The following is a 72,089-nucleotide window of genomic DNA, read 5'->3' as shown; positions in this document are numbered from 1 at the left end:
AATTTTATTAATTCTTCCTAAATTTTTCTCGCCTATTTTCACCTACGTGTTAAATTCCTACAAACAATGAGGCATTGCTGGGCAAGGCTCCCCGATGAGTGGGGCTGAGCTGCCAGAGCAGCGGCAGGGCTGGCGTGACAGGGACAGCTGGAGGACAGGTGAGCTCAGTGGCAGAGCCTGCCCTGTCCCTGCTGGCCTGGGTGCCTTTCTGAACCTGCTCAATCTACCTCAGAGTCTGCCAAGGCACCTTTCACTGGCACGTACAAGCTGTGGTCCTTCTTCACTTTTGTCTCCAACACCACTTAAAGAGGAACAGCATTGCTTCATCGCTCTTGTGTTAGACTCTGGATAAACAGGATGTTTCCTACAGAACTTGCAGTTGGAGTGATGTGTCTAATACCCAGTTTAGGACTTAAATAAATATCCCCCATCCAAACAATCTTAGTTGTTGGCTAAAGTTTCATTTCTTGAGACACAGAAAGTTACCTAATCTAAAATGTCATGGTTCATGTCCTCTTTATCACTCTCTTACTCATGGTCATACCTCTTCTCAGTGACAGTGCTTCAGGAGGAGAGGGACCACCACTCCATCAGTGGAATACTCTCCTTCCTCCCTGTGATGGCTGGAAATGGCAGAGGCTGTATGTAGATACTCACAGGCTTGTTCCTGGATCTCATCAGAGCTGGCTGGGTGCAACTGCAGCAGATCTGGGGACATGTGAAATAGACCTACAGGTGTGTGCCCTAACAAATATTCCAGTCTGGAAACAAATAACCTTTTAGTGTCTGCAGAAAATGTGGCTCACTCACTCCACCACAGACCTCTGAAACAGCTGCTATGAGCTGTACCCTGCAAGGCTCTGCTTCTATTCAGTGACTTATAGGGGCATTCTAGATGATCACCTCAGCTGTACCTTCAATAGATATCTAAGGCCAGGAGAGGCTGGTTCAGACACCAATCCCCTGCTGAATGTAGGTCTAGGTGGGGGCTGCTTGGCTCATCACTTGATAAAGTATCACAGATACTATCTACAGAGCAAAAATCTGAGATCAAATCTTCTGTTTCTCCTACATGTTTCCACCCCTATGTATTCAGCACCCTTTGGCCAATGTCCAGCCTGCAGACTGAGCCCAAGTTTTCCTTACAGCCTGCCTGACTTGTATTTTAGGAAGACCTATGTGTTCCAGTCCCAGAATCAGCATTTCCAAGTTGTTCAGAGGCTGAGGTTGTGCTCAGAGAAGTTCACTGGGACTGCCTTTATGAATATTCCTGGTAGATGCTGACTAACATGCACCTGCTGCTCAGACAGGTCTCTGCCAACATCCTGCCTGTGCTCTGGTTTTCTGCTGTCTCAGAAGTGCTGACTCGTCAGAGCCTCTCCCATTATATGCTGGAGCAGCCTCCCCCTTTGTCCTGGAGTTTCTCCAGATTTTATCACCTAAAATCATCTAATAGCCCAGGATTCCCAGGAAAACAAATCATCCTTCATGAATGACCTCATAAGACAAGCATTTAATTGTCCTCCACCTCTGGTGAGCTACAAAAGTTCCATGTAAATGAGGGAGCTGAATCATCTTTTTCACAAATGTTTAACTTGACCCAGCCTATAAAAAAGGATAAGAGTAGAAAAATATTTTCGTAAGCATACTGTACATGTCCAAAAATTTGTCCTGCTTTAGCAAAGTGTAACTAACAACTAGAGAGGTGTTGACTGGTACTTGGTAGAAAGCTTGTTCCTTATCTGTCTGTCTGTCTGTCTATCTATCTATCTATCTATCTATCTATCTATCTATCTATCTATCTATCTATCTATCTATCTATCTTTATTCAATATCAGTGTGTTCATGCTTTCTTTGTATCTACAAGGCTGGTCAAGCAATTAAGTTTGGGGATAAAGCAAATTCTATTAAGGCCTAAATTAAGGAGACAGAACTCTAAAATACAGTTGAGACCATGAGCAAGTAAGTTTGAAGGCAGCTACTGCACAGCCAAGTGCTGTAAATCCCTAGCAAAAATCCCTAACAAACTCTCTGGTGCAGCTTTATCACCAAATGATGTGTCTTCATTTAATTAGTGGAGTAAATTACAAGCAGAACTTTATTTGTCTCTTCATTTGTCTTTTTCTTTATTTCTTTACTTTAGCTCTCTAAAGAATTAGATTGCTTGTGCAAAAGAAACAACAGCAGGGGCAGTTTCTCACTTCCTCTGATTCCAGGATAAAGACAAAAAGCAACCTCTGATGCCTCACCTCCTGCCTGTCCATTCAAACCAGCTGCTACAAGTCCAGCCCTTTTAATACTTACCTGCATTTAATACCCCTTTGCTAATTTAAACTCTCAAGCAGCAATTAAGGTGATTAATGAAATGGACAACCCAATATCAGACTAACTTTTCTTTTGAGCCCAGAAACTGTCCAGTGTGGTGAGTATAAACTGATAGCACTGTCAGCTGCAGTAAGTGGCAAGGCCCTGGTCAGAGGCCCTGGTGACTGAGGATGTGGTGCAGCTGACCACGCTCCTCCTCCTCAGCTTCAGCCAAGGACATCACAGAAGTTTTTGGGCTGGGGGCTTTGTGGAGCACAGGAGGAGCTGGGAACCATGTACCAAGCCTAAACTTCTACTGCTGAGCTTTGCTTTGCTTCTGACACCTCAGGATGCATCCAGGTTTCCACTTGCTTCATTCAGGGTTGGTGAAGGTGCTTCCCAGGGGAGCGCAGGTCATGCTGAGATGGGAGCTGGATGCTGCCCTTGCCTCCTCTGAACCAGTCACCTCCTTGCTGGCAGCACGGGTGTAAAGGCTCAGCCTTACCCACAGAGGGGGGCTGTGGATTCTGCACTCTCCTGGGTGTTCATCACCATCCTGAATTGGACTCAGGAGCTGCGGAGAGGAGCAGGGCTCAAGATGCACCTGTCTGCAGCATCCCTCCTGTCACCAAGTCCTGCACCTCTCTGCTCACGATATAAACACCTGCTTATGCTTGTGCTCTTGCATTTTCAACTCATAGCTATGCCATGCAGTTTTGAGTAATGTGATTACAGTGAGTTTGTTTAGCACTTCAGAAACAAAGTAAAAATGAATATTGGTACATTTAAAAGGTGCACTGGACAGTTTGGATTGGGACAGCAAATGGTTGGCCCACTTTAAGCAGATTTCTTGCTATAATTATTTCATGAAAGTAAATTTAATTTGTTGTGTGAAATGGCTAAAAGATTTTAGGGACCATTTAACAATTATGTACAATCCAAGAAGATAAGTAGTACAGAAATGCAGCTTTTGAAATCTCAAGGAATCATAGCATGCAACAATGGTAATTTGACACAGAGCTTACACAATACATTTCATTTTTTCTTAACTAAACAGTAATTGAAAACTGACATAGCCCCTTAAATAAACCAGTGACAGCTGGGAAAATCAGCAGATTGGCCCTTTGTGCCTGTTTATAGAAGATTTTGGCAGCAAGATAGTTGATGTAGTCTCTATAGGACACAGCTATTATATCTTCCAGATGTGCTTGACCTTTATCTTGGATAAAAAAGCATCTTGCCATAGAAACTATCAATTTATGTGCTCTTAGCCCAAGTCATCAGCTCCTTTAAGATGCTGAAGAACCCCTCTTGTGATGGTAATGCTTCCATTGCCATTCAGTACAGACATCTAACTTGTGAGTGCCTAGATTTTTCAAATGTGAGTGCATATTTTAGATCAATGAGCCTGTAGAACTTCCGATATAAGGAAGATCTGTAACAGGATAAGGGCTGCTCAGTGCTTGCAGAAGGACATTTGGGAGGTCCTTCCGTTGCTAGCTGCTCACACTGGGTGGAAGTAGAAAGAAAAATGGCAATGGCTTCTTCACAGTTTGCATTGTTACTTATTTATGTGTACAGGGTGATGCTACCATTGCCTTTAGTTCTTTGGGGAAACCACATCAAACACAGGGAAGAGCTAAGCTGCAGACAGCTCAGTGCTCACCTGCCAGGCAGTGGAGAAGGGCACAGGCCACCTCACACCCTCTGGCTCAAGGGGACAATGTTGGCACACCTGTGGCAATGTTAATTGTCCCATTGGAAAAATCCCAGAGCCAGGAAAGGAAAAAAAAGCCTCTGGGTGTAAATGCACTTGAGTCAAAGGAGGATTTGAAGTATGTTAATTTTATTCAAATTTGTGTCAAAAACTGCAGCAGCACTCAGAGTGGCACAAGAAAGGAGTGAATGTCAGACATCAGTGCCATGGGGAGGAGAATAGGGGACATAGTGGAGCAGAGGAAAATAGGGGAAATGGGTTGTGGGACAAGAGGGAACCTGTGGGAACCCTGGGCTTGGCTTGGAGGCACAGAGGACAGGTTGAGAGCATCACATCATGCTGAAAAGAGGACTTGTTTTGATGGAAAATAAAATAAGACAATGTCAAGTGTGTTGTACTTGCTGTCACGTACTCAAGCTCTGGGCTAGTAGTTGAAGAGTGTGACTGCCTGCCTGCCAGTGGTTTTGTGGCATCTGCTAACCCTATGGTGGCTGAAAGTCTTGCTTTTCTATTTCATACAGGTCAGGCATGAGAACTCCTGAACCAGAACACAGGTTCAGTACAGGAATCCAGGCTAACACACTCACTCAGAGGGATCTGTGTTCTGGTCAGTGCATCTCAGAAATCCTCAGTGCAGCAGCTCAAACCTTCTGTGATGCCCTTTCGTCATCACATGACGTGATTTCTTGGTCCCCTGTGACTAGGCAGGCTCATTGGTGTGCTTGTCACCTGCTCTGAGGCTTAGTGCTCCCACCTCACTATGTGGCTTTGCATGCCAATGCCTTGTATTGGGAATTTAGAGGTTTGAAGTGGGGTGTGACAGGATGGATTAAAGTTCCAGCAGAAGAAACCTTGCTGCAAGAAAGACAAGAGCCAAGCTGTATGGGCCTGTGGCTCACCACTATGGACTGACCATGATGGACACAGCTCTGCCCTCTGCATTGCTGTGGGGCAGGAAAATGAGCTTACAGAAAGATGGGAGTATGCAAGTGATGAAGGGAACAGAGAAGAAGGGGGCTGAACAACATTGTCTCATGTCCACATTTCACCTGGATGTAAAACCTTTGAGGTCCTGTGACACAGCAGTAAGGCAGTTTTGAAGGAGTAGGAGGATTCTGGAATGCAGTTTCTAGAATAGCACATAGCACTGTTTCTGCAGCTGATCTTTGAGGAATTTTTTGTGGGAAATCAAAAAAGAAACAAACCCACAGTAACTGCTCAAATTGGACCTAAATTGAGCACAGATCAAAAATCTTGATTTTCTGCCTTTTTGTCTGTATTCTGGCTCTTCTACTGAGTCAAAAATGCCAGCTGGCAACAGATGGATGGCATTTTCTGAGATGTTGTTTCCTGGAGATGGGAATATTTTTAAGAGAGGTGGCAGGCAAGGCAGGACTTTGCTTCATCATACTGGTGTAATGTTGTTGGAGGACATTGCTTAGTTTTGAAGTGGCAGCTCTAAACAGAGCTTTCTTCCTGTGTTCTGCAGAACTTCCTGAAAAGAACATATTCCACCTATAAATCCCTGTTGAGGAAGATGTCATGGTACACATGCCAATTCATCCACATTTGGGTCTTAAGTAATTTCACAGCATCTTTAAATCTTGAGGTAAAACAAGGGAGATAGTAAAGCAATATGGTAGAATGTATTTCATCAAAATTACCAAAATGTTGAAATAGCAAAAAGATAAAAAAGGAATTGGACTGGTAGGAGGAGGAGACAGCTGTGTCAGTTGTTACTTTGCTGTGTAAACAATTTAAAGCAATTATAAATATGCTTCTGGTCACATTGTGTTGTAAATAAAAAGGTTTTCACGTACACTCTTCCTCTGCTTTCAGCTAAGTCCTGCTCTTGAGCCACAGGCTGTCCTGGCAGTTTGGTGAGCTGTGTTTGTGGAGTCCCACGCAGATGTTTCAGTGGAGCCTGTGCAGATGCTCTGCACCACTGGGGCAGGGCAGGTGCTGCCAAACCCCAGGGCTGGGGAGTGGGTTCAGGCTGTGCTTCACACCTGGGCTGGGTGCCAGGCTGGAGCACAGCCCATCCTCTCAGTGCTCCCCTCATGACTTCCAAAATGCTGCTCAGGTTTGACCCATACCTGTGATCTTTGCAGAATTGGTCAGTTTAACACAGATACCTGATGACATTTCAAGACAAGAAAACAAAGACATTTTCAAACAAGAAACCAAAGCAACAAGACATTTCCTAAACTGCAAGTCCAGGTGACTCACCAGCATGGCCTGTCCTATGCTAGGGCCCACTAGGGGACACTTTGATGGGGCTGTTGCCCTGGTTCTTCTGCAGGTTCCTGTGGCCGTGGGTCAGGCAGGGCACACCCCTGGTGCTGGGGAGGTGCTTCCTATGCACAGGGCACTGCCTGCTGCTGCTTCTCTCAGCTTCATGAGCTGAAACTCCCTGGCTCAGCAACCACTGCTTGCTGATGACTATTCTCAACTGGGTTTGGGTTTTTTTGGTGCAGTTTAACCCTGACTTGTTGTGCCATAGGCACACACCATAACCTGCATGAGACATGGCAGAGTTTGCATAGGTCACAAATGCGAGGAACGGGTTTAGGCAGAGTTTGGCTTTGAAGTGTGGAAACAGCACAATGAAATAATTTAAACCACATTTTATTGCCTCAGTAATCAGAGAGGGTGTATGTGTTGACACAGAGTTTGCATGAAACCTTCAAGCTTTTCTAACCATTTATAGTTTACATAGCTATATGTTAATCCACAGACAATCTATAGCTCTCAATAGCCTCATAGCAACCACAGATCAACAAATGATTTCCCTGGGATCTCAGGCATACCACTGCCATTAGGTCCTCTGATTTTTAATTAAGAGGCAATGTCTCTAAACATCTTGAGGTAATTAAAGTGGTAATATCTTCTGTAAGATGCACTTGATAAAATAACAGGAATTCCCCTATGTGACTTAAAAATATAGCTGCAACTTCATTACAAAAATTAGATTTACCAGATTTTTTTTGTATGAACTTAAAATGTAAAGTATGTTTGCAGTTCTGCTGTAATTCTTGAATGTAATAAGAGAATTCCCTCTCCCACATTTTACAGTGTAACTCTTGATAGAATGATCTTATTAACTTTTATTATGATTCTAATTAATATGCAATATTACAAATAGCTCCTTATTATCTCTTTGCCATTCATTATGCTTTCATAAGGAGAAGATTACTGTGATAATGTTATGACTCTTAAAAAAGTATACATGCTAACCTACATTTAGACATTTATTTTTGGCTGAATTCTGACAGAAAAAAGTAGCACCCAGAAAGAGAATTATTTGGATAAGCCTGCTTAAAGTTGTTTATTTTTGCTTCTGAACACACTCACGTGGGTTGAGTTTTGTAAATAATTGTGTGTATCAAATCTGTATCTGGAAATGTTGCAACATGTTGCAGCAAACGACTGCATTTCAGAAGTTTTTAGAAAATAATATTATTCCAGGTGTTGCCTAGATACATATGGAAGCAAAAAAATAACTGAATAAAAATTTTAACAGATGTAATCACTTAAAGCAGTGGTTCAAGGAGAGATTTCCAGTGTGGATGACAGCTCACCATCAGCCAGCCTTGTTCTTATGTCCAAACTATCTCTAGACTTTAAAACTCTTTTGAGCTCTCTGTAAAAACTATTGACTTCCCTCTCAAACAGCCAAACATACTTATAGAAGTATGTATCCATTATTTCTTTTTCTCTGTCCTTGGAAAATACACCTCTGTCCTTATTTCCATGCCAACACAAGACATTCTTTCTCTTAGCACAGGACTTGGCACTGCCCCTTGCTTTCTTTGTCTCTCCACTGACTTCATTCCTACTTTAGGTGTAAACCATTGGTCTTCACTCTCAGAACTCATCATAGTACAATCCCAATTTTGAAATCTTTTATTTGCTGACAGGATATTTACTCCAAACTCCATGATGCCATTCTGGATGCTGAGCACTGGCTCAGCACTCTTTTTCATGTAAAGCTTCTATTCCAAATTAGGAAGGCCTCAGAAAATTTTGGCTAAAAATGGCAAATGGAGCATTGAGATTGCTGCACATAGTGCTAGCCAGTACTGACAGATTGATTTGTTCAAAGTGCATAATTTCTTGTCTTCTCTCTAAACTGCAGTGTTTTGGAGATCTGTTTGTGTGCAGCATTTTGGATGGTGGGACCCTGGGCTGTCATTTCCCCTCTCATTCATTACAAGTCCACCAAGAATCTACAAAAACATGTGATCAAAAAGTATTGGATTTCTCAAACAAGATCTATGCCCGCCTGCTCCAAGAATTTAATTACAATTTAACATTAGATCTGTATTGAAGAAAATGAGAGATTTCAGGACTAACACAGCTACTATTAATCTTGTCCTGAAGAACAGCACTTGACCATATGACACTTGAGTTTCTTCAGTTTCTATGATGTGGGAACATCTATGAGTGAGTCTTTACTGGACCTGCTAATTGTTTATCTTGGTTGCATCCTTGAATGGGAATTTGAATACACATGAGGGAATGTCTCTGCTAGTTCAGAGGTGAAATGATGGTTCTGAGAAATGGTGAGACACACCTCACTACTAATGATGATGCCACCATATTCCTCCCCACTGAAAAAAGTTGTAATCAATCATTTTGCAGACTGACCTTCTAAGGAATGTGCCTTGCTGTAGAAGTTTTTTGCTCTATACCTAATTAAAGCAAAATACAGAATGAGCCTTTCAACTGTGAGATTTCTTAGGTCAAAATGAAAAAAAAACCCAAGAAAGTATTTTTTTTCTTTAAACATCTAAAATCCTCTTTTGTGAGATTAGGGGGTGAATCAAGATTTGAATAATATTATTGTGGGAGAAGTCAAGCAAACAGAAAGATGACTCAAACCGTTTACTGCCAGGACTATTTCTTAACACAGAGGAAAATCATATCTGGTTGCATATGGAATCCTCCCACAATGAACAGAGAGCCTGGCAACAGAAATAAAACTGCAAACACTCCAACTTTTGCTGTTGAACTGTCCTCACAAGTGAGGTGTAATGAGAAGACACCAGACACTTGGACACTGAGGAGGAGAAATCATAACATAGCTAAGTAATTCCATGCCTATTGCCTTCCTTATTGTCAAAACAGACAACCTGGTCATTAGAAAGGTAAAATTTTCTTTAATTCTTCCTCCCCATCAAAAGAACCAAAATTAAACCCAAAGCAAAAAGTGATCCAAACAGATAGAGGGTAAATCCCTGAAGACATGTTCTCTCTGTAACCATGATGGATTGTGCAGGGGTAAGAACCTGTTCCTTCTGCTCCAGTGGGATACAGCAGGACAGCCCTGCACCACCTTCCAAGGATCTCCTGGTGGCTGCCACAGGGAGCAGAGCCCAGCAGGGAGAGCAAAGAGTGCCTCTGGCTGGGTCTGTGCTCATGGGCTGTGCCTTGGATGAACAGCACTGAGTGCAACTGATGGCTGCGAAAAAATTACATGGTTTTCATCTGCCCTAGAGCGTAGTGCAACCAGGCAAATATTTATGTACCGAGCAAAGAACTGGGCAGCTGCTTGCTGAGTGTCTGAGGCACTGGTGTGTTTGTCCCACTGCCCCACACTTCTGGCTGCAGGACTCACCCACAGATTTAGGACTGGAACAGAATATGCAGTTCTGCAGGGCTGGAAGACATCCCTTAAATAAGAATTTGTAAGGAGATCAAAACAAGCGCAGAAACCCAATTCCATCCTATATGTGTCAAAAATAAATTTACAGCTGGGAATACTCCCCAGGAGATATGTTTTTCCTGGCTTCTCCCTCACACTAGTAAAACACAGCCAGTGCTCAGTTCTGGACTTTGCAAACACTCATCATTGATAAACTGGATGGAAAAAGCCAAGTGTTTGTGTGGGCTTAGAAAAAAAAATCATTATTTAATGACACTCAGACAAGTATGCTTTTGGAGGGCAGCTCATATGGCACCAGCTGTTCTGATTTAAAGGATCTTGGTACAGCATGTAACAAAACCATAGACCATGGTTTGGTCATCCCAAATAACATGTATATGCACAAACCTTCCTTCAAAGTAAACCATACCCTTAAATCTCCCCCCAGTGATCAGACACAAATTATACTTGTTTTGACGTACAACATTTTGCTCCACTTTGGAGGAACCTATAATACTGCAATTGCTCCAAATTTTAGGCTTCTCTTTGACATGCTAAACATTAAGCTTGTTCAGTTTCTTGTTGTACCACACCTTTCTCTGGCTTTGAATTCAGTATTTTGGCTGCTTTCTGTTACTTTGTGCCCTGTAAAGAAAGCAGGAGTTTGGCATATGGTTTCTGCAAGCACAGATGAATACTCACACACAATACAGTTTCCATTTTCAGGCAGACTGGCATTTGGAGCTGGCTTTTGTAACATGAGAACTGGACAAGGATCAATTCTCTGATCATATTAAGGTTATAATGATCTTGCATTTTCTTACTCTTCCTGTGTCACTCCTGGGTCATTTAGAAAAATTTCAATTCTCTCCCAAATATATCAGAGAGAAAAGCACTCATGTTCCCTCAGCTCTGTCTGGCCTAGGATGACAGAATCTCTCTTTACCCCTCCATTTTTGAAGGAGATGTTGCACGCTTGGGTCAGCAAAACCAATTTGGTTTAAATTTATTAATAATTTCAGATTATATCTGTTATATCTGTGCTCACCTAATTTACCAGTCCACCAATTATGCACATTTTAATAGAAGAGATTTTAAAATTATTTCCAGCTCGCTGAGGAAAATAATAAGCAGTGGCAGGTCTAGGATTATCCTTAACAACATCCCTAAAGCACAGAGACTGATTTCTCCACTGATGGCTTCCTGAGTGTGTTTGCTGATAGACAGAATGCTGATTTTCTTTGTGTCAGTGTCATGAGACACAAAATATGGTGTGTTAGATGTAAATGTCTATGTTGCATGTCACGTATGTGCAAAAATCAGAGATTGAGAATATCTGGAATGAAATCAGGTTTGTCTGACAAACTGTATTTTCTGTAAAATTTCTTATTGATAATTTTTATATCGCTATATGGTAATTAATTATTAAGTTAATCCCCCTTCAGGTTTTCCATTAGTATGTTTGTCATAGAATCAAGTTTGCCACTTTTCTTCCTTTTAAAATACTGGTAGAACACCTAACTCTAGCCTGGTGGAATTTCTTTGATACTCTTAAATATAAGATGAGTGTGTTTAGGCCAGTCAAGTCTTCACCATCTTCTGTTACATGGCTCTGCTGATTTTAGTGCTTACCATAGTATGTGTTGCTTAACAGCTTTCTGGGTTACTGAGGGATTGGAAAGTATTTCATCTCATCCCCGTGATAAGAACACATAAATACAGTGCAGAACCACTTGTTGAATACTTCTGCCTCTTTATAAACCATTTTATTGAAGGTCATATTTTTGCCATAGGAAATTATCTCTGTCTATACATTTTTGTTTTGATTCTTACGCTTTACAAAAAAAACCCCAAAACACTGTTAAAAGAGGGTTCATTCTCAGGCAATGGTTGCCCATTGCTTGTGGACAGGCTGCTCCAAAAGCCCTGTGGAGTGGTGAGGAGGTGGTAAGTGCAGGATATGCTCTACAATACAGTGGCAGTATGGTGGCTTTCCTCTGCATGCCCTGGAAGCTGTCCTGGCCCATGGATCACATGTGGAAAGCATGAATCATGTCCCAGTCACAGCCACAGGACAAACTCCAGATCCATCTTGGTCCTTCCAGGCTGTTTTCTAACTCCTGTTACCACTCCATTGCAAATATGCTGCCTTCTAAAAAAACTGATGTTTTGTTTGAAGTATTTTTTCTATCCAAGAACATGTAATTTAAAAATATCCTCTGCCTAAAACAAGGAATAACAATTAATATTTTACAAGTTGACAAATATAAGTATTTGGCAAAGCTCTGAGTAGAGAGAAAATGACAAGTGAAATGAGTTGGGAGGGGCAGGAGGATGGAAAAACATGGGCAAGAGAAGGCAGCTAATGCCCAGTGATGCTGGGTCTTTGGAGACTGATCCAAAGCTCAGCAGATGCTCTACACTAAGACTGACCAAACAAAAAATGTCAAAATGTGGAGATTGCCTTCAGGAAATACACTGGGAATTCTAGCCAGGCACTTACTAGTCTATTATCTGACAAACAAACTGAAGAAATTCCTGATGGAACTTGAATCCTTTCAAGAGGGATTCATGCTGAGGCAATGCTGAACAATCACAACCAGGCTGCAAACATTTGAGAATAAAACAAGGCAAGGTAGTCAGCAGAACTGCTGTTCTCAGCATCTACCTCTCTCTGCCTCGAAAGGAACTGATGTGAAATGCACTGCTGTATCTCATTAACCTGTGACTTGACTTGCTTGGAGAAGAGGGAAGCTTTGTGCCCCTGTTGCCTGTGCCAGTGCTGTGTGCAGCCTGCTGGGATCCAGCTGACCTCACCTGGCTGCAGCGTGTGCCTCAGCTCAGACCATCACATGGATGTCTCATGCAGCAGCTCCCCTGGCCTGTGGTGCTCCTCAGGCCACTGAACCGAGCTAAAATGATCTCACTGTGATCTCAGGCTAATGAGGATTGGGAATAACAAACCCTTGAGGCCTGCGATGGTGTGGTGCTAGCAGAGGACACCCTGTGATGTCCATATGGCTGGAACAGACAGACAGACTGCTCATGCTGGTAACATGGGCTGCTGTGACCTCAGCACTAGTGTTTGAAAACACATTAAGTCAGTAAAGAAAATATATGAACAAAGGAAAACAGAAGAAGGACTTGCATCCCTGCAGAATGTGTGATAAATCATTAATTACAGTGGGAAGGAGGCTTTCAGACAGAAAGAGCAGCATATGAGTCTCCTCATTCCTCCAGAAAACAAGCACCTCTGAATCCACATCCACAGATGTAAAGCATGGCAGGGTTTCCACCTGACCCAAAAAGCACTCCTAAAAAGGTGATGTGAAATATTCATGTACTTATCTTGCCACATCAGCAAGGGAGGTGTGTGGATTCAGCGTTCTAGCACACATAAACAATTTCAATCTTTCTGTTAAAACCTTTTTGCTTTGAGTCACATCAGCAGAAGTATCTTACCATAGAAGACATAGACATACCCTGGGCAGGTAGGTGGTTTGACAGTCACAAAGCAGAACACTGCCACTCTCCAGGGGAAGAGGCACAGGGCCCTGGGGAAGCAGCCTTAGGGCTCTTTCAGGCCTATTTGGATTCCGCTTTCTGGTGCCTTCACGTGGCAGCTTGAAAGAATGGATCCCCGAGGCCAAATTATTTTGGACTGAAGCTATTTGACTGAATTTGACCCAGCTCCCCAACCAAGATAAAATGACACATCCAACTTTATTTGGCATTTGAAATGGGAGGGAAATGACCTCTCTGTTCTGCCAGAGGCCTCTTTTATTTAATGTTCTACAAAGAGGAAGAAACTGCATATAATAATGACATCTTGTGGTAGTTGTTGAATTATTGCCCTATGATTTCGTAGATAATTGGATGCCAAATTTCATGACATCTCTCTCTTTCCATGCTGCAGCTCTGCAAGTTCAAAGTTACAAATTTTCTGGCTCTGAGAAGCTGGACGTAGAAGATCTCTGGAATATTTTGCTGTTGACTTCAGAGGAAACTCTTCTCATTTGATTACACAGATCTGGCTAAAAATACAGGTTAGAAATTCATAGTCAATCCTGATCACAGTTACCCAGGTATTCACACAGGAAATACTACTTTTGATAATGTTGAGTGCAGAGTGGCTCTGGCCCATAGAATGAGCCTGCCTTTGCTGCACCATGGCTTTGTACTGGGTGTCAGAGTAAAGAGTGACAGCCTCTGCTGCAGCATGCAAATCCTGACAGCTGCTGAACACCTGCACTGAGCTTGCAAACAGCCCTGGTGAGCAGCCACCAGCACCCAGTGGCTGGGGATGCAGGATTTTTTAAAGAGTAAATACCCAAGACCTCACAGTGCTCGTACTTATTTCATCTTTGGTGCTCAGGTCTGTAACTGCTGCCATCAACCAGGTGTCCAAGGGTCCCATGAAGCTCTAAGCTTTCTGCAGGCTGTGTGACATTTCATATTTAGGGTCCATAACTGTGTTATTTAACTAAGAACCTCACGTTGCCTGCCCATCATCACGTCCTTGCTGGTGCAGCCTCTGCTGTGCTTGCTCTAGTTGGAAGTTAGAAGCTTTTCAGAACAAACAGCACTTTTTCCTGCCAGTTTGTACAGTCCTTATCATCAGAGAGAGGCAGAGCTTGTATCAGGGAGTTTGGCTGTTGCCAGAATAGTCATAATAAAGAAGATTAGCAGGAAGGGCTTAGGGATATATTTTTACAGGGTGTCTGTTTATCTTGTCATGTGTTTGGTGAGTATCCTTGTGGTTCACCAGGTCTCCAGGTCTCTGCTACTGTGACACAGTTTTGCTGTGGTTTCTTTTATTAGGATGAAGCTGGCTTAAGTTATATGCCAAACACCTTTGTGCTTTCTTCTGGGCTACCAAGGCCTCATAAACAGACTTACAGTTTATACACAAGATTTACACACAGCTGTTTCCCAGCTGTGGGGAAGGAGGCAAGAAAAGACTGAGTCACTTATGGAGAGCTCAGAGGTGATGGTGAAATCACACACATGTAGGACAGCAGAACAATGCTGCTGATCAGCATTGACAGTGCAGAATGGGGACAGACAGATCAATGGTACTACATTTAACATAGCATGGCATCTCTTCTCCATTTGCCTTTTTCACTGCCACAGTTCCTGGCGTTCACATTGGACACTGGGCATTACAAGCTCTGCCTCTTTCCTTCAGAGACACTTGTTGGATGCCCCATTGATATGGAAAATTCCTAAAGATAATCATGAGACCCCATGGCTCCATAGCATCTAATGATAGGTGTTAAGCTGTTTAATTGATCTATTTTTTCTTCCATAGGATGATGCCACCTATTGGACTTCACTAAAAGAGGCAAAACAGTTCAAAGAAAATAAACACCTTATACTGTTTTTTTTTTTAGCAAAGAAGGTTAAACTTCCCTACAGTTCAATTGCAAGAAAAGAGCTTCTATTAGGACACCCTGAGTTAAGGTACCTTATTAGAAAAGAAGAAAGGATAGAGGCAGAAAAACCACAGGCAACACTGACTATCTTTGGTGAAGAAAAAGAAATTAAGGAGAAAAAAATTCAGTTTAACAGGATAGCCTCTATCCATTTTCCAATGGGACTATAAACAACAGCCATAGAATTTCAGACTTTTTCTTTGGCTTTTTTGTTTTTAAATGGAAGTGCGTTGAGTGTGATAATTTGTAATTGACCTTGGACTTAAGGTAGTAAAATTATTAACATTTATGACTGCTCTGAGTCTGGCTAAGAAGTTATCTTTATTAAAAGAACATTCCTTTCAGCTAAAAGCTAACAGTGTGATTGTTTCCAATTTCCCACTTCTGAGCTAAGACAACACACTAATCAGAGCCATCTTTCCACGCTGCCACGTTACTGTTTGGTTCCTCAGAACTGGGGCAGCCAGCAAGCTCCCTGTGCCCTCAGGACAGACACCTACCTCTGCTGACACTGAAACCGTTGCTTGTCCTGAGCTCTTCCTTTCTGGTCTTCTGAAAGGCAATACAGGCTGGTTCTCTGCAATCTGAGGACAGGGGAGCAGAGGGAAAGATGCTCCCCCAATGTTCTCTCACTATAATCATAGTTAATACAGGTTTTGTCCAGCCTGTCCTAAATTTTTTTTGCCTTTATCAGCTTATTCATAATCCCTGGTGGAAAATGGTTTTTTTAAATTATTTACCTTCTGTAATATGAAAGTAACAACAAGAGAGTGATTGGAAAATCTTTTTAATATAAACTTTGCAAAGCAGTGATTAAAATAAATCTTCATTTTTTAAAATTTAATTGAGTAAATATGTATAGTGTGCAGATGTGTTGCTCTTGATCTTGTCATTATTATGTTAACAGTCCCTCAGATCAAGCTGGACTTGATTTCAAAGTTATTTTAAAACTTGGCACTTCTCAGCGAAAATCCCTTCAATTTTCAGCGTTCATATGGTCTCATTTCCTCCTGATGTTTGTACAAGGTATCCATCTCAGGCCCATCCAGACTTTTAAAAGCTGTTTGGTTTACAATCTTGACCTCAGCCTGCCTACAACAGGTTTATTCATGCAAAATTCTGCCCACCATGAAGGTCTGTTCAGAGCTTTGTTGCCTTGAAGGATCTCTCCCCACATATTTTTGTATAACTGCGAAATAATAATAAAAAAGGATTAATGCACAGAGAAGAAACAAAACTTCTGCAAGATAAATTATTAAGTTAATTTAATAGCTGAAATGAGATTTTGAATGAATTTCTAGATAAAAAATGTGAATAATTATGTACAGGCAAGAACAAACGGAACAATAAGCACAAAATTTGAAAGTACTGTAAACATCAGATTTCTGTGTAAATCATTTAGACCATCCTTGGATAAGAGCAGGAAACCAGAAACCTTTATTATCTCTGGTTTTCAACTTGACATGAGTTGTACTGTCGAAGGTAGAAATTTGGAAACAAGATTATATTAAGCCAATCTTTGTTCTGTCCAAACCTGAGGGCTGCTGTTATCTTTGTTTGAACACACTTCTGGAAAGTAACAGAACTTATTTCCCAGTGTGAGCGGTTTGATTTGAGCATAAGAAATTCTTCACTCAAGAGCAGATTGCCGATTTGTCATTTTACTAATTTGCATTTTTTTGCGGAAGAGTTAAAAAGAAGCAAATTTTGCAAAAGTAGTATTTTAATATTTGTTAATTCATAATTAACAAAAGCTTAAAACTTTAAATAACTTTATAGAAAAATCAGGAAAGAAGAAACATATTTTCAGCAGTAAGAGAGCACAGTGTAACAAAATAATAATGTAGTGTAAAAGCAGTCAGTGTGGTGCCATAAAGTGAAATGCCATTTTTCTTCACCTAAAGATGCTGTGGTCCTAAATATCTGTGATGACTTAAATAAATATTGAAATAGAATATATTTAATATTAAATATATTTCACCTTGATTACATGGGCTAATGTTAACTACTTATTCCATTCTAATTTTGATTAAATGTTGTCAAACAAGTTTTAATTAATCCTGCAATAAATGTGGCAATACCCTCACAGACTTAGGCTGAGACTGTCAAAACTTTTATGGAGAAATTATCCACACCATCAAAGGTCCTTTTAAAGAGAATCTAAATTCTTCTTTAGGGCTTAAAGCTGCCTATAAAAACATTTGAAACTTTTCCTCAGCTCCAGCTGTGATCTGTGGCTTACAGCACAACACAACTTATCCTGAATTAAATTCACCTTTTTGTTATACTTGGATAATCTATTCTTTAAAATACTGTAATTTTTACTAAAATGTTTGCATTGGTTCTTAGAAGATGCAAAGATAGCAATGAATAGAGGATTAAACATAGACAGCCAGGAGACAATGATCTTTAGTAAGTGTTTTGAGTGAGGGATTGGCAGCCTTTTTTGAATTTCAGTTGAAAATATTTACACATGTTGAAAACCACAGACTTACAGGCAATTCAGAAAACCTTCCTGAATTCTATAGAACATGGGTTGAATAGCACTGATTAAAATTATTTTCTCAATGATTCAATGAATTTATAAAAATTAAGTACATGAGGAAGTGTTTAGATTCCTACATGCATTTCTCACATATTATACTCCTAATATTAGTATCTAATATTAATAAGTCTCTATGGCTTCTGCATTTGCAAGAGCGAAGAGGTACCCAAGGAGGAGCCAGCCAAATCCATCATGACAGCTTTATGAGCTACTGATAAGAAATCTCCAGGTGACTGCTAGAGAGGGGATACTATTCTAGGAATGGATCACTGTGTACTTGTACCATATTTTATATTTCTGCCTATAGCATCTGCTCACAGCTTCTGCTAGAGACAGAAAAATGTGTTAAAATGGGCTTTTGGTCAATACAGATACTCTTAACATCCTAACAAACTATGTTCTTTCTCTGAAGAGTTACTGTCAGAGCTCCCCTCCCATGACCCCTTGTATTAATTTAATCCTCAAAAAAACCTATAGAAATGGAAACAAAGTTTCCAGTGATGATTACACACCTCTAGGAGATGGCTGGATAGGTAGAGCCAGCCTTTCCTGCCTCATTTGTAGAGACTGCTAACAAAGTAATCATTGTGTTAGGTCAGCTTAGAAACATCTGTTCTGCCCTCTGTATTGCTGGATCACCATGGGAACAAGGGGCAACTTCAGACAAGAATTCACATGAAATACTGAAAACCACGAAGTCTGATGCAGCATTCCTGTCAAACATCCTGGCAGGCTCCCCAGGCTCCAGGGATTGTCTGCAGCATCCATCCACACCAACCCAAACTACTGTGCTGTGACATTGGTCTCTGCAGAACAGTTATCCCACAGCTCGGCCCTGATGAGTAGGTTTGGCTCAGTAAACAAGAATTTTGGTTTGCTGAGATTTTGGAATAAAGACAGATCTTGAAATATGTCAAAAAAAAAAAAAAGGCAGGGAGGGACCAGGAGCTGTTGTAGCCAACTCCATGGTGCACTCACATCCCGAGTCCTGCTTGTAGGTCTGGTTATGCTACTTCAAAAAGGATATGGCAGAATCAGAAAATACACAGAGAAGGAAAACTAGGTCTGTCAGAGGAATGAAAAGACCCCCATAGATAGTAAATAGATATGGACTGGGACTAGGAAGTATTTTCTAACTGTACTCATAATTAAATTGTAGAAATGATGGTGTGATAAAAGCCAAATGACAGCTGAATTTGAAAATGGATGGAAAAAAATGGAGAACAGACATCTGTGGCTACCAAATAGAATGATACAAATAGAACCTATGGCATGAGACATCTCTTAAACTGCCAACAGCTGAGACATCAGGAAAAGAACACCTCACTTTTTCATCTGTTTCCCAGTGTTCTCTTTGGCCATCCATCCCTGCCAGCCACAGAGTGTTCTGTGAACTGAATCCAGTATGGCCTTTCTTATGCTCTTAACTCTAGCTTTGTGTAACTACACCAAAAAATTTCTCTCAGCCCTTTTCCAGTTCAGTGCACAAATGCCCACAACAGCAAAAGACAGCAATACTGTACAAGTTTCCCATTGAAGCTTATCTCCAGTAAATGAAAAAGTTCATTTTCTGCAGACATCAATTTAACTCTGGTAGTATTTTACACTGAAAATTTGTCTTTCTTTTCTTTTGTACTTGTGAAATGTCTTGAATATGTTAAGGCTAATTGCAGGCAATAATCTTCTTCATGATTAAAGTTACAAAATTTACAATGGGTTTTCTTACCTCTCCACTTGCTTTACCAATGGTAGAATTGAGAATGAAGTCAGAAGGAGCAAAGACATCAACCAGGGCAACTGCATCATCTTTCAACTGTTTAAAACCAAAAGACACACATTTGACAACTTCTGTAATTGTCTATGGCTGAACTACAGAGCAACATAAAAATTATTTTCATAAAGTACCAGCTTTGATAATTTAAGAGAAATCCACAATAAGTAGCCTAATTTTATCTTGATTTTTTTCACTCCCAGGGTAACTGCCAAAAGAGACTGTATTTCAAATGTTTTCCTCCTTTACCTAGGGGGTTTTAAACACATTTTAACCAATATGGTGCTGTTCACATGTATAAACACATATATTTTTGGACTTTAAAAACATGATGACCAGATTCTTATTTGAAATTTTGTTGACCTGCAAAGAATGTGTTGCAGATTGGAAAGCTTTTGTGCTAAGAAAAAGAAAAAAAAATCACAAACTAGCTCAACAATGAAATAAAAAGAACTGGATTGAAACATTTCATTGGCTTTCCAATGAAGATTGCAAGGCCACAAATGCTATGGCGTTATTTGGTAAGACATACTGTTTTCCATTTATTGATAAATAAATTAAGACTAGATTCAGGGTCAGTGAGTTGCTAAACTTCACAGAAAATTATTCAGAAGCCATTACTGTAATATCCTGCTAACTTACCCCATGAAGTAGAGAACAATCTGATGACTATAAGCCATGTATCTCTTTTTTAGTGCTTACATACTATATATTTAATCACAATAAACAGGCTTACCCTGTAACAGAGCTTCAGAATAGCATCCTGAATAAATTTCCCAGGTTGTTCCCCTGAAGCATAGCCACCTTAAAAATATTGACAGAGAAGCTTATACCAGTTAAGATTACATTCATAAAAACTTTTTGCCAAGTTCATGAGTTCAGTAGTCAAGACTAGGTAGCTGCACCTGTGTAATTGAACTGACAGCCTCTCATTAATGAGCTGACTGCAAAACTCTTAGCCTAAGCTATGCAGAGCCTTTTGTAGTAATGAGCTGCACTACAGCATCTTGCTGCCTATCCCTCATCCTCTCACACAAGCACTGGATCACAGCAAAACCTCTTATCTCTCCATCATCTCTGAGGTAAGAGAGAGACTTCTGGGACTGCAGATTCCTGCTTCTGAAAATTTGGTTGTGAATGATTGTTTTATATTAAACAAGCAGTAAGAAAATGCTGTAACATAAATCATCACTAGGATTCCCTGCCCCATCCAAGGAATACTTTTTGTAAAAGTGACATGCACAGCACATTCAGGGAGCTGATCTCACCTTGGTAGAGCACAGCCAGGTGTTTACTCAAGGACCAGAGCCCGTAGAGAGCACTGAGATGCCTCAGCACTGGCTGCAGAGCTGCTGGGACGCTGGGATCGTGGCTGTAGTCGTGGAAGCGCTGTAGGGCTGTCTGCTCAATGAAAGCCAGAGCCAGAGACCGACAGTAGTACACCTGAGGAGACAGGGGAGAAAAACACTGAGGAACAAAACACAAAGAACCAGCCCTCAGCCTGTGCAGAATGGCATTGGTGGAGTTAGTGGAGTTCTGCTGATTCAGGTGTGATGATCTAGTTGGAGAAATTCTAACGGTAGGAGAAAACACTTTCCACAATGTCTGTGCAAAGATTAGTTATGGAATGTCTCATGAAATGCCTATTAGAAGTAAGACTGAGTGCCTATTACCAGTTTAATTTGGCAGTTGCAGCCAGGCTTTATGGGATCAAGAAAATACATCAGAGAGAAGACAATGTAAAATCAGGTCTGCTGATTTTAGGATTATTAAGAAACCTACATGAATCTAAGAAGAAAAAGGTAGGTTTATATTTATTTTATATGATCCAGAGTTTTATAAAGAGGATAAAAATCTTCCTATTGAAAACTTATTACAGTCCCTTCAAATAATAAATAAAATCTGATCATGTTAGCATGAGTGGATTCTGATGATGGATTGCAATAGATTGCAGTATGTTTTGAAGGAACTATTCAACTAGTCCTTGCCAATTATCTGATGAGAAAGCCAAGTCACCAGCTATTGTTAATGCAAAGTATATAACCTTAAGTGATTGTATGTACATGTGTATAGGAACACTTCTCTACATTTGTATACTTCAGCTTTGTTATATATGCTGCCATGGAGTAGATTGCTGACTGACAACAGTCTAGCTGGTGAACAGCAGGGGAATATGATGCCACTGCTGTCCTGGCTGACTTGCTGCAATGATGTAACTCATGTTTGTTTTAAGTTTGTTTTGTTAAGGTTTGGCTGTTTAATTTTTTCCATGTAGAATTAGTTGATTAGTTTTAATTCTTTTCTTTTAAATACTTGCAATACCCTTGCATTTAGATCCACTGCAGCCTGTAAAGAAAGCATATTCCAAAGATCACTGTCTCTCTCAACAGCAGCTGCCCAGTGGCACACTTATGTCCAAGCTCAGATACGTTTATAAATTATTATTTACAGCAAAATACACATCCTCTATTCTCTGCAGCATTAAGGAGGACTGCCCCCTTACTAGATGGTTTTAGAGATATGCTAATTCCCTAGTCAGAATGAAATGCATCTTAACATCCCAAATGAAACATTAAGAGTTGTTTTCCTGTTGTTCTCCCCTATAAATCTATTTTCCTCTTTCCCATTGCTTTCACTTCTGTACAGTTTCTATCAAACTGTGCTCAAACCAAAATAACCTAGGGATAGACTAGGAATGTCTTCCAGACCCCCCATAGCATGAACAAACATTTTGTATTTGTCAACCACTGGTCTGACAGAAAAGTGTTTCTTCATGCCCAGAAAGTTTTAAATCAAATATGTACATGTCTTCAAAGCATAGCTTGTAAATAATTTTCAAATGTTTTTGAGGCATGACATTTAAAATAAAAAGTCTTGCTGTCCTGAGGATGAATTGTTGGGAGAAAAGAAAAACTAATGACCTAAAGTAAATCAACACCTATCTCAAAAGCAGCTGTGTGCCTGAACCTCTTTGAATTTTAAATATATTAGATAAGACAATCTTCATACTTCCGAGCTCACCATTCTCTCTATTGCACTGGCCCCAGCACCAGCTTCACCAAAACCTGCCTAACTGACAGGCAATCAGACTGGAGTTTCTGGCAATTCTCATTGATCTGACCCTGAAGAATTTCTCTAATAAGCTGCTTCTATGGTAAGAGCAGGAAAAATTTTCTCCCCTTTATTAGTGGTTTCACACAGATCATCTCCTGTTGAAGCCAGGCTGGAACTTTCTAGGTGCAGAGTTGAATGTTGACTATTCCTTCCTGCTGTTTTTTAGCTTTGCAGATAAAGTAAGTGACACCGACCATCTTCAGGGAACTGACTTTTCTCAGTGACAAATGACAAGCGCTCATTCCTTGGATGTGAGCCAATTTTTCTTATGGAGGTGGTAGAGGAATCTGGTGAGCTTGGGGATAAATACTGAAATTTGGAGTGAAGCCATTCCTAGCTGTTAAAACTCTCTGGTGAGAGAGTGGATCTGCTATATGTAAATTGTCAATGTTTCCTTTTCAGGTTCCAATGCTGTCAGTCTGGTATCTTTCATGAGTACTTTGCACTACAGGAATTAGAGATGAAAAAGACCTATTAGGTCATCTAGTTTACCTACCTGCCAGAGCAAGATTCTTTCCTACACTATGTATTTGGCCACAAGTGCAGATGGAGAAGTAATAATCAGATGCTGCAGTATATTTAATATTAACAGATTCAGTCTTCAGAAGTTGCGCTATCAAAATTGCAGACATCACACAGCACATGCCTGCAACTTTTCTGAAGGGAAATATATCCTGAATATATCCTGGAAGATTTCTACTGATGGTAACTGTCCTCATGCTATCATGTTCTGTGCAATGCACATGGTCAGGTATGAAGTTTTATTAGTTATTTGACTTGCTGCTTTATGGTTCAGGAAATTGTACTTTATGACAAAAGAAGATAAAACTAACAGAAACTGAAAGACTTGGATGAAAAAAAATAAATTAAATAAGAAAGATTATTAAGTATTACCTGACAATTGTTTTTTGCCTCAAAATCACTTTGTCCCGCCTGCTTCTCCTTATTCATTTTTAGGTCACTTTCTCGGAGCAGGTAGCAAACCAACCACTTATAAGCTGCTAAAGGAACTAGGAAAAGGAAAAAAGCAAAATTCTTAACATTCATAGTTACGATGCAAGAAGTCACATGAAAATTCTACTGCAGTCCCAGATTTTGTTACTTGATACAAAAAGTGAAAGCATTAATTAATCAGTCCATTGACATGCCACTTTTTCTATTAAAGTAGATACAATAAATATCTGGGGATAACAGTCAGATTGTGAGGATACAATGAAGACATAATCATGTCTGGCCTTACACTACTTCAAACTAACCCCAAGCTGGAAGACAATGTGTATCCATAGCTCAGTTTAGACTTCTTGAATAATTTTTTTTTGTTTTGTTTCATATGAAGACTTAGGCCTGCAAGGTACAAAGTCTCTTCTGAGAATACAAGAACAGAAGATAGTCCACAATTACAGGAAGCATGTTACTTGCAGCATTGTTTTCACTGGTGGCTGAATGTAATCACATTTAAATTACTCTCTTTGTACATAATTGTGTCATATTTCTAAGAGTAGTCTAGAACTATTAAGGCAAAAAGTTATTCAGCATGAAGTCCTTGCATGAATCCAGCTTGCTTGTTTCTTAGCTGAAGATTTAATGTAGAGGATACCTTAGGGTATAGGGAGTGTTCACATGCTGCCTAATTTAAGGTATTTAGAGTAACAGTCCAGTTTCTAACAGAATGGATCAAGAAACAGATCCAGACATTTTTTAAACTCTGGTCTGGTTCAGTAGGTATTGCATGAGAGAACATGAGCTGCTCTCTCATTATGTGTTGGTATTCTTTTTGTGTCCAAGGGCTAATCTGGATTCAGTGATACAAAAATGGGAGCAGCATCTATTGTCATACTTTACTTGATTATAGCAGAGTAAAGCAGGAAAACTACAGGGAACTCTTTCTACCATTACTAATTTTTCTCTATACAACAAAAGCATCTGTCAAAAGCAGATGAACTTCATGCCTTTTCAACATGTTTGTAAATCCCTTGTATGGTTTTCTAAAAGAACCTAGTTTAGTGATAGAAGGTAGTAGCAATCAATCCCCTTAGAACGGGAAAACAGCAATACACTGGTGAAAAACCCTAACTCAGAGATGCTATTTTAAGGGAAGACTAGAGAAAAAATAATATCTGATGCTATCCTCCATTGCAGAAATGAATTTGGACAAAACAGAATGTATTTCGAAATGCAAACTATGTTCTTAGTAAATAAAAATGCATGTAATACAAGAAATGTCAGCAAATATGACAAATATCTAATAAGCAGCAGAGGTTGAATCTCAAATCTCTGGATCCTTTCCATTGGAAAGGAATTTAAAATTCTCAAATCAGTTTAATAACAGCAGAAGCCTACCTGAGGAGTCCATGCAATCTTCAACACTAATGGCTGTGAATCTCCAGCCAAGAATATGATGGTAGTCTTGCAAAAAGTTTATTGTTCCCAAAGGGGATTCAAAAGGAGCTTTATCTGAAATACCAGAGAAAATAAAAATGATTTATGAGAAAAGAAATCAGACTATTTGGAACTAAAAGCCTATTACAAAGCCATGCATACACTTGACAGGCCAGATGCAATTAGACCATAATACTTATTTTATTATGGCCTAGTCCAGCCAAAAGTGGACTGGTAGACAAGTGTGGAAAAACCTGACATCACTGCCTGTAATTATTCCCCCTAAGATTCAACTCCAACTGCTGAGTTTTCCAGCTCTGTAAGATGCTAGTGAAACTCACTGCTGGAAAACTGAAACAAAATCTAGAGAACTACAAGATGTGGTGATGGATATTGCTACCAAGTCAGGTGATATGAACTGTTCCAAGTACAATAAACAGACTTATGATGACTTTACCGATACAAAGTCACAGAATCGTAGAATGGTTTGGGCTGGAAGGGACCTTCAATGCCATCTTGTTCTAACCCTCCCATCCTGGACAAGGACACCTTCCACTAGACCAGGTTGCTCCAAGCCCTTATCCAGTCTGGCCTCGAACAGTTCCAGAGATGGGGTATCCACAACTGCTCTAGTCACCCTGTGCCAGTGTCTCACCACCCGTGCAGAGAAGAATTTCTTCCTAACATCTAAACTAAATCTCTCATCTTCTAGTTTAAAACCAAAGCCCATGTAGATAGCTCTTCAGACCTGGATGCAGTGCTGAGGTAATTCAGTTGAACTAAACTGCACTTCACAAGGAGTAAGATATGGCTTAACCTGATTAGGGATGGCAAAACATCTAGCTAGCTGCTGCAAGACAGAAGAAAGAATATTTCTTGCAGCAAATATTTCTGTATTGGGAATGCACCATATGATGAAGTCTGAAGCACATTATTTATGTTCCACAAAATTATTAAATGATTGTCAATTGCTTTCAGTATGAAATTACCTCCTGATTCCATTAGCTACACACTTTTAGGTGCAGTAAGATTCCACAATGAAAACATACCTTTTATGCAATTCATCCAGCTCATTAAGTAGTTGCTGGTTTGCTGAAGCAGGACATTGTTATCTCCCTCATATGTGCAGTTTGGATCATTGTCATTTCGGATTTCACCCAGACGATTCACTTAAGAGCAAGTGCATGGTTTAAGATATTGCAATGTATTAGTAGAAGCTAAGAGAGATTAAATAATTATTCTGTGACAAAATGCTGTCCATTCCTGTATGTAAAACTACTGTTACAAACAGATGAGCTTGAAAATTCACTGATTACCTTGTACAGTAAAGATTTTAGAAAAGTGTTGCATTAAACTTAAAAGAGAAATTTTCATCTATAAAGTCTGCATCTTTATATTTGAAACTGACACTGAATTACTTGCACAGTCTTTCCAAATGCTGGTGCAGATCCTGTACGGGTTTAGGGAGTTTTTTCATATTTCAGGTATGAAATAACATTTAAAAACATGGATATGAGGATAAAATACTTTCTAAACACATTGCTAAAATTCAGAAATGATAGCACAACAGCAGTAAAAGAACACATCAAAATAACCATTCTCTTTCTGATCAGTGCATGCAGCGTCTGTAACTTACTGGCAAGGTACCCATGCCCTCCACAAGCTTCTCGGCACTCCTGGGCTGCCTGCTGAGCAGTCCAAGATGCCAGTGATTTGCTGGCAGCAGATAAAGCATGAATCTCACGTCCCAAATCAGCCTTTGTGAAAAACAAATTATAAATGAGGAATAACTTTTATAGAAATTAAGCTGGTGACCAGCTAAAGCCATAGGTACATGTACTGCTTTATAACGAACAGTAACTGGCAATACAGACATAAAACTCTGTGAGATCTATGTAAGTGCAAAGCATATTCTTTGGTGCCACAGAAAAACCCTGCCACAACTGAGGAACCTCGGCACCAACTTTTCTATATGAGACAGCAATAATTTGTGTCAGGTAACAAATGATTGTTACACACATGGGCACATGGTGTAACAATAATTTGTTACGTGACACAAATTATTGTTACACCATGTAACAATGGCACATGGCACATCTTAGCTCAGCTGTACCAGCAGGCACAGCATTGAGTGAGTTAACTCGCCACCTGCCAAGCTTTCCCTCCCAAAAATGGAGAAGCAGGTGGTTGAGAGTGGCCTGTGCAGAAAAAGCTTCTATTCCCTCTGTGACATAAGCAGTATTTCTCTCCCCAGCCAGCAACAGGATACTTATAAAGTTTATTGCCTTACACAGTTCTCACTGATCTTTTAAGCATCAGTTTTGCAAAGAGGAAGAAAGTTTTTATGTACACCCTCAGACACTCCAGAGAATCACAGTAGCACAGTTCTGTTGACTTTCTGAAAATGCATATGGAATTCTGGTTTCTGGAGATAGGGGCTTGATACAACCAAAGCTTATTTAAGAGCACCTCCCTGATTGATGTTGTTTGTTTTAAGATCTACTGTAGAACAAAAGGAATCCATAAGAATTACATTCTTAGATTTTTCAACAATGAGATTCTTTCCTATCATGACCTTCTCCTGATAGCCACTGTTTCCCCTAAGATTAGTGACTGCACTGCAGACATCCAGAGATGAAGTATCAGGTAAAAACCTGATATCAAACTTGAATCAAATAGATTCTTCTGTGTTTTGTGCAAAGAGGAGAAATTAAACTACCCCACCATTAGTACAAGTTATTTCATGAGCCTTACTTTAGCTGAAAAAAGCTTGAAGACTTAAAAAAGACCTGAGCAATACACAGCAGTACGTAGGCCTTAAAATTTTTTATTGCCAAAAATTATAAAAATATATAAAATTTATATGTTGTAAAAACACAATACTGCAGTTAATTTGATAAGAATCAGTCCTTTGCACAGAGATTCATAGATTAAAGTATTTCCTCTGTAAAGGGATGACTTCCAGTGGGCTGACTGTGGATTAAAAATTCAGTACTAAGGCTCAGAAGTCAACTTTTTTCACTAAGAATATTTATTTTAATGCATGAATTTGAATTTCAAACTCAAGTACGACTCAGAGAGTCTGTGCAGGAATTAAGATATTTTCAGAAAATCTTTGATATATGCTCCCCACAGAATCATTTACAACAGTTATAAGTTGAATTTACATCATCATAATATATTTATGATAAAAAATTCTGCAAGAGAACACAACCTACAATCCCACAGAAACCAATAAAACGTTAATCACTCCATCAAAACAAATCTGAATGCTTTTCTAATACAACTTCAATCAGTACTTTGAATGCCCCATATTTCTGAGACATTGCTCTGTCATTCTTGATTGTAAGAGAGCATAAGACTTCTAAATTTGCTTTCCATTTAACAGTTTCCAGTTTATTATAGTAAGAACTCAATGAAGAGGAAATATGTAAATATCTCACCTGTCTCTGATTCCTTTGCTTTGTCAAAACACCTGCAAAAAACTCTACAAAGTTCCCAAACAGGGACTTTGAGAAATAATCTAAGGCATATGCAGCAGCCAGAAAAGGTAAAAGACGCCATTGCTGGAAAAGAAAAGGAATTAACTTGATTTGATTATAAATTGATATATGTTTTTAATAGTTACTATATTGAACCAACTCGTTAATTTTTACTGTGTTCAAAATGGAAAACTACTTAATGGAGAAGAGAACAATAACCACCTATAATATAATGTAATTATATTTAATTATGTTATAGGTGGTTACTGTTCTCTTCATACAAGTCATGGTTATATCCTTTTAGTTCTCACATTTCATGAATTTGTGATAAGCATTCTTTTAAACCACGGAAAAAGTTCACTGAGGCTTTGGGGACCAAAGACATATTTTTGCCATGTGTTTACAAAATGTCTGGCATGCCAGGGTCAGTCACAATTCATAAGTTTCCTTAGTACAAACATACAGAGGTTGTAACCATTTCATGGGGCTCACAAAGGAAAAGAAAAAGTGCTTGAAAGTCTTTGTGGTAAAGAATGAAGGGAATGAGAGTTTCAGCAAGCAGAACCCACAGAACAAGCCAAAACTGGGAAAAATTGAGAGACTCAAAGAATAGTAGAAAGCAGATCCTGGCTTTTTCAGAAATGGTGGAAGGAAGGCACCTTCCACCAGTTTGCAGAAACTCGTGGAAGGAAGGCACCTTCCACCAGTTTGCAGAAACTCAAGAAATCTTTCAACACTGTAAGATAAGTGTCAACCTGGAAAAAGGCACCCACACTGCAAGGACCAACTGGGCAGGTTTGTTTTCAGCACTTATATAATTACCTCTGTCATTCAGCAGATCTGAGTTTTCCCCTTTTCCTAGTTATTCTACATACAATTTTTCTATTTTTTTCAGAGCAAAAAAATAGAAAAATTGGCATCAACTGCAAGTAAACCTTGGTTATAATCCTCTTAAATCACTATTAGCTTGAGAGTTTTCCAGAATGAATGTTATTGAGCTCTATACTTTGGAAGTATACAGGGTACAAATGAGAAACAGCATAGCAACAAAAGAAACACTGATATTTTGAGACAAATGCTACTTTCTACATTTGCAGTACTTTTGCATGTGTATGTAAGACAGTCTTTCTCTTACAGGGTTAATATTTTAGAAGACAAATGTTTCTACCTACTTCAGAGAAACATGAATTTCCAAGAACTTGCTCTAAAAGCCTGGTCATGCCAGGAGAAGGTTTTGAGTTGGAATGAACCCCCATAGCTGTACCAGAATGATACTTCAGGTGACACAGACAACTTTAACTTCACTGTGACCTGCAGTAGCTCGGAATGTTAGTTTCATTACATAGAAGTCTGTAGATTGAATTCCAAAGTATTTACCTGTGTTTGGTATTCTAGGACAGGTATTTCTTCATCCTCAGTTGGTCCAAACTGACGGCGAGCTGCTGAGAAGCGAATGGCTATTGCCAAGGCAAGCTTTAAGTTGGTTGTGGAAATTCCTGTGATCATAATTCTGCCACTGGACAAGGATCCCAGAGCTGCACTGAAACGTTCTTTAACCTCCTGAATAAATAGAAAGCACTGAATGAATGCTAAGGCTAACATTTCATTCAACCCCCACAAAGATGCAACTTGGTAGCATGAGCAGAAGCAATTTTGCCAATTTTGTCTCCTGACTCATTCAGATGAGGCACTCAGGTGAGAGCCAAAATAGTCATGCCTCACACAGTCAAACTCTAAATTCTTTGGGATCAGTGGGGTCATGCAAAAACCACAAAGTTCAGTAAAGTCAGCAAGGTGAGCTGAGACATCTCTGAAAGGCAATTAAAAAACCAGCATTCATACCTCATGTGAAATTGCCAACAGCCTTCATAAGTTCAGGTATCCAGTACTTCCTGACATAAGAGGCCCATTGCTCTGTCTCTCAACCTACCTTTGTATATTTAATGAAACAAGACCTTATTTCATACCTTGATAGAACTTGAGTACTTCCCTTCAGCTGTGACATCTCCAGCTATATTCAGGATGTTTTCTTTTGGTATCCTGACATTGTGGAACATGGCAAATCTGTTTAAACAAATACACAAACAGTATAAAATCTATGTCTACATAGTTTGAGGTGTTTGTATTATGGAAAAAAAGGTCACAAGAAAGAAGAGATTGCAAAATTATCTCAGGCGTGTGAGTGAACTGAAAACAGAGCCCATCAGGCCAAATAGGCAATTTTAGGGAAGTATGCCTGGGACAACAAAGTCTTTCAGACTCAGAGCAGTACAATAAATTCAAGAAAAGAAATTATTTGTTATAATGCTTCTGATTTTTGTGGTTTTTTGTTTTAAAAAGATGATGTTTACAAAACAAACAAAAAAAAAGGTCATTGACTCTAGGAGACCATTTTAGCAGCTTTGTAAGGAAAGAAGTAAAAAAGAATGGAAGGATAAGTAATGTATTCTGGTTGAGGGAAGAGATAAGTAAAGTTACTTATTAGAGACCTTGTACACAGGCAGTTTGACAGGTACTTTCACTGACACCTCAGAACTGAACTGAATTCTCAGGCTGCATGACTTAGGTTGCCTAGGTTGGAATCTCAGCAGTTAAAAGGCTTGGGAAGATGAACAACTTCCTTCTGCCACCTAGAACAGGACTGGTCCATTCTCATTCCAAATAATTCCCTGCCTCAAACAAGTCTGCAGAACTGTATTCTTAACTGAGGTGTTGTTTATTCCAGTCTGGAGACTGCTTTGGAATAGAGACACTATATATTTTTATGAGTCTAAAATATAGACCTGTGAGGATCACTCATTCTACTGCAATACAAATAAGGACATAGCTGAAATAGTGCCCTGAGAAGGAACTGAAAGGAAATTTTTCCTTTGTTTAAACTCAAACTAGGAATTCTATTCCCTGAAATGTGGATTCTTAGAAAAGGAAGAGCAGCATAACCCCTTCTAAATCGCAGCACTCTAGCAGCAATAAAGATGGAAGTTTTTAAGATAGGGAGAGTGTCCTGAGTATTCATATTCCTCAGGAAGAAAGTGACTGAATTTTTTCACCCAAATGGGCAACACAATTTGGCACAATAGCAGCAGTATCAACCCCACTCATGAATATCTCACTATCTAATAGCACTTGAAAAGCTGTATTTGTAATCAAAGAAAATTCCTTTTTCCTGCCAATAAAGGCTGATCTATTTAATATGGCTCACGAGAGCCAGGTCTTTCACTTTAATAAATTACATAAGGGCTGCTTTGCTGCATGTGCTTTTAAATTATGAGTTGTTTCCAAGGAAACATATCTGAATACTGAATTTATTCAGCCTTAGAGATACACAGTATTTTCAGACTTAGACACGAAAAAGGCATGCTATCCTAACCAAGAACCAGCTGCCTCAACAACTCCAATAAATGCTTTGTTAAATGCCAATTTCAGTGAGACTACACTACTTAGTAATAGAAGCAAATTCAGATTTTCCAAAAATCGGATTTCCATCTACGTTAATATTTTTTTCATATCACTGAAAATAAAAAATATCTTTCTAGAAAGATCTTTTGGCTAAATTCACATTCTCTGCTCCCTATATCCCAAACAGAATCACAACTAAAACTGTACAACAACCAATATTTTTTAAGCAATAGCATGCACCTTAGAGAGAACTTGAGCTTTTAAATTATTATTACTCATTACTTTAATTAGTGTGTGTGGCAAGGTTTAGGTTTCTAGTTTACACTCTTTTTTCACAGTTGCTGTCCATCCACAGAATTTCAAGAAGGTGCTTCCTCCTAGGACCTTACAAGGCAAGCATAAGGTAGGAAGCTACACATATTTTCAAACAGTGAAGCAGACACTAATTACTGAAGAATATTTTCCTGACAGGATGCCTGCCAGTCACAGCACACCAGCAGCTCATCGTTTTTTACAAGCCATTAGGTCAAATGAGAATTTTAAAAATCAGAGTGATGAAGGTAAGAGAGCTCCATGGATGTTTATAAGGATCCCTCCCAAGCAGGAAGGGATGCATGGAAGGAAGCAATGAAATATTATTTTAAAAAGCTATTGAATGGGTGATAAAAACTGGAATTATAAGCCAGACTAAATGAAAAGTTGACCTAACAGAGAGATGATATCATCTTTGGGGCACATATTAGGACCATAATTCAAAGGGCTCCAGTTCTTAGGCTTTCTCTCTGCAAATAGATATTTGCAACATGCTTAGCCTCCTATGTGATGAATGGTAAGATTTCATGGCAGCATTCATAGAGTCATTAGGCTGGAAAACACCTCCAACATCAGAGTCCAACCATTACCCCAGCAGCACCGTGTTCACCACCAAACCACATCCCCAAGTGTGACATCCACACATCTTCTGAACCCTTCCAGGGGTGATGATTCCACCCCTTTTCCCTGGGCAGCCTGTCTCAATGTCTTAACACTCTTCCAGTGAAGAAAATTTTTTCTCAGTATCTAACCTAAACCTCGCCTGGTAACACTTGAGGACACTTCCTTTTGTTCTGCCATTTATTACTTGGGAGACAATGACAATGAATAAAATAGCAAATTATCCTCTGTTATGTGTTGTGTTTTACACTGTAGTGATTAGTTCAATTCACTGAGCTAAGTTGTGCAGTTGTAGACATTTTTTTATACTGACCTGCACTTGAGACGCAAGCATTCATAAAAAGCAAATTGAAAGCTACTACTTTATAAATCTGTATACCAATTGCCTACTTTCAGGAATTCCAAGCCTACTCATAATGAATATGTGAGAGATGTGTGCTGAGCAAAACAGCTCCCAAAATTACCTAAACAATTTTATCCACTTTCACTTGCTGTAATACAATCCCAAACAGTTAAATCTAAGGGAAGTCTTCTGTTGGAAAGAGTGAAAAACCTTCAAGAAAGTTTTATTATAATCTGTCTGACACAAATATAAGGAAGCTAATTCTGTACCACATAAAAGATGACCTAAAATTATTATGATTAAAAACTACAAGCACACCCTTCTTTAATAACTTACTCACAGCTTGTGAACCAGAATATTGAATTTCCTCTCATTATATGGTAGCCTATTTTCTTAAAATCAAAATGAATTCAAGTAACAGGTTTTTAAAGTTTAGATTTTTTCCCTTGATATTATCCATTACAGACATTATATAAAGATATGTGGATATGCATATCAGATGGCAAAGACTTTAAAAAGCAAAGCAGGGCAGCAGAACTAGCAATTAAAAATTCAACAGAAAATTTCCATGTGTAAAGGAATAAGATATTTTGCCTATAAGCACAAGTGTTGAAAATAGAAGCAGAACCTCACAGGACTGCTGGGTTAAGCGACCTCGTGAGATTGCTGCCAACTGCTGTTATGCTCCTTCTCCAAGAACTTTGCTATTGGGAATTGTTAGACATATTGGCCAATTGGAACTTGATATTGGAACATATTAAAAATAAATAGTAAGATTTAATGAAGTCAATGATCACATTTTTAATGGTTATTAGCCTAGAAAGCATGGACTTGGCCCACATCTGTCAACACATTTAGGGGAAAAATCTCCTTAAAGAATTGAAGAAATATCTTACAATAATGGAACTGTAAACACAGTCATGGGGATATCATGTACCAGCAAGTTTGGAAAATGGCTAAATTTCACACAGTGATGACAAGACCAGAGGTTTAAAAGCTGCCCTACTTAGGGCCTCTTCAGCACAGCAGATAGCGTGACTGGGATTAAGGCCTCTCAGCAAGACAGACAGACAGCTGTCACTTTAAATAGATATCACAGGCCTCTACAGCAATGTGCAATTTTGCATCCTGTAGACACATTTTTTACCACAGATAAAAAAAACTTGTATCACATAGATTTCTACCAAGAGCAGCTGAGCAGAGGAAAGTGCCATTCCAATAGTAGCATTCTTGTTTGGGTTCCTTGGCCAGTAGTTGAGGGAACATTTCAAACTAAGTTAATCTCACTGACTTTAAATCACACAATAGTAATTCATCTGGTGCGTAGTAATGCTGATAAAAGAGGAGCAGCTGGAAAAGCTACAAGCTCCTTTTGCCAGTAGTAAAGTAATAAACTGTTACCTATAGTACAAATAGCTCAAACATGCTTTAGTGAACTTCAGACTCACTAAAATGCCTTTTCTGGCAGCTTCTGTTACTGACTACCTTAGAGATGGTGCAATCATCTCTAATGCCAGACTTCCAGCCAGAAACAGAAAGCAGGTGAATGGTATTGGAAGGCTGTGAGTCAATTGATATCAGGGCTGTTTATGGGATACGTTAAACCTTGGGAAGAATAACATTTCAGAGGTTTGATGAAAAACCTGCAGAAGGAAAGAAAAGTGCTGCATATTCTAGACTGATGCTCACAGAAAGGTTAGAGCTGAAAAGAGTAACAGTGAAACTGGGGGAAACTGCATGGCAGTATTTTAGTTTTATTTTCTAAATCAAGGCTCTAATCTAAGAATGCAACTCTGTACAGTAATGCTCAATAACAACAATAAAACAACATAGTTTATAGGCCTCCTAACCTAACCTACTGGACTCCACAGGCACACAAAGACCCACTCACACTAAAGTCCCTACACTTCAAGTGCTAGTGCTGTGAGGAACTCTGGATGTGCAGACTCCTGCAGCTGTCAAGAGCTGCCAGAGCTCTGCTAAGGAACAAAAATGGCTGGTTGAAGTTCACTGCAGATGTGAGACTGTATTTTTGCGCATCAAAAAACAAATGTGTTACCAGATTTAAATCTACCTTTCCCCATTTTCACCCACATCAAGTGACTTTCAGTGTGAAGTAGCTATTGCTGTAGAATTTTGAGGCACATGAAAATGACAAAAATGAGGGGATAAGGCAGCACTCTGCAGCAATGTGACCACAGCCTAGTAACACTGTATGCACCCACATAGTGTCCAACCCTGACTGCAGAAATGACAGGAGGGGGGCAAAGCAGGGAAATGGCAATGATTCTGCTGCAAAAAGGACAGCTTTAACCTAAACTGTAAACATGCAAGATGTGTTTGCAAAATACCTAGTTTTAACTGTGGAAGTGGCACTTTTCACCAGGACAAGTGTTCATGGTGTATTCAGATAACAAATACAGGCACAAGCATTTTAACATTCTTTTTTCATCTATAGCCACTTCATTGCTATTGCTATTATAATTGTTTGATACTTAGGTCAGAGGCTGTAAGTCACTAAAAAATATTAAACAAGCCCAAGCTTGTTTATTTGGGAAGAAGGTCTGATTTTTAGACTTGATTTCTTACATCTCAGTTCTTTTTCCTGTACCAAACAACCACTCCTAAGGGCTTGCAGTGAACCAGACCTGACAAATTATCTGACTGAAGACTTCAAAAATTGGTAGGGCTTTTTTTCCATTAGTTTTCATGCAGTTCCAGCTTCCCTACAGGTACATAAATGTTCATCACAGCAGAAAGAAAAAGGCAGTGTGGAAGCAGAAGCAAATAACCAAAAAAGCTGATTATGTATACTATCTTCACTGAACTACTGTTTCAGATTGAAAGATGAAGCTCCAAAGATTATTTAGGCTTCAACCATGTATTACAGCTCCTATCTTCCTGGTGAAATTACTGCAACAGTTGCAAAATCTAAATGAGCACTAGGAGGATAAATAGTAGAAGACAAAAAGGACTAGACTGATTGTTCTGTCCTTAAACCAGCAATAGCAGCATCATAACGTACTATTGGCAGTGATGCCGAAATAGTAATGAAGAAATAAAGTATGAATTAACCATTTAAATGCAATCTGTAAAGGCTTGTGATGTATCCCATCTTTGCCAATATACAAGGAATTACAGCGAGGGCTTTCTGAGCCATCTCTTTCCAGAAGGATCCTTTTACACAGTTTATTGTTTTCTGTCCAATAAATCCCCCTTACCTATTTCTACTTGGGCATTCTGTTTTGTTTTCAGTATCCAGAACACTGAATCTGGTCTCACTGATTGCTAGAGAACATGCTGAACATCTTAATGTGTTGTATGTGTGCAAAGATTGACTACATTTTAATTATACATGAAAGGCTGTCAAACAGCTCATAAACACCACTAGTTTTCCCAAATCCACAATTATCATTAGATCCAGTTAACAATTCTTCCTCTAGAAAGACCCTTTCCTCCCCTACAAAAGCTTAGGGTAAAATGACAATTTCATTTCTCTACTCCTTCCCTAACAAAGGGTTTTATCTGCTTATCAAACTGTATGCATGTTATCAGTGGACTCAGCTGAATGAGCTCAGAACATGTTTTACAAACACAGGCATGGAAAGCACCATCTCAGAAATATAATAATAGCTGATTTTCACTCTTCCCCATGCAGATACAGTTGGGCATCATTTCCATCTCTGGAGAGGGGAAAGCAGAAATTTGCTGCTTGTTACAACTGGACATGAAACTGGTTCACCACCAATTCAGTGTCAATCATTTAATGATGTGCACTGAAGTAATGGGTAATTTGGGCAATGTTCCAGCAGCTAAGGTACATCCTTCCCCACCTCCCCCACCCCCCAAAAAAAGCCCAACAAAAAAAACCCCAAAAAACCAAACCAAAACAAACAAAACAAACAAACAACAACAAAAAAAAAAACCACAAAAACCACACCAAAGGAAGGAAATAGAAATGCACATCAACACATAGCCCAACTCTTGTTTTATGTGTGTGCCGTCCCCCCACTCCTTATGCCTGCCACGCATTTTACTGAAAAAGCCCTTGAAGTCCCAAATACTCAGGGATCTTTTCAGTAGGTTTTTTTTTTCCTCAGCTACTACCATTTTGGGTCCTTAGTTAGCAGCATATTTCAAAGACTGCCAGAACATTAGCAACAGGTGGACATTTTAATATTATGAAATAAAGACTGAAGCATTTGCATCCCCTGGTGGCAGTCCGATTTAACTTCAGTAACAAAACACAAACCCAGCTTAAATTCTCCATAAGAAAAAATAGAGTTCTATTTTTATCCCTTTATGCATTGATTACACAAATTATTGTAAATTTCCTAGAGAAAGAAAAATATTTTAAAATATTTTACAGTGATTTTGTCTTTTTTTTTGTCAGGACAGCTAAAGTTACAAAGACCTGCAAACACCATGTGATTTTTGGACATTCACATTATGAAACTATGAGAATTACTTGGAAAGATAATTTTAGGATGGATTTACACTGCAAAAATTCCCACATTATTCTGGCATTCTTTCTCTTACTAAAAACATTATACTCTGCATCAGCAGGAAACCAGCTTTCAGCCAAATAACCTGAGATATTGTTTTTCAAAGGCAGAATGGACAACTACAATCAACTACTCTGTTTTCTTACATAGCATAAATCAATTGCGTTTTCTAAGGAGGCTCTGGAATTTCTTCCCTATGACCTTCATTAGTGTTCAGGAACTTAACTCTCTGTATCCATATTGAAAATTATTAGCAAAAATTTCTTGAAGCACAGGAACAAAATCAAGCGTCTCTGTCAGAGATGTCAGACTAATCCCCACTGTGACCACATATCCTGAGTGTAGCTACATGGAAAGAGACCTGATTTACTAAGTGCTCATGGTAGCTGAACCAGATTTCACACACACATTCAAAAAAACCTGGCAGTGCATGTAGTGGAGACTAACACAAGTCCATGCTTTCTCTGGGACGAATGAGGATGTAAGATTGCTAAATGGCCAAGGAGAACACCTGGATAAGGTGTATGTGGTGAAATATCTCCCTGTGGATCCTGGCATTTTGCAGATCATCCAACCAAGTGTCCATTTTCTAGGGTGGCATGGCTTGTTGTCTCTGCAAACAAATGCAGAACTTCCTCTCCAGTCCCCATCCAGACCTTCAAGGGCCTCTGAGAGGTGACATCTCCAAGCCCTGGCACTTCTGACATCTCAGTGTGACATCTCACCTGACATTAAGATAGGAAGTCACTGGTATCTCAGAAGGTATTTTATGGATTATAATTTCAAATTCTTCAGTTATTACCTACATTTGAATAAATACTCTTATTTTTTTCCAGTAGATAATGGGAAATGGCTTTAAAATTATGTACATTTTAAAGTCACATAGCAAGCATACTCTTGATTCCCGTGTTGCACATAAATCTATTTTGCAATATAAGAATGAACAGCAGAATTTAAATAGTTCTATAGAAATACGAAGTTGAATAACATTTAGATTACTCAGGCCCATGCTGCTGTGCCATCTGGTGGCTACTAGCCTGTAATCCAGAAGCAGGAAAAAATACCCACCAAACCTTAAATATCCCTCTTTTCCAAGTCTTTCTTACAGTTTTCCTCTACAAATTAATTTTTGGTTGTTTCAGGCTTTTAAAATTTATTTCTTCTGTGTCCTCAGGAAACAGAGAATCAATGATAATGAGCTAAATAAAATTCCTACAACATTCTGGAAAGACAGTCAATGCCATAATATTTGAAACCAGGATACTTTTAGATGTCTATACTGTGTTTACTGCAATGATCTGTTTTGAAGGACAGTACATAAATCTGTAACAAACTGAATGAATAGAAAGAATTAAATTTGAGGCATAAGGAAGTGAAGCCTTTCTTTACCATTTAAAGTTTAATGTCTTTATATAGAGCTATGTAACTAATCTAACAGTTTAAATAACTTTTACATAATGACTGTTTTAATGCAGAAATATACCTTTGTTTTCCCACTGTATCTCCTCCCCATCAAACACCTTTGGTTATTTTGGTAGACACAGAAAGGCCTTTGGAGTCCATGACTAAGAAATGGAGCTAGGTACCTTTTTATTTCAACTGTACACACACAAAACAGAAGAAAATAACTAGCCTTCTCTTTCTTGGCTGCAGTCTAGAAATCCCATGGTTTAAACAAGATACATAGTTTCTCTCTTTGGTCTCATTTATCTTAATCTTTACTAAAAATAAACCTTGTCTGAGGACCACTACTAGCCTTCCTGTGGGCTGGAAATCAACAGAAAAAATAATTAAAGTCTTACAGCCAGATCAGTGCAGAAGCTGATAAAGTTCTTTACTTAGAACTTGATTTTTTTTCCATTATTATTGTTGAAGAGTCTGTAACTGTAAGACTGCCTGGGGATATTCACAGAATACCAGGAGCACTTCACATTTTGAAGAGTGAGAAAGGCTGTTTATTCAGATAGAAGATACTGAAAATCAAGATCTTTCAGTCTGTTTTTTTTAGAAATATCAACAATTTTAAACCACTAGTGAACATTTCAGGAGTAAGGACAGAACAGATACAGGGAGATCTTTGCACCACTGCAGTGTGACATAACCTAGAATGTTTTCTCTTTCAAATGCTTTGACTTACCCATTATCCAATCCATTCAGCCCAATTTTCTCTCCTATGTCTCCTACCATCACACCTGGCATTGGTAGGAGAGTTTTTGTATCTCGAATCTGTACAGAAGTGACAAACAAAACATTTCAGTAACAGAGCAATGAAAGCTATTGACTGAATTTTTCAAAGGTTGAAAGTATTCCCAACTTGTACCCACTTGTACCCTGATATTAATGATAAAGAGACCTCTCTGTTTTTTTCGAGCACATAATCCTACATATAACTTGTACTTATGCATGCTCTCATTCAGGACATAGATATTTTAATGAAAATTACTTTGGAAGATGACATTAATAAAATCACTGTTTTAAATATCACAACACTGATGACTGCTCTCACCAGACTAGCACTGAAACCTTCAGGTGTACACAGACAAAGTAAAAACCATTGGAATTTTTATGTGACAATCAGCTTTGAAATATTACAATTCTGTAATAAACTTTGTTCAGTCTGCAGCTAGTCTAGTACATTTTACTATATAAGAGTTTTGTACTACACCAACATATCTTCTGATGCCTTTAATTTCATAAAATGATTTCTGTGGTAGCAGTTTGCAGATTAATGAAGATCAGCCTGAAGCACTGGCAGACACAAATCATCTTATGTCCCATGCAAGACTTTCAGGACTTCATTTGACACAGATGAGTTCTATCTATACAAGTATCAATATCATCTGGAAACTTTTCATCTCTTTTATATTTTCTGAAGGTTTTGCAGAAAACTGACAATATAAAACCAGCTCCACCACGTTCATAAAATCAGTGAACATTAAAAAAAAATCCTGGTTACAATTCCAATAAAATGTGAAGGTATTAAATAAACGATCTGCTGGTCAGGTATAAATAACAGCATAACAAAGTCTTTAATTTGAACCCACTCTTCCCCACAAGAATAAAATAATTAACAATATTTCTACCCTACCTGTACAATAAAGGGATGTAATCCTTGGCACTGTCCATCAGGAGTATAGAGCTGGGCATACAAAACTGCGTGAGTGGCATGTTTCCCCAAATTACCAACCCAGAACTTTGCAGCTTCAAAGTCAGGTGTATTGATGACAAATTCCTGCAACCAGAAAATAAAAAGAAAATTATATAAATAATAAAAATCAGGTCACAGATTTTTTTTTCACCACCCTGGCAATGTTCTGAAAACATTCATTACGTACCAGGATTTATTCTATACTGCACTCCAGCACCTGAAATCTCTCTTATTGTGTTCAACTTTAGAGAGAACACATGTAGTAAGGAAAAAAAATTAAGAGTTCAAAAAGCTCATTATCTCATTGTAAAGACTGAAACTCAGCTTTTTTAATTGCTCATTTAAGCAGTTAAAAAAAATACAGATTAATTGACTGGGAACATTTCCTAGATCTTAGGTTAAACTGAGCTGTGAGTTCAAGTAAAGAACTGAGAGAGCTGTTTCAGCTGTGAGAGCTGAAGCCTGTGCAGGGACCAACTTCTTCTCACACAGTTTTGTATGGAAAGGAAGCCTGGCTGACAGTGGGCAGCAAGGACTAACCTGAGTGCTGGGATCAAATATGGCTGTCGTCCGTAAGCCTTTGGTGTTAGATCCGTGGCTGAGTTCAGTCAGAGCAAAACATCCAAAAATCTAAATTAGGAGACAGAGGGCACTGTTCAAAACCACTTTATTACATTAATTGAGACAGCAAGTCTTTCAAATTAGTTCAAATTCAGCTATTGGAGAGTAACTTGGCAAAAAAAAAAACCAAAACAAAACAGAAAGTGATAAAGAGCAACAAAAAAAGCACAAGGCTCAGTTAAAGTACAATCAAAATATTTATCTTGCAAAATTAGAGGGTCTGGCCAGACAGTGAATGCTGCCCACATGGCCTAGACTGGAGAAAATGTTTAGGATTGGCATCTTCTGTATCAGACAGGCTGCATTTATTCTGCAGAGTGCTTGGTCCCAAGTCCCCACTGAACTCCATGTGCTGTTTCTTTGGCATTAAGACGTTATTATTTTCCATTTTATAGCATTAGAATGGAATTTTTATGGCAACACATCAAGGTTAAGAGTATCCTAGCAGGATAGTCTTTGACTCTGGACAGAGCCTGAACTGGTGTAATGTCATCTATACTGCCTTTAGGGAAAAGTTCCCAAATTTTGTCTGCATGTTAACTTGGACAGTCCAAAACATATACAGGAAGTGGTTTATGAGCTATAGTGAGGACAGTCAGATTTCAATGCTTGAATCTGCTCCATGGCCTTTTCTTTTGCTATTTAGAGGCACCTAAGTATGTAAAGAGATAGAAATAACACTAAAAGTGCAAATAGTGCAAACACAGTTCTAATAGCGTCCATTTCTCACAAATTATTAGAAAAAAATTACCTCCATGCTATAAGCTTGTTTCAAAACGTATGCAAGTCTCTTAGAAGCACTCATAATTGAACCTGCAAATGACTGTAAAAAGAGAATAATGAATGAAATCAGTGCCCTGTGATGAAAAGCACAAATTGCACATGACTTTTAATAGTGATGTCCAGTAAAGAGACCAGGCAAAGTGGGCTGCACAGTAAACTATAATTAGACTATAGCTGGGAGAGGTAAGTCAGGATTTGATCTTGTCAAGGCCCCTATACAGATGACTGTTCTAACCTGTTCAAGCCTTCATTGCAATTGCTTAGAAATACTTTCCACTTGTCCTTAGTGATATTCCCTTGAGCAAAGGAAAACTTAAAGACTATTTTAGTTCATTTTACTGCAAACAGATTGGGAACTGAAAGTAGCTGCTTCAGGATCAAATAAGAATGCTGATTTGAAAGCTGCCTTCAGTTTTCCTACATGGATATTCACATAACAAAACTAATTCCTTAGATGGTCCCCAGCTGTGCGAATAGTAATAATTAATTTATTTATTTAACTTATAATATTTGACCAGCTATGTTGAGCATTCTTTGCGAGAGACCCATGTGGGAAACAACTGATTAACAGAATTCTGCCACTGATGCCAGTGAGAAATTTTAAACTGCTTTCCATTCCTTCTGGATTCTGCCTTTCATTAAGAAACTGGGACTCAAGCAGGTAAGTTTCTGATACCTGCAAATCTTTAGCAAACACACAGCCACCAACAACCAAGTTCTTTGGCTACCCTAGAGAGGAAGCAGAGGAGTAAACAAAAGAAGGCATCAAAATTTTTTTTCTGTATCTGTCTGTACTGTTTCACCTTTACTTTCCAGGTGGGATTCCAGTGGAGACAGGGGTTTAACAACAAAGATTACCCACAGCTCTCTGACTGTTCTAAACAGTTAAAACTTAATATAATTCTTGGAAAGAAAGGACGAGGAAAAGATCAAGTTTTAATAAAATAGGCATAAAGCAATATAATTGTGGTATTAGAAGTTACTTAAATTCAAACATACACCACTATAGCCATTAAACTGTACTTACACCAGAATGTAAGAAAAACTTGAGACATAGAGACCAGTCATACATTCCTATACAGATCACCATATGAAAGACCCTTAATGGGTCCTCCATCATCTCTTGCTGACTGAAGAACTCATACTCAAAGAGCCTTTTACAGCGCAGGAAGGTCAGCTCCTGGTACTTCTCACGGCACAAATCTTCTCCAGGATGATGTGCAAAGAGAGGATCATTTTCCAGAGCAGAGAAGATTCTGTTCTTGGAGAGGAAAAAACTGACATGAGAATATTGACCTAAAATCATTAACAAAGCCTGTTAACTTCCTTCTAGAGTAACACTGGGTCTCAAACTACAATCATAGGCTGGAAGGTATAAACTTAAAAAGCAAAAATTCCAGAGAATTAGGAAATATATTTAAATTATCTGTTATATATACAGCTCATGCAGCTAAATTTTATGACATCTCCTTCAGTATGAAGTGATTCACTCTGAATCTACAAGAACAGTATGGTAAAACTTACTTGCTTTGTGTAGCAGCTTCACTATCTCAATACATGAAGCTGCTGGCAGAATCTAAGGGACAAAAATCCCTCAGTCTGAAGATAAAGGTAAAACTCCAGGGCTTACATTCAGTTAGAAATATGCTATGATGGTAAAACCATTAAGCTACCACAACTGCTCTGCTCCAAGATGAAAGTAAGGAAAGGCTCCATTTAATGGAACCCCTATATGCAGCTCTCCAATGTGGGGATGTGCATCTTTTAATATTGTAATTTCGATCCTTTTTGTAGTAGGTAATATATGATGGCATTTTTTTTATCCCAGACCTGTGTCTTCAAGATATCCACACCTTCTTAATTGTCTTTCACATAAGAAGGAAGAAACCCAGACTTCCTGTGCTTTTCTTTGAAAGGCAGTCATTCCCTTTCTCTGGGTAAACAACTCTACATGCCCATGGAGCTTTGAAACTCCTTCAGACACAGAACACTTGAGGTTTTTTCTCTGCTCTCACATACACCAGTCAGATGCAGAACCAGGCCTTTTTGATTTCTCTGATCTACCTGCTAGGATTTTTATAATTATGATGAAGATTCAAGATTACTTAAATCTATCTAAATCTACACCACCTGCAGAAAGCTAGTTCTTTCTCCTCCTATATCTCCAAGCCATGCATTTCCACACCATCTCTTGTGCTGCAGTTAATCTCTTTTCTTGGTTGGATTAGCTTTCAGCAAGGTTCACATGCTAATCTCCAATTGCAATGCCACATAAACATTAATGCAAGCACAGAACATTGGAAATTAGGTCAAAGTAAGACAGAAATACTGTTTGATGGTGACTTGAACTGAGCTCTGCATAAGTGCCTAGCAAAATCATGTGATCTATGATTTAATGAAAACAGGAAAGAAATATGGTAGAATATAGTTATTTCTCAGTTGGAAATGAACACTCGAATTCTGAAATGTAGCATCTGCTGGTCTCCCCTGTATTGGTGTTCAGTAATTAAATTAGTCTTATGACACAGCAGAATAGATTGCTTAAAAATTCAGCTCTGCTCTGAAAATCGGCTGTGCAAATCAAATTTCTTCATGCTCCATATTTACAGAGCATTATTAACAATACTCCCTTAAAAAAACCATACTTAGTTCTACTGGTATCTCCACAATTAAATCATGCTTACAATTCTTGCCAAGTTTACCTTCAGCTGGATGATATCTTCACCATCTATGAACAGTGCCATCTCCTTCCAGTTGAAGGAAGCTTTCTTACGGTATCTGGAAAGGGGGCCTTGAGGGAAATCTGCTAGCAAATTATCCCGTGAGTTTTGGTTGCCAGTCATTTCTTTCTGATTCATTGTTAGCTAAACTGCGGCAAACAAGAAAAGATAAAACACAAACTGAAGCACCACAGATATTGGCTTTTTAGTTATAAAAAGAAATTAAAAGAGTTGTTTCATTAAATCCATGGATTTTTTCAAATGCACGAGTACAGCACTGCAGAGGCAACTAAAATCTTGTCCTTCCCTTTTTCTAATTCAGCTGGTTTGATACAAAGAAAAAGAAAAAATGCCTTTGATCCAATGTAAACAAATTACATTGTCTTTGTTATTAAAATATGAGCTAAATATGAAACAGGGACACCACTGGTTATCACCATTGTGTATTAAGAAAGGGGGTGATAAAAGACCCAAGAGAGAAAATACAATGTCTTAACCAACAAATGGAGTAAGGACATGAAGTCTGCTGTCAACTTTGTGTGCATCTATGAGTCAGGCAAGAGCACTACAAAACTGCACAGACCCTGCAGGATTTCCCTGTCAGGAGGTACAACTGCACTGGTTTGGGAGAGAGAAAAGAATCTTGCCTTTCATTGCCCAAAGAAATAGAGGCTGAGCCTCTGCTGCTTCCAGAAGCTGGTGCTGGAGAGCCCTCTGCTGCTCATGGCACTACCAGCGATCCCTGGCACCTCACAGAGGCAGAGATCTCTGCTGTGCAAAAACCATTGGACAGGGCAGCAGGACTGGCTGAAAGAAGCAACTCAAAGGTATAGGCAGGACATCCTGGCCCAGGGCTGGCTAAGGGCTCACTACAGACTTTGAACATAATGAAGTACAGAACCTACTTCAGCAGTCTGCTTTTTCATCCCCTTTTCCCCCTCCATCATCTTGATATATCTCCTTGATACCTCTCTTTTCTTTCAACCTTATTCCTAGGTCTGAACAGTACAAACATAGTAGAAGGAACAGCAGGATAGTATTTCTGCATGTGACTTCCATATCAGTTCTAGGGAGATGCAGCTCCAGTACTGCACAACAGGTTTGGAAAGAGAGAGAATTTAAAAAAAGGACATTGAGAAAGTGCTTCAACGTCCAGCCAAATAAACAGATACTACACTTGTAATTGGAAAATAGGTAAATCAGGCAGCAGTTGAATAGGTAAATCAGGCAGCTTTTCACTCATAAAAGAGAAAAAAATTACACTGTAATATTGCAGCTATTGCATCTAACTTTATTTACATTGCAAATAAGTGATATTATCCAAATGAGAAAACCTAAGAGTTCATTAAAAAAAAAGTGCTCTGTCCTTAAAATATATCACAAATTCTCTGACATCACACAACATTTTAATAGAATTTGGCTCCAAGTCAACAGTTTATAAACTAATTAAGAAATCACAACAGGTGGTTGCAATAGGAAAGTAACAATGGGATTCTCTAAAGAATAACATCAGTGTTATTTCACTTTCAGTGTGAAATTTCGAAACGTGTGTGAAGGTGGAAGTAAAAACCACATTGTTTTCAATTTGCAAAGAACTGCTGCAGTTTCACTGCGAAATGTTGAGCTGGAAACTTTTTCCATGGAAAGCGCTCCTGCAAGTAATTCAAATTCATACCTGGGCACCAAAAACGGGTCACAAATCACGAGGGCAAAGGACAGTTTGCAGGGTACTATCCTCAACTGTCTCAACTAATAATGACACAGCTCAGACACTTGGTAGCTGTCAAGAATAATGATACTGTACCCTCATGGCCAAGAGATGATATAACCAGTGTTTTATTTTATATTATATTCTATTTATATTTTATATATATATATATAATTTTCTATTTATATTCCATTTCCGAGCAATCTGCTACTGGCAGTGGCCCAAAGCAGGATGCCCCCGGGCAGGGCAGAGGCAGAGCACGAACCGCTTCTGTGCGGGTTCGTCTCGCGGCCGCTGTTCGAGCGGCCCGAATTCACGGCGGGGCACGGCTTCTGCTCAGACAGGGCAAAACCAGACCGCACAACGTGCTGTTATTTGCTAGAAAAGGTGTACCGAGCTGTCTCCCTGATGGGCAGGGCTGACTATCCGGTGTCAGTCAGCTGCCCCGGTGTGGAGTTTGCTCTCCGGAGCGTTTTCACGCAGCTGTCACAGCGGCACAGACCATCCCCAGACAGAGCAGCACATGCCGCGACGACCCTCCAGCCTCACGCCCTGCAGGCAGCTGGCGGCTCCCCGCGTTTTCAGCCGCAGGACGGCACCGCAGCGGTCTCTTGCGGCACTTGGAGCCTCAGAGCCGCAGGCGGGGGCCAGGGGACCCGGTACGTACCTGCGGCCGGCGCCGTCTCCGCCTCGGGAACTGACGAGAACAGCCTGCGACGCGCTCCGCCTCCTGGCGCGCCGCGGTGGCAGCGGGCGGCGGATGGGGCCGGTGGGGACGGCGGCCGTGTGGGACTCCAGCGGCGCCGCGCTGCCTCGTGGCTTCTGGGCGGCCGTGCGCGTGTGGCTGGAGAAGCCACAGGTGGCCAACAGGCGACTGAGCGGCGCCGCTGTCCAGGCGGAGGGGACGGTGCAGCTCGGGGAGTGCGGGGAGATATCGCCGTCCATCGTCACCGCGGGGGCAGGCGGGGGCGACGGCGGGCAGGAGGGGCGAGCGGCGAGAGCCGCGGAGCTGGGCCGGCTCTGGAGGGAGGTGCGGGGCCAGCTGGCTCTGCCGCCGCCCCTCACGGCCTGGGGCGGGCCTGGCGAGCTCCGCGCCGTGCTGAGGACGCTGCTGCCCCGGGGCCGCCCCGCCGGGCCCCCGGCCCGCGAGCTGGCGGTGCAAGGTGAGCGGGGCGGCGGGAAGCCGGAGCGCGGCTGTGAGGGGCCGGGGCTGACGGGGACCTGCCCCCTCAGAGATTGTCTCGCACATGAGAGAAACGCTCTTTTTTCTCCCCTTTGTGGGAACGAAGATGGACTTTTGTCCCTATCGTGTGCTTAGGGTTTATTTTTACCTTTCGTTGTTGCGCCAGGAAGCATTGAAATTTCAGCAGTTGAAATACAAATTACAGAGGCCAGGGAGCTGTTACACTCAGGAGCTGCTGCCCACGCTCGTAGTGCAGACCTAATGACAGCTTTGCCCGGAGTGACTGGAGTGTTGAGAAATGCGGAATTACTGACCAGAGCAGGCAGCTGTGGCACCTGCCTGGCCAAGTAGAAGTGTCTGTATCGACTTTCTTCATGTTTAGTATTGCTTAATGTGAAAAATGCGTATTTTATGATTGGCTTTTTTGCAAATATTAAAATGAATGTTATATGTGTTATGTTAGAAAGTCAGGCTTTACCCACTGATGCCCCCTATTTACTGGATGCACCCTCCACTCAACATGAGCTAAAGCACACTTCGGTGTAATGTTTGTAGGTGTAAACCTAACCTTCTTCCCTCAACTCTTCTTAGGCCTAGCCGGCATGCCACGACGATACTCACAATGAAACACCATCTCCTCAGTAGGATCACTTACCTCCTTAACAGCCGTAATCATACTAGTTTTCATCATCTGAGAAGCCTTTGCATCAAAACGTAAAGTCTTACAGCCAGAACTAGCAATTGTATTAATTTTTTAGTAGTGTGTTAAATATAGTTTTAAGTTATAACATAATGTTAAAATAGAAACTATTTGAAGCCCTTTTTTTAAAGAAAGGACTCACAGCAAAACAACAGCCACAAAACACCTAAATCTTTCAGAGAACAAGGATTTATTGCTCCATTATCAGAAGAAATTAACTTCTTCCCACCTTGCTCAACCATGAAGATGCTGTTAAGATTAAGAGGAAAAAGTTGATGCTGGCCAGACAGAATCCTTGTTTGAATAGAATTTATGCATCATGTATGATGTGTATAAATAAGTAACAAATTATTAAGAGTTAACAAGAGTTAACTCTTGTTAATATGTAACAAATTATTGTTTTTAAGAGTTAACTCTGTTAACAAGTGTCCTTTTTCCAGTTTATGGTGCCCAGAAAGAGGTACCCAGACGTCTGTAACTCCTTATTTCTATTGTCTCATATTGTCCTAATCCAAATTATCCAAATTATTATTACTCTAATTATATTGCTATTTTTATAACCATTTTATTACTACTAATATTTTAAAATTTTAAAACCAAGTGATTAACATGTCTCACATTAAGAAAGAATCTCAACTTGTTTTTTGGGTTTTTTAAAATTGTTTTTGCGTGTGTGTTTTTTTTTAATTTTGTTTTAGTTTTGCTTTGCGGTTTTTTTTACACTGTATGACAGTAATATGCTCCAATAAATCCTGCTAATATAAAGAAACTTACATAGGGTAGAACTTGACACCATTTATAAGATAAATTTTGGAAAACTGTTGATACGGATTAAATTCTAGTAGTAGTGTTTTGGAAAGAATCAGAATTCCAGAAACTGCTCAACTTACAATTCAAAAAGACAGATAGTCATTTATGGGGCACACTTGGGATGTTCTTGAGGCCTTTGAGTCTTACATGGTGCCTTTAAAAAAATATTATATGTTGGAGTTTTGATTTTTTTTTTTTGATGCTAAGAGAAGATGCTCCTGAGCTACATCTATAGAGTGTATCTCCAAGAAAATGCCTAGGAGATTTTTTTAAATTATTTTTTTTACAATTAAAAATGTTAGAAGTTGAATTGCTAAGGATGGGACAAGGTATCAGGACTTAACATTTACTCTATTGCTAATTAGTTCTTTCTTGTCTAACTCAGAAAATTTTGGAGTCCATTGAAAGTTGATTAAAAAAAGCCAGTGTAGCATTTTTACTTGCAAGAAGATTTGTTTTGATGGTAATTAAAAAGACATTTTCAAAACTGAGAACTTAAGAAGTTATTCTGAAGAAGTTGCCCTGGGTAAACAATAGCTAAAAAGATTTTTTTAATTTTTAGAGGAAGTAATACTGCATATACACCTGCTTCCCAGGACTCTGGATTTGCTGTGGGATATTAATATACTAGAAAAATCTTATTGTTTAGTTTTTACTTTTTTGAAATAGTTAGGTATGATGAAAATGAGTAAATGAGTACTTCTGGTCAGCCCTAGATATTTTGGGAGCATCATGCCATAGAATGCTAAATTTGGAGGATTCAAATCATCCTGTAGTTTCAGATGTCAGGAACACCAAGAAACAGATCTATTCCTGGCATTGTGCTCCTTTCTCTGTTGTCTTAGATCTTGCCTCACTGGTTTGCAGGCAGAAGTTAATTTTGGTGCTAACTAGGGTGGGTTGCACTGTGGAATAATAAACCCCTATTTGCATATTTTTTCAGATGTTTACCATGGAACCGTGACCTTTCTGCCTTTGGAGGAAAGCAGTGAAGGAAAATACCTGGTTAAAAAGTGCAATATTTATCAAATTCAACTTAAACACATAAAAGATGAGGAATGGTAAGTGTGGAAGTGAGAGAGGAAGCAAACAGTAAGTTATTGCAAGAGTCACACAATGGTTTAATATTGATATGTAGGCAATTTAGATTTTATAATTTTCTGCTTGATTAGTAAATTACAGTAGTGGTGTGATATGAGCGCATAGTGTTCTTTAAAAAGAAATATCTGCAATACCCAGAATAACATAAAACAAACTTGTTTCACCTTTGAATGTAAAGATTGACTGTACCTTTGTGTGGTCTAGAAAAAATACGCCTCTGCTGATCACGAGGATGTAGCAGTGCCTGTGAGAATGGGTCTGTGGCTGTCAGTAAGGGTGAGGGTCAGACCACAGTTGCTGTAAATGACTGAGCTTTAGTCATTGAAATGTAGGCCATTCAGTTTGGTCCTGAGCAACTGGGGATGCTCTAATAAAATCTGAGTAAAGTTAGAGATGATGAAATAATGAGTTGTGACAATGGATATATTTTTCTCTTAATTTTGCCTGTTATTTTTCAGGAATTTGAAAAGTTGACTTTCACTATTTAATGTTTGGCTATCTTGTGAAATCAGGTTGCTCATCATCTGTGAGTCCTCATTTATTGTGTTAAATGCAGCCTGGACTCTTATGTACTGTGTTTGAATTGAGAGATAGTGAGTTAACAAAATTCAGAGGAAACTGTTCCATTATTCAGTAATTTCACTGGTTTATTTTCCTATTGTTTCTCTATATATTTACTTACTATTTACTTCTCCAGTCTAGTTTTATATGTCTGATCTGCTGATTTTCTCCACTTCATCCTTTTCTCTGTCCTTGAGATAGCTGAAATAATGAAATGCTGTATTTATACTTAGTTATTTGTTCATTTGTTTGCTTTTAAGGTCTGTATCTGTTGTAGCTCCATTTCCAGAAGATTGGTTTTCAGATGGAATTGTGTACCCCAAACTAGCATGGCTTGGAAATGAACTTTTGTCCAAACTGGCTAAATGGTCTGTGGAGCAAAAGCCCAGTGAGTTTAAAAGTACACTCTCACTCATTTCAGTAGCAAAATACAGCAAGCTTTATCAGGACCTCAAAGAAAAGTACAAAGAGATGGTAAAGGTAAGTTTAAGCAGTAAGTGCTGTAATGCTGTCCTTCTGTCCTTTTTTTTTTCTACTTTGTGTAATGAAGCTGCTTCTTTCAATAAATTATTATTTTTTCAAATAAAAGAAGCAATTGAATTATAATGTATGTTTTTTGGTTTTGTGTTTTGGGGTTGTTTTTGGCATATATAGAGAATACAACAGTTCAGTACTTGCACAAACCTAATTGGAAAAGCAGGATTTAGAGCCAAATTCACAATAAATATTTGGATATTTTGGATGTATCATTTGTGATAAAAAGGAAGAAGTAGATCAGTGGAATAAATAGTCATCCACATTTTAGAAGGCATAAATAAAACACCTCCTTCTCTAAAACCTTTGGATACTATCTTAATATGTGTTTGAATTAGAGGAGCAGTGTTGTAATTTGTTTTCTTATCCTGGAGATCCTGAAGAGCAACAGAGTGCTGTATGAAGTAGTGTCTCTATTCTTGCAAACTTGGCTCTAGCTGCAAACAAAAAAATTCGTAAATGCTTTTATAAAACATACAGTGAAAATGCTGAAATGTTTTACTGTTAATATTTCTGTACTAACATGAAGAAACAAAGCAGGGGAGAATTAGAGTTTTGGGTAAGGCAACAGTTCAGTCTTGATAGTTCTGCAGTAGAATGGCTGCTGTGGGCATTTTAGTCTTTGTTTCAATTCTTCATTTACAAAGTAACACTTAGGAATAATACTTCAACTTTCTGTCTTCCTACTTCAGATTTTGATTCTTCATGTTCTGTTGTGCCAGGATAATTCCAGGTCTTTTCCTTGTGAAAAGAAATTTACAAATGTTCATGTTCTCAGTGTTGCAGAGGTATAGATAAGATTTTTTTTTTCTTGTGAGAAAGTTAAGCAAAAGATACATAGTCTGGTACAGAACACATGCATCTGTTTAGTTGTGACCTGCACATGTGGAGCCAAAATGTTCTTAGGAACTTTATTGTTTGGTTGAATCAAACAGTCTTTATATTCTCTGGGTATATTTTAATGAGGTTAAAATGGAAAATCTGTTCAGAAAGTCCTGAAGTTCTGTCCAGAAACCTACTGAAATGAATAAGTATCCAAATTGCTGTGTCTGAGCATTTTTGAGGTTATTTCAGATGATGCAGGAAATAAATTTTTATCTGTTTTTTCATTCTATTTTATTTTTCCTGAAGGTGTGGCCTGAAGTGACAGATCCTGAGAAATTTGTTTATGAAGATGTTGCCATTGCCACTTACTTGCTGGTAGGGAGTTGCTTTACCTAATAATATGCTGTAAGGTTATATTTCATGATAATAGAACCTCTCTAAAGAAGATGATTTTAGAGGTAAACAAATACCTCTTTGTAAAGATATGATGAAGATTTGCAGTCTTCTCTCACAGGAAATTTGTCATTCTACATACACAAGATTTGTTTATAAGTGAGAAAGCCAAAAGCACTAATGTAGAAGTGATAAGATGGATCAATTCAAGATTAGGATTGATTGCTTTATAAATTTTTCTATTACTTGTTCATTTTATATTATGAACAAATAAAAACTTAAAGTTTTTCACTGCTATGCGTTTTTTTGATAAAATTTCAGCTCAGATCTCATCTTCAAGGGTAATAAGGTCAGCTGCAGAGGCTAGAAGTGCAGATAAATGCTTGCTGCAATTTCCTCAGGCATCTATATACTTAAGATTCTATGAAAATTCTGCCACCTGCAGTTCTTAGAAACTTCAGGTTTTTAAAAGGCAGGCACATATTTTGTTTTCCATCCAGGGTATGGTAAGAGCATGTCTACATTGAACTATACTTGTAGCATCTTACCTAAATCAGTTTTTCTGAGTAAGTTAGCTCATTTCCCATACTCATTGAGGGCTAATTTATTTTGTTAGTTAAGTGTTTAACCCCTTAGAATCTTAGATACTGGCTTGTGGAAATAGCTATGTAATAGACTCATCTACCATTTTTACCACTATCTTAATATTCAGTGTTGAATTTAGTTGTAACCACAAGAAAATTCTGGAATGATAGCATTTTTGTGCTTGTGATTGTTGGTTTGCAGTAATTTTATTTTGACTAATATAGCAGTAGTTATCAGAAAGTCATTAAAGTCATTCAATATGCAGTTTATGTAAATGAAAAAGTATGGTATTAATAACCTAACCTGCTGCAAAATGGTCAGGTATTATTTGATGGTGTATGAAAGTCATTGTTAAGAAGTATATTACACAGGAGATTTTCTAAGAAAAAGTAGCTCCAGTGTTAAGTTTTTATGGGTTTATGGCATCTGCATATGACCTCATTTTATTTTCCAATCATATTGATATCACCCACTATCCAGGAGCATGGCCAAGGGCATGGCTGTTGTGTTGTGAAAAACTCTGCAGGAATTGGGGGATAGGTATGGGTAGGATCTGTGAAGGATGTAATTAGGGATTTCTGGGATACTGCCTGGAGTGCCACAGTGCAATGATTGGTAAACCTAAAACCATAATCCATGAGATTAGCAGACTGTGTTTATCTTGAGCTTTTTTCCTTCTAGCAAAACTGACAATGTTACAAATACTTATTTTCATAGTTAAGTACTCTTCAAGATTTTTGGTACTCAGTGAAAAATCAAAGTGCAGAGTTACGAATTTGTGTGTGGTCTCTAACTTCTCACTGAAGGAAAAAGAGTTGGAAAATGGTAAAGGTTAATCCATGCTCTGCAGAGAAACAGCCACTTATTAATTATGGATTATATATCTGTGTAAAATACCTACTTATGTACAGATCAGGGACAAGAATTTGACTAAAAGCTTTGGGGTCCCTTAGCTGGTGTAGAATGTGGGGCAGTTACCTTGCTAGGTAACACTGTTGCTTTGTTCAGTAAAAGCAATGTTACTTGTACCAGTATAACACCAAGTGATTACAAAGAATATTTCGGGGTTTATTTTCAGCTCTGCCATCAATGCTTTCTTTAATACAGTGGATATAAATGCATCTGTGGTGTTCTTTCAGAGACACTGATGAAGTTTGCTTGATACTTCCCTTGCTTTCCACTGTTCTTCTCTTGCAGCCATTGTTTCAGCAACTTATTTTACGTTTATGTTCATTCTAGCCCAGAGTTGTAAAGCCCTGATTAATTTCAAATCCCAGTGACTCAAAATGGAGTGGAGAATGTGCTTAGCACTTAGAAAACTATTGATATTTTGCAAAATAATTCTTGTTTCACTCTATAAGCAGTGGGTTTCTGTTTTTTTTGTTTTGTTTTGTTTTGTTTTGTTTTGGGGTTTTTTTAGGCTTTCCTTTTTTTTCTCTAAATTTATTTTACCTGTGAGTCCAGTGAATGTTTTTTGTCAAGTCTGCATTTCCAGGTTTCCTCTTTCATCTCCAGTAATGTTTGATAAGCTTTCGTGTAGGGAAACTTGAGAGCAGAAGCCTAATATGTTTTGTTTTCTTGTCTTAGATTCTTTGGGAAGAAGAGAGAAAAGAAAAAGGGTTGACCAAGAAACAGTCATTTGTAGATCTTGGATGTGGAAATGGTTTGCTGGTTCATATTCTAAACAATGAAGGGGTAAATAGAATGCTTTTTAAAATAATTATTAAAAACTAGTGTCAGTATTCTTGTTATGCTTTCCTTTTATCTGGCATGCAAATAGCCAAAATAAATTAATTCATGTTGTTAAAACAGGATTTTGTCACTCTAGTGACAAAACAGAAAATCCTACTAGAGGATTAGACCATTCATTAGTGTATCAATTAGTGTATTTAATTTAAATTCAGGGCTATTTTTTCTCAGGTAAGAAACTAAGAGGAAAAAGAAAAGGTTGTGGAGTACTTTTGTTATGCAAAAAGGAATGTGGAATTTTGACATAGGTTCTACCTCTCACAAGATGTGTTCATGAACTTATTTTTATCCAAACTGAATTCTACTTTTGATGTCATAAAAATTTTTTCTATATCTTTGAAAGCAATCCTGAGATTTCTTAATTAAAAATGCCTAACAACACACTGTACTTTTTGGAGTAAAACTGTGGCAGCAACATAATTCAGTTTGTTGAGGCATAGTTTCTGAAATGAAAGAACAGTGAAACTAAACAAAACCCATTGAAGTTGGGTCTGTCTGATTCAGAAAATTGCATTTTCCACTTTTGGGAGAACATGGAGAAATTTATAGAGGAAATGAATATCTCTTATTAGATAAAGAGATGTCACTGGGGGAGTAGGGAAATGTTCCAAGTTCTCCTAGCACAAGGTTTCTATTCTTGTGTGGCCAGAAAACTTTTGTGCAGCATAAGCTGCTGTTTTCCATGTGGATTTTTCAATTAGTCAGTCATTCATTCAGTGCTGACAAATATCGACTGTCAAAAAAATCATGTATGAGAGTTTTATGAGACTATTGTAGTAACTGATTTTTCTTAGTTCTGCACAAGGTTCTTGGATTTCAAATACTACACATTCTTCATTTCTTGCTTTAGTTTCCAGTCTATTTCCTCTTCCCTTTAAATCAGACAGGGGAAAAAAGTGTTTGGGTATCAGTAGCTGAAAGGTGGTCTCCACTAGGGACTGCTTAGAGCATTCTTCTTTGAGCCATGTGGGTGCTGCAGTAGTACTCAACTTGTGAAAGATTTTGATATTTTAAAAACAAACAAACCAAAAATCAACACCTCTGTTTTTACATTTGTAGAGATAGAGGTTTTCAAGAGCAGTCTCAGTAGGTGTGCCTAGGTAAAATTTTGAACCAGATATATTCTTAAGGTTTCCTACTTATTGCCTTCATATTTCAAAGGTAAGAAAGGGAATAAATGTATTCAGCTGAAATGGCAAAGCTGGTTTTATGTGTCTAAATTTTAGCATGAATGAAATAATTGAAGTTAGTAATGTACATTTACTGAACCTATTTAAAATTTCTGAATAAAGTAATACTTATATTGAATATTTTTTTGTTCAAATATTTCAGCATCCAGGAAGAGGAATTGATGTGAGGAAAAGAAAAATATGGGACATGTATGGACCAGGGACATATTTAGAGGTATTATGCAAATGTATGTCAGTCTTACTGATCTGTAAATTTATTCATTTGTTCATTGTTTCAGGATGTATTGATACAAGTGTAAGGAAGCATACTGGGTTACACACAGTTGTCTAAAGGCACCCATGGGTTTGTTATGCTGCTACCCATATACCTTGGGGGTGAAGTAAGTTGGAAGGGGAGAAAAATGTGAGAAAAATATTGTGTTGCAGCCTTGCATATTTGCAACTTGCTTGTTTCTCAGCCAAGAACCACTGGCATGATTTCTTGCTGATGTACAGACATGCACACCATGAAACAAGCTTTTTTTTTACCAGATGATCAGTATTAAGCAGATTTGTTTGCACCACTAGTTCATAAAAGATAATAAAGGCACTCATAATTTGTGATAATTACATGAAAATGATTCTGACCTTCTAGTGCTATGTTCTCTTTTGGGGGGCAAAATTGTTGAGCCTCAAAGGAGCCAACGTAAATAATTGCAATAAAAGCCTTCAAAAATGAACAGGAAAATGAATCTGCAAAAGGTTTCAAGTTTCATGTTATCATTTTTATGAACATTTTGAGCACAGGAACATTCACTTTGATTCTGATACTGATTAATAATCTGATACTCATTAAAGCATGGTGCCAATGAGCAGTTGCCCTTGGGAGGTGTTCCTTGTTTTTTGTTCTTCAGGTCTAAAATTTCTTACTCTGTTCTGTTAAAATTTTCAGCTCCCTATATAGTAAAATAATTTTCCACCTGTGGTTATTCTGTAGTAGTGTTGTTTAAAGTTTATTCAACATAATATGAATTGTTCATTCAACAATGAGGATGCTTACTCATTAAATTAGGAAAGAGCATCAATTTTCACAGATGGAAGGTCACAGATTTCAGTGTTCTGTAGCCTTCTCTTTGCCACCCTGCTATTTTGGGTACAAGTTGTCAAAACTGCCATATTCATTTACTGCAGTCTGCAAGCAGATCGTATTGAAAAGCTTCAACACACAACCCAAACCATCAAGCTGTGGTGCTCCATCATTCCTGTTGTACTGTATTAAGTCACATCTGATCATGATGAACAGCATTGTGTCTTTGTATTACATGTTCCTGTTTCTGCCTAGAAAGAGACAATAAAATATATGCTGAAGAAAGTGACGATTGATGCTGGAAGGAGTTAGACCAGGAACGGTGAAATGATTTTGCAAGGCTCATGTAGCCACAGGAGCCACAGAAGAAGGAAGCACCTGCCCATGGCCTGTTGTTACCCCTGAAGCTAATTTTGTTTTGGTCTTTACTTACAGCATGAGTTGCAGGGTAGATGTTGCCACCTGTGTGGTTCAGTACAGTTCTAACAAACTAAATGGATGTAACAGGTGGCACTCTGTGCTTCCAAACTGCTGTCAGACACGGTGAATACAAATTGAATTAGGAGTGGCTGTCAGAATGGGCAGTGGGGCACTGATAATTCATGCTATGCCTAAATTGAATGATCAAAACTGAAATGTAAAGTATGAGCAATGTGTTTAATCAACCTTAAGAAAACACTTACCAAAGCCTTGGTAATTTAACATCCAGTAATCTGCCAAAAAAACTTGTTACATTCATTATCTAGAAATGTTTATACATATCTAAAAATGAGCTGTAGTATTTAAAAGGAACAATTTTAAGTGAACAATCACCATATTGATCCTTAAGAGGTATTTGGAAAGTAACCAAGATAGTCTGAAATTCCTAATTAGTTGTTTTGTTTTATTTTATTCTTTAATTCCTATACAGATACATGTGATGCATGTACATGTGAATTTTAAGCTCTTAAAACATATCTTTTCTATATAAAAAGAGATTATGGGTGTCATTTCCAGAACTACTTCTAAAGGACTGTGGAAATTCAAATCTAAAACTTTGTTCAAATTTGCCCAATAATTCTTTTAATATTCATACCCATTTTCAGGGAAGAGTGGCTACTTTCATGGTGTCAACATCTTTCAGTACTTTCTCTGCTGAACTTAGTTCAAAGTGAGAAAATCTATTTGTGAGGCACAAACATTATAGCTACTGTAGAACATTTGAATTTATCCTGTATGAGGAATTCATCCTCTTGGTTTTATTTGGGGTTTCTTTTGTTTATTGTTGTTTTATTATATGTGAATGATAGCATGTGAAGAGTGGCGTTCTGTATACTAGGATTTGATTTGGGCAGCGTCTGTGAAGGAGGAGAAAATAAAAATGAAGCTATGTTCTGATTAATTGCTGTGTGAGTCCTACAGGCTGCAAGACAGCAAATTAGGTGCCTTTCTGAAAAACTGAGTTCAGACAGAAGGAGTTTGGCAAGAAATCATAATTTAGTGTATAATATTTGTTTATATATATTAAAATGCCAGATATCTTAATCAGAGTTGCTATTCTACTGTTTTTCTGACCCATGTTTTGTTGGTGTTTTTTGCTTAATTACTTCTCTGTAGCCATAAAAAATTGCTAACTGAGGAAGACATTGTTGGTGTCTGTGGTGCTCACTTACCTTGTATTTGTCAGCTGGTATTACTTTATATTATTGCTTACTGCTTTAAATAAAATGCTTTAAAGAAACCTGTAAGAGTTCACTTGCTGTGTTGTTCTTTTTTTTAGGAAGCTACAATCATTCCAGGTGACAGCCATCTCTTTCCAGACACTGACTGGCTCATAGGAAACCATTCAGATGAATTAACACCATGGATACCTGTGATTGCAGCTAGGTATTTTTGCAGAGGGAGGGGAGTGGGATGGAAGGAATTAAAAAAACAAACAGGCAGAAAAAACCCAAACACCCCGCCCCCCACCCCCCCATAATTACCTATGTAGACTTGATAAAAACTGTCAGCTTTGGTTCTACAACTGCTGTTCTTTTAAGACTGGCTGCTTTTGAGGCAAGTTGATTATTTTTACAAAGTGTTTCTGTGGAGAAGTGCAGATGCAGTAGTTACTTTCTTATAGAATTCAGTGCAGCATTTTTCTTTTGAAATTCAAAAGCCAGAACTGTTTTTTATTCCTTATATGTGAAGCTGTTAAGTGGTTTTTTGTTGTGTTTTTTTTTCTTGTAAATACAAGCTTACAGTTCTGCCTTCCCTTATGCTGTTGTGCTCTTTACAGCCAGCAAAAGTAATTTAGTTTTACTTCTGCAAACTAAGTTGGCAAAGTAGGTTGCTGCATCAAATACTTTGTGAAATGGTATTTGTGACTAAATTAATCTTTGGATTGAAAGAGGAAGTTATAAATATTATTGCATAAAGCTCTGTAGCTTAATAAAAACCCCATTGTTGCTTTTATCTGATAGGTTGTTTGTTAAATTTTTGTGTTTTCTGAAATAATTTACTGTTCAGCAGTTTGTTATCCTTCTTATAGGTCTTCCTATTCATGTCGTTACTTCGTGCTGCCATGCTGCTTCTTTGATTTCCATGGAAAATACAGCCGAAGACAAAGCAAGAAAACTCAGTACAGAGAATATCTTGATTTTGTTGCCCAAGTGGGATTTGTATGTGGCTTTCATGTGGAAGAAGATTGCCTTAGAATTCCATCAACTAAAAGGGTAATTTTGGCCTCTGTAAGGTTTTTGTCTTTTTTTTTTAATCTGCTCTGTTTGAATCATATGGATGTTTGTTCATTGTTATCGTTGTAAGATAAGACTATAGTCAGCTTCATTACTTGATACAGAATGCTCTGAAAAGAGATTCAAAATACTCATTGTTTTCTTGGGAATTCTACTCTTAATGTTATAGGTACAGTCCCTATAAAAAAACAGGAAAAAATGAAATTTTTCATGATTTTCTCTTATGTCACACTATATGATGGTTTTTTTCTACCTTGATTTTTCTAGCTGCCTGTCTTACTTCTTTGTACTTAATTTTGCTGTTTTTCTTGTCCAGTGAAATTCAAAGTGAAGTTTTTCAGAGTAGGAAGAGGTGTCCAGCTTTAAATAATCTGAGGGTCAGGAACAATATTTTTGCTGTGTGATTGTATAGCATGATGGATTATGATTTGTTTACTGGGTTTCTTCTGGGGCACCAATAGTCAAAGACTGGAATTAAAAACCCCTCAGGTGTTACTGAGCATTAAGTTGATATTGGATTTTATTGTAGTAGTGAGAAACTTGCATAAACATGTGGAGGTTGTGGGGCTGGGTGTAAGTACAGGACTCTGATAGTGATTTACTTGTTTCTGCCAAAACAGGTCAGTTTTGTTGGGAAAAGCAGGACCTATCCAGCTGCAGAAGGTGCTCTGATTGACGAGCAGATAACACAGTTTATTAACAATCGTCGGACCTGTGCTGTGGCCACGTGTGACAGAAGGGTTGGATTTAACCACGAGCATCACTGTGGTGGTCTGTGCAAAGAAGCAGGCTCAGAACCTTCTGAAGATGAGACTGAGACAGCTGATACACTTTGGATGCCTGGATTTCGACCCAGAGAAAAGGTGGAACAAGTCAGAAATTGTGCTTCCCTCCCTCGGGACTTTGTAGATGAAGTGGTTCTCAGTGTAGCAAACTTGCTGTTAAATGCAGCCCCCCAGAAATCATGTTCTGATAAACAGGGTGGAAATATGAATACCTGGAATCAAGGAGGTGAGGTTATCTTTTCTTTACACTATCTTTAGATGGTAGAACATGTATTTTCCAGCAAGTTTACAAGATTGTGAAGAGATTTTTAGGAAACACTGGGAACAATACAGTAGCAATCAAAGGTGCTTTTTTTTGCCACTATGTTTTATTGCACGTAGAAGAATATTTTAAAATTGATGTGAGTTTTTTTCTTGGTTTACACTTAAATACTATTATAGAATTGATTTTTATTAAACCAAACCCAACTAAACCCACAACTCTACCCTATTTGGGGAGAATATTATGGTTTAGAATATTAACATAATACTTAGCTATACTTCTGTAAGAGTTTGTAAGAAGTCCTTGGAAGTGCCGTTAGGTTACACCATGATTAGGAATTTTTAGTTTAGTTTAAGGAACAAAAAGAATGTTAAGCTGCTGTTAATTGTATAAGCAGCCATTTATCACTACTACCATTTTTCCATTTTCTTCCATCTGTTTTTATAATTTACTCACTGTAGTTTGTCACATGTTACTGACTGAGTCTTCTAACTACATGCTTACAAACAGTGCTTATTGCAACGAGGGTTACATGCTACTGTAGAAAAAGCAGAGCAAATAAAAAGTGTCTTACTATGGAAATTCTGACCTAAGTCCTATAAAATGAAACTGCTGTTTTACAGACAATATGCATATAAAATATGTGCCATACATCATATTGTGACAAAAAAGTTGTTGCAGTCCTGGTACATAATTCTGACTTTCTGCTCATAATCATTACTTTATGTAGAAGCTGAATTGTATTAAGGTTTTATAGAGAAAAGTTTTTAATAATTCTACCACTTTTTATTGCAGAAAGCCTTTCATTGAGAGAAGTGGCAGAACACTTGGATAAAGAGATTTTAAAAAAGCTGAAAAGTGAATATGGAGGCCTGCAGACACTACTCAAGAACAATCATCAAGTATTTGAAGGTAAAGGAGTTTTGTTTTTTTTTTTCTCCTTAATTATTTATCTCCTCTATATGCAGTTAAACTTAACTGAAAAGTTACTATGGTGGTGGATTTTTAACTGGTTTTTGTATCTTTGTAGAAAACTGAATATTCTTTATGTGCCCATTGCTCCAAAATATTGTTAGTAAAGCTCTTATGGAATGAGATTGGTAAGGCATCTATCAGCAAAATGTTCTGCACTGACTGTATCTGAAAAGACAAGCCTTTAGTTTAAGTGGCTGATTTGATGCTATTCTTTGACCTTTTATTTTTGTTTCTTCCTATGAAATACTGATGGTTTTGAGGCTGTCAAATACAGAGGAATTTTACTAAAGCATTTAGCTGAGGCTTAGTCTGACCACACCAAGCCCCAAAGTGTAAATACTGACATGAAACAAAATTAGCCTCCTTAAGAACCTATAATTGTGAGGCTTGATGTGTTTATAAAGCTTGTGTTTGTGTAGCTTGTGGTAGCATGGCAGAAAGAACTCAGTAGCAAGTCTCCATGGCTGGCTGGGTTTGTAGATAGCAGTTTTTTGGGTTTGGATATTTTCCCCCTGTTGTAATGTGTGGTGACAGTGTGCTTTGTGTAATTCGTGCTTTGGGGCTTTTTTGTGAGTGTGAAGTTTTGCAAAACTAAAATGTAGCTTTGCAGTAATACGAGATCTTCAAGGTTTCATCGGTATTAAAGCTGCTTCAAATTTCAAAATGTGTTATGTCCTGACAGTTCTGTGTCTCCTGTAAAATACTGATTAACTAATCCATGGAAAGTAATCCTGAGTATGCAACCTGTTTGTTGCCAGTGGTCAACTTAAGCAAGTTTAGCCTCCACTGAATATTTGTGTACACTTGGCTGATAGAATCCTCCTGAATTACCATCCATTAGAAAGAGCTGGTCACGTGGAGTTTTTTATGTGTCTGAATTTGGTTTCCTATCATTAGGAACAGCTGAAAGAGGTTTTGCAATGTATTACATTGTAAATGGAATGAGCATTTTAAATTGGCTTGGAGGCTGTGTGCACATTGCCTGTGAAGAAAAGACTGGGATTAAGTCAGACCATCTCAGTAATTTATGTCACAGGGCCTGGGGAGAGACAGCATGATTCCTCCCTTAGTAGCATGTCACCATAACAAGAAACTTCTGGTGGTGTCCAAGGACTTCGCTCCTGCCCAGGAGGACAGAGAAGAACATAGCTACAGCTCTTTTGTCATCTTTACTGATTTTTTTTCTTTTAAAACATGGAAATGGATGGATGTACACACACACACCAAACAGAAAGCGAGTCTTATAAAACTGATGGGTGGCAGTTTCTTTAGATCAGGTATCTTGTCCAATACAAGACTGATTTTCTAGGGAAAAATTACGTTTGATAATAAAGAACTGCTAATTTTTCTTCCTCTTTTGTGAGGGATTTTAAAACTCAGCTGAAATTGCTTCTTGATTGGCTTAGTATGAGTTCAGATCTGTCTGTGTATCACAAGGAAACCTGGAGACATTAATTCATCCCGGGCAGACTGTGTAAATTCAGCTTTCACTGGAATTGTTACTTTTTGAATAGCAATGATCAGAATGCAGAATGGTATTGGTTAACTATCCCAAGCTACAAGTGTCTGAGACAGAAGGTGTGATTGAAGCAGAATATGAAAGCATGGCAACTTAAAAGTGGCAGGTTCTTCCCTCTTCATTCTCACTGTTGTTTGTAATCTGTTTTTTTTCTTCCTCTCTGGCTAATTTACTTATCTGTTTTGTTTACTCATTTGAGGATTTAACTGAGATTCACAAGTGTGTACATGTGCAGTTTATGGTCCTAACACAGCAAATAAATTTAAAAAACCCAAAATGCTGAATCCTTATTAACCAATGATAATTCAGTGTTGGTTCGCATGAAGGATTAGACTTGTCATCTCCTTGGTGCAGTGTGTTTTTGGGTCAGTGAACTGTGAAAGTAGCAGAAGAGGCTGGTAATTGTTTTAGATGTGGAGTCATGAAGTTAAAAACATGGGAAGAATTACAGTTCTTGAAGTTGTAACTTTTGTTAGAACTTGCAATCTAAGTTCCAGTGATTTTAGTCTCAATGATCCCAACTGCTGTATTTAAAATAAACTAAAAAATGTCTACAGAGATGATGCAAAGGTGCCTCAAACTATTCAGCAGCCCAGTGAAACATCTCTCAGGGAAATCAATCAAGTCTTCTTTTTACTGTGTCTACATTATCTTTATAGGGGTTTGTTGTGTACTTCTTTCTCTTTCTGTTCAAATGGCTCAGATGGTTTTGCCTGAGTGATCCATTTGTTGAATGTTTTTTATTCACAGAATGTCACTACAATTTTTTCCAGTATAATTACCATGGATGTCTATTAACAGCTGGATTTTTGTTTGTTTTTAAATCTTAGTTCTGAATGGGAGAGTTCATATTCGTGACTGGAGAAAAGAGAAACCACCAAGTAAAACTAAACCTGAAGTGAAACGGCGCCTTTCAGCTGAAGCCTTTAAAACACGCCTCTGTTGGTTTTTCATTCATCATCCTGATGGTTGTTCTTTACCTTCTGAAGCTTGCCCATATGCCCATGGGACTGAGGAGCTAAGGCAGTCTCAGATGATTAAAAAGAAAAAACATATACAATAATAAAATGTTGCAACTTTAGGTTTATGTACATAAGAGAATCTGTGATTGACTTTGGGACTGCCTAGTGCATGAACATCTGTACAGTATGGAGGTGTTTTCCTCCTTTCTGTGCATCTTATTTTACAGTTGGTTTACAAGTTCTCCTGTATTTCGAATTCTTTATTTTTTTATTAACAGGTAATAGGTATAGTAAAGTACATCTATATTTTTGGATTTGTCACAGCCTGCCTAGCCTGCATTTGTATAAGTAGAAAAGTTTAAAAACTTAATTTCCTGGGAAACTCCTCATGATCCTTAATCAGATCAAAAGTACATGTTGCAGCATTTTCAAACCCTGAAAATTAGCCTGTTTTGTTCCACAATTTCAAAGAGTGTTAAGGAAACTTCTCTGTCCAGCCATCCTGGTGCCACTCTGGCAGCCACACCTGCAGCACCTGAGCTGGGGCTGAAGCCTTTTCCCAGCAGGCAGCTCCAGTGAGCCCGGGGTTGCCCTGCTTGTCTCCCTATAGCCCCCACTCTCACACAGTCAGACAAAGTTCCTTTACTCCTTGGCCCCAGGATTCCCATAGCACATGTCTCAGTCCTTAAAATAATTTAAACTTGGTGCAACAACAAAGTAACAGCTCAAGCTGCTGCCTCTGATGATGGACCTTGTACAAAGAAACTCCTGGATTTTTATACCCTCACAGGCCCAGCACACAAAGTCTGGGGGTCCTCAGCTCCTGCCTCATCTCTGAGTGTCCAGTGCTGCCACAGGTCCCCAGGCCCTTTTCTATGCAAAGGTGGCATTTCTCAGCCTTTTGCCTGGGGCTGCCACCACTCAAGAGCTCAACCTGCAGTTCACACTGCAGCTGCTCACCTTGCTACCTGCACTGAATGTGTTCCTCAACAGGAGCATTTATGGTTTCTTATAACTCATAGTGGCTCTTGGGAGTCTCGGAGTCAGAAATGAGAGAGATTTCACTCTTTCCTGGCTTGATAGCTTCTTTTCCAAGTTACTATGCAGTAATAATACAGAATACTCTTCACAGTCCTTTCCTTGTGTTTTATTTTGATTCAAAGCAATTGGTTTGCAAGAACAACTTTCTGGGAAATTACTGTGGAAGCCTTCAGATGTAGGTGTAGGTTTTTAGGGGTTTGTAGGCCACACTGTCATAGATTCATAGAAGGAGTTGTGTTGGAAGCAACCTTAAAGATCATCTAGTTCCAGCTCCCTTGCCATGGGCAGGGATGTCTTTCACAGATTCCTCAAAGCCTCGTCCAACCTGGCCTTTGCTTATTTTCAAAGTAAGGAGTAAAAGTAGAAAATCTGTTTAATAATATTAGGATGATGAGGTTTCTGTGTATCAGGTAACAAAGAAATTTTTAGCACCTTGAGCAACTTTTAGCACCTTTGGTAGACTATTATTTTCTTGAAAAGGTTTAACTTTTAAATACACATCTTAAGAACAATAATGAAGCTAATGGAGGGTGTAGAGAACATGTCCTGTGAGGAGCAGCTCAGGAAACTGGGGCTTGTTAGCCTGGGGAAAAAGAAACTCAGAGGGCTCTCTACAACCTGAAAGGAGGTTCTAGCCAGGTGGGGATCATGCACCCAAGCAACAAGTGACAGGTTGAAAGAAAATTGCTTCAATATGCACCAGGGGAGGTTTAGATTGGATATTAGGAAAAACATTTTCACCAAAAGACTTGTCAAGCATTGCAACAGGCTGCCCGGAGAAAGGGTGGAATCACTCTACCATGCCTGGAGGTGTTTAAGAGACATATAGGTGTGGCATTTAGGGACAGGGTGGTGAACTTGACAGTGCTGGGTAAATGGTTGGAGTCAATGACCTTAGAGATCTTTCCCAATTCTATGATTCTATCAACTTACCAGTGAACCTAATTACTGCTAAGTGCAGTCATTGAACTGATGTCATAGCTCATACTTGTTAAGTACTTGTAAAGTTCAATATGTGCTGTACAAGTTGTGACAAGGACTTGTGTTCTGGCCCAGTTTGTACATTGATGGTGTGGAAACTCTGCTCTGATCTACTGAGACAAGACTTTGATTGCAAAAAACCTACTGAAGAAAGGGCAAGATGAAGATTACAGAAGAAAGTTACTAAAGAAATGTGGAGGTGGGTGCAATGACGCAGAAAGTGAGTGCAGGTGAGATCTAGGGGTAAGAGTGAATAAGCCATGTGAGGACTCTGTAAAAGCTCAGGGAATCTGGAGAAGAAAGGAAGGAAACAATTGAATACAAAGCAGAGGAAAAATGAAAAATGACCCCGTAAACACTTTTCAAAACAGTTCCACATACCCTAACTTCAAGCAGCAGGGTGCAGTCCATTGCATGAAGATGAAACAGGCTCCAAATCTATTGGCAGGATAGGACCAAAGAACTGACTGAAGTGTTGCATGTTCTCCTTTTTTTCCTTTGCATTTTTCTTCTGATCTTGAAAGAAGCAGCACTTGCCAAATCACAATGACCCTGATAAATGGAGTAGCATGTTGCTCATGGATCATGTACCATGTTATCCAATATCCTAAGTAGTACAGGTACCCGTCCTACCACTGCCAGGAGCTTTGGTGGGCTCAGCCGTTCCCATAGCTCTGGTTTGCCGTGTTGTGTTGGGTATCACATCCTCAGTTCAGCTCTTATCAGTGCTGTGTTACAGACAGTATAGAATTTGTGCATTTCAGAAAAAAAAAATGTACTCTGTGGTGAAATATCTACTAAGGGGCACATTGAATGCTGTGCAGTGAAGGTTATTGGACTAAGGGGAAGGATAGAATAACTCAGGGAAACTGCAACTGCCATCAAACAGGGCAGCACAGAAAAGGAACACAACTGATAGAGTAGTTGCTGTTGTAAGAACCAGAAAAGCTTTTTGCCTATTGTGAGGGAAAGAGCTGAGAAAAGAGAGGAAATTGTGTGAACTTGAGCGTAATCAAAGGATGAGGTTGCCTGAGTTAGCCTTTATTTGGCTATGTGCAGAGTAAGAAGAATCTCAAGATGCTTGTTTATTGTGGTAAACATACTGGTGTGTTTGTTGAGGAGGAGGCCGCTGTAAAATTAAGTTTATGCTGTCTCCAGATGGAGATTGTTTCCAAATGGTGCAAAGAGGAAAAACAGACTTTGGGTTATTTTCCAGACATGTGTGTCTACCCTGATAATTCACCTTGGGGGTAGGTTGTATTTACTTGAAAAGGGAGATTTCCTGAGCTTGCATGTGGGGCCTTTTAGGTAAGCTTGGATGAAGTCAGGGTTAAGAAGCTGGAAAAAAAGATTGGTTTTGAGGGTTTTTTCCCTTCTTTACACTAAAATGGGAATGAAATATATGCTTGACTCAATGAAGTTGCAAATATACACATGATAAGACTGGTGAATTAGTTTTAAAACTACTTTTTTTTATTTGTGCAATGCTATGATAACTACAATAGCTTCTGTTGCACACTGCCTCCTCTGTATAGGCTTTGTTTCTGAACTCACCAGCATTCAGCTCTGTCACAGATGTGTGAGGGCTGCTCCCCTCCATGTGTGGCATCCCTGCAGTGGAGAGCCAGCCAGCAAATCTCCTGGAATTACAGAAACTTCCCTGTTGTTTGCAGAAATGGTAAGATAACATTTTTGCATCCAAATGCCAACCTTATATAATTCCACATTTGTATGTGAAAGTAACTGCTGAAAGCATGAAGTGGCTCTGTTTTATGTAAATTCTCTATCTTGTTGCTTCCTGTATAATCCACAGCCTTAAAATGGCATTAATCCAGCTTTGGCAGTGGATGAAATACTATGTGGAGTAAGAATGAGCTCAGCTCTATAAAAAACTCTTGCTCCACAAGGACTTCAAGCATAAACTTTCAATTGTTCATGTGATGCTGTCATTATACTCCTTAGTTTTTTACCATCACTACCCATTAGTTATTTCAGCTTTATTTGAAGCCTATTTTATAGAGGCTAAATACTTGCTGTGTGGATATATCATGTGAGTGAACGTATAAAGAGAAGGTAGATGCAGATTGCAATCTAAAATTCTGGGATTTGGAGATTATGTCTTCTGTAGATTAGCTACAGTTTCATTAAGGTTGAAGAAATATTCTGAATTCAATAACAAAGAAATATGTTTGCCTTTGCCCTTAAACATCAGTAAAGGATTGTATTTATTTGCTCATCCCTAAACTGACAGCAAATTCCAAGACTAAATTGTTATTTATGAGATATATATGTATAGCCTCAGAACAGTTGATTTTTCAATACACCTCAAACCAGAAAATTTTCTCTGTGTGTATTATTTGGGTTGTCTGTTTACAATATTACTGTCAGTACTTCAATTATTAGCCCAGATTTAGAGCAATTTCTAGAGGAAGTCTTACAGCTTGCTGACAGTAAATATTGGTTTCTAGCTATGCTTTGTAATAAAATTAGGACGCTTCTTGTGGGTTTTGGGGCTTTTTTGTTCAGATTTTAAGTTTTAAATGCTAGTTTGAATAGACTGTACTTGTTGAGGTTTGCATACGCTCAGCTTAAGCCTGGTAAGACACATCTCCCTTAACTCTTTATCTTTGGAACTCTTACCATATTTTCATGAGCTGGAATCTTGCTTTATTTTTATAAAATAGGCAAGAGTGAGCAATCAATAGCCTTCCTTAGAACATAGTAATGGTAGATATTTGAGAATCAACAGAGATGAAATAGAAAATCTGTAACAATCCTAGCAAGTCACAGCTGAAACAAATAATGAGGCAGGTATCCACTAAAATGTCTAAACATTTGGCATCAACTGATGTAAGACAATATGTTTTGTTATTGCTTATTACTTCTGTTTATATAACTGAAAGTGTATTTTCATACAAAAATTGTGGTTAATTGGGAATTCACACAGAATGTAATGCTGACACATTAGCACAAGGAATAGTTTCCACAATCAAGATTTTCTGCTGTTGTGTTGTGCTGGAACTATGAGTAGCATCTTACAGTTTTTCTCTGAGGCATTGGCACATTTGTCTTGTGGGAGCTGGAGCAGCAGCTCTGTGCTCCCATGGCAGTGGTTTCCTGGTGGGCTCTGTGTGCTGGCACAGGTTTCAGTGAACACACAACCTGAGTGTGTGTGTTAGTGCTCATTTACCATCCCAGAAACACTGCTCTAGACCAGTTCTAACTGGGAGCTTTTACAATACTACTAGATGAAAACTGCTTAGCAATTGCAGCACAGCTCCTCTCTTCCCTCTGCAATTTTATTGGAACAGGTTTGAACAGCTCTAAATAGGTGAGTGTAGCTCTGGTTGCCTCTGTGGCAGGGGCATCACAGCAAATTTTTGTTCAGAGATCAGTGACTCCACCTGCATTAATTTCTCTGTGAGCCTTCCTGTGCTTGGCTCAGAGCTGTGCAGCCAGCCTTGCTCAGGTGTGGGGGGCTGTGGGGGGATGCAGGGAGCAGCACTTGGCTGCTGAAGCTGGATGCACCTGTCACACTGTGCAAACACCCTGCTTCAGGCTGCCAGTCAGGCTCCTTGTCTGACAGCTGGCCAGACACTGCACCAAAATCCAAATAGTCCTCCTGGAAAGCCTGCCCTGAATAAGCAAAAAGGGAAGTAGCCTTGCTGTTAATTTATATTATGAGTGGAGTGTACTCAGAGATACAACTGTTGAAATTAGAGCCTTTTTGCTTTGCTTTGCTTTTTTGTTTCACATTAGAAGTTTTTAATCCAGTGGAAAAAAGGAGCTGGGAGAGGAAAGGAAAATTGCTTGCCCTTTTCTCAGGTACAAAATATTGAAAGAGAAGAGATTTTTTGAGATGTCTGTCTTTTGTCAGTACATCATGGTTTTCTCTTTACTTTGACTGTGTAGCCTTCCTAGGAGCAATGCTTTTACTTTCCACCAGCATGGTGAATTTTCACTGGCCTTTGGTGCATTGTGAGAAAATCCATCTAGTACAGTCATTGTTATCTTTATCTCTGTTTTGCTGTGGAACCGTATAGACACAGTAATTTTAGGTGTGTTTTTTGGTTTTTGTTTGTTTATTTGTTTGGCTTTTGTGTTTTGTTTTCTTTTTATTTAATGCTTGTTTTGGCAGACTATTTCAGTGATTTTAAATCCCATAGTGAACATATCACCTGTTAGCTGTGATCTCACAGTGCTGTGAATATAATTACATAATTACAGAGTTTATCCCAGCAGCCATATTCCTTCTTGTGTCTGGAATCGAAGCAGATAGGGAATACTTTCAAGTGAGTCTTCTCTTCTCTGGAAAGCTTCAATGATCAGAATTTTGCACTTTTTTTTTTTTTTTTTTTTTTGTTTTTTTTTTTTGTTTGTTTTTTTTTTTTGTTTGTTTTTTTTTTTTTTTTTTTTTTTACTCAGATGCCTCCTCAGGAATTCTTTCTGATCTCAATTTTAACAGTAAAAAAGTAGCAGAACAATTTTATTAGCGGCCCGTGGAAGTAGCTGGATGTGAGGACAGGATCACTTGAGTTGGATATTTTCCTGTTTCAGAGCACGCTGATACTGTGCTGCTTTCCAGCGTGACCAGCAGGTGGGGAAAGGGACAAGGCAGCAGAGACAGCGCAGCAGGAGCTGCCAATCCCGGGTTCAGAGGCTCCGGGGACGCTTCTCTCTCGGAGTCTCTGTGGTCGAGATGACCACGAGGTGCTATAAAGTCTCTTTTTCCCAGCCCCGAGATCGAAGAAGGAGTCAGGATTCTTCGGCTGTGGTTTTCAAGATTGCTTATTTTCTGTTATCTATAACATTATTTGTCTGACCTGCTGAGGTCTGCTTGCCCTTGGGGTGGTGTTATCATTTTATACTAAAAACGACGTGTACATTATTTACAATAATTTTCCAATACCTGTCACCTATGTTACACAGTGAGCTTCTACTCTAAACCAATCCAAAAGTGCCACCATCACCCAGAAGATGGAGGCTAAGAAGAAGAAGAAAGAAGAAGGACAAGGCACGCCCAAATCCCTCCATCTTGGCTTCTGAACCCCCATTCTAAAAACCTCAAAATTCTATTTTCTACCCTTGTGACAAATGAACTGTCATTCCACTTAAACTCTTGTGGTTTGTAAGTCTTCACATAAAGTTGGTAATTTTCTCCATGGGCTAAAATCAAAGCCACAGGTGTCTTTGGCTGCGTGCCAGGGTCTCTGAGCCCCCGGCCAGGGGCTGGAGCCATCCAGGGCAGCCAGAGGGATGTCCTGGGTTCCAACACCTCTCCAGCTGTGAAACTGGGCTGGATGGCTGCACTGTGCTTCTTTAGATGATGTAGGCAATTCGCTGTTGAATCTTTGTTTCGAATTCTTCCTGTATTTCTCGCTTTAAAAGATAACCTGAATTTACTTCTCTCTAGGATCTTCTGAATAAACATGAGTATCTGAAGTATATTACCAAGTGAAGTAACTCCACCACAAGTGGCATTATTTCGGTAATTGCCCTAATCACATGAATGAGAATAGTCAAGTAATTTTTCAGCAAGCTGAAATGCAAATTATTATTAAGAAGGTGGGTATTTAGTGTTGCATCTTTTTTTTTC

The 72,089-nt window shown here is 38.7% G+C and overlaps 2 protein-coding genes across 4 annotated transcripts; one reads left to right on the top strand and one right to left on the bottom strand.

Annotated features, from left to right (window-relative positions):
- Positions 1 to 15,875: 15,875 nt before the first annotated feature.
- On the bottom strand, positions 15,876 to 47,603 carry ACOX3 (acyl-CoA oxidase 3, pristanoyl). 3 transcript variants are annotated; one of them, XM_030947837.1, is made up of 18 exons: positions 47,222 to 47,603; positions 44,829 to 44,995; positions 43,154 to 43,387; positions 42,095 to 42,166; positions 41,263 to 41,352; positions 40,663 to 40,806; positions 39,712 to 39,800; positions 30,362 to 30,458; positions 29,772 to 29,954; positions 28,356 to 28,478; positions 26,549 to 26,669; positions 25,962 to 26,081; positions 24,874 to 24,987; positions 23,428 to 23,543; positions 20,688 to 20,862; positions 20,156 to 20,223; positions 19,375 to 19,461; positions 15,876 to 16,292 (listed from the first exon to the last, which is right to left on the bottom strand). In XM_030947837.1, exons 2-18 carry the CDS (start codon positions 44,982 to 44,984, stop codon positions 16,173 to 16,175), a joined length of 2,109 nt encoding a protein of 702 aa, XP_030803697.1. In that variant the 5' UTR covers positions 44,985 to 44,995; positions 47,222 to 47,603; the 3' UTR covers positions 15,876 to 16,172. The 3 variants fall into 3 exon arrangements, with proteins under 3 accessions (XP_030803697.1, XP_030803698.1, XP_030803699.1); XM_030947838.1 differs by having other exon boundaries at positions 46,948 to 47,233; XM_030947839.1 differs by lacking the exon at positions 47,222 to 47,603 and having other exon boundaries at positions 43,154 to 43,382; positions 44,829 to 44,958.
- On the top strand, positions 47,295 to 64,785 carry TRMT44 (tRNA methyltransferase 44 homolog). The gene is made up of 11 exons (XM_030947840.1): positions 47,295 to 47,717; positions 50,191 to 50,308; positions 51,170 to 51,389; positions 52,575 to 52,643; positions 54,834 to 54,941; positions 56,328 to 56,399; positions 59,011 to 59,117; positions 59,764 to 59,947; positions 60,589 to 60,979; positions 61,811 to 61,927; positions 64,340 to 64,785. Exons 1-11 carry the CDS (start codon positions 47,315 to 47,317, stop codon positions 64,570 to 64,572), a joined length of 2,022 nt encoding a protein of 673 aa, XP_030803700.1. The 5' UTR covers positions 47,295 to 47,314; the 3' UTR covers positions 64,573 to 64,785.
- Positions 64,786 to 72,089: the final 7,304 nt, after the last annotated feature.

This window comes from Camarhynchus parvulus, chromosome 4 (assembly GCF_901933205.1).
Source record: "Camarhynchus parvulus chromosome 4, STF_HiC, whole genome shotgun sequence".
Classification (NCBI taxonomy): Eukaryota; Metazoa; Chordata; class Aves; order Passeriformes; family Thraupidae; genus Camarhynchus; species Camarhynchus parvulus.
Note: the sequence above shows the minus strand (reverse complement) of the source record. Positions and strands in the feature narration are given on the sequence as shown.

Coding starts and splice junctions, on each gene's coding strand:
- ACOX3 (XM_030947837.1), bottom strand. CDS start 44,984: ATGAATCAGAAAGAAATGACTGGCAACCAAAACTCACGGGATAATTTG. Junction 42,167..43,153: donor AGTTTTTCTTACATTCTGGT/GTAAGTACAGTT, acceptor CTCTTTTTACAG/TCATTTGCAGGTTCAATTAT. Junction 20,224..20,687: donor CCTGGCTGTGCTCTACCAAG/GTGAGATCAGCT, acceptor AATATTTTTAAG/GTGGCTATGCTTCAGGGGAA.
- TRMT44 (XM_030947840.1), top strand. CDS start 47,315: ATGGGGCCGGTGGGGACGGCGGCCGTGTGGGACTCCAGCGGCGCCGCG. Junction 51,390..52,574: donor AGTACAAAGAGATGGTAAAG/GTAAGTTTAAGC, acceptor TTTTTCCTGAAG/GTGTGGCCTGAAGTGACAGA. Junction 56,400..59,010: donor GACCAGGGACATATTTAGAG/GTATTATGCAAA, acceptor TCTTTTTTTTAG/GAAGCTACAATCATTCCAGG.